Raw genomic sequence first — 72,089 nt, forward strand, 5'->3', positions numbered from 1 at the left:
AAAGAGGTGAACAGAACAAATTGAGAGCTCAGTTTCGGTAGGAAGGGACAGTAAACGTCAATTATAAAGTAATTTCAGGCAATAGATTGTTACTATGAAGAAAAAAAATGAAGTTAAATGAATAGTGATGAACAAGGGGTTCTTTTATAGCTATTTGCTTAGGGAAGGCCTTTCTAATAAACTGGTATTATTCAGAGTCAGAGAAAAACCATGAGAAGAAGATAATTCAATGTGGAAGAAAAAGCATAATCAAAGACTGTTATGACCCAGAGATGTACATGGTGGCTAGTCGGCTCAAGATAAGTAAGTGAGTTGAGTAAAGTGAGCATGATAAAAAATGAGTAGGAATAGGGACTTGGTGGTGGAGGGTCAAGTCTCTTAACTGACATAATTGACTGTTGAGGATTTTTGGACAGGAGAGGGATGTGATCTGTATATTGCTTAAAAAAGAAAACATGATTCTGAAAAATAGATGACAGTTAGGAAAAGGAGACATACAAAGACACTCATTTTTATATAAATGAATGAATGGTTACAAGAAAAATATTTTATATTTAATTCAATTATAAATAATTGCTTGATAATTCTAATTCTTTTCTAACATATTTCCCTTCATCAATACATTCATTATTTAACTTACTCATCTACTTATTTTATTAAAAGTATTGAGCTCTGTTCTGGTGTTGCACTATGCTGGATGCTAGAAAATCAACAAAAATCAAGAGAGATGTGATTTACATGGAGAAAATGACAACTAGTAACAATGTAACATGGTAACAATGACAAGAACCTGTTGTTCCTTAAGTCACTAAGTTCTGTCTGCGTCTTTTACGATCCCATGGACTGCAGTCGGCCAGGCCCCTCTGTCCCTGTGATTTCCCAGGCAAGAGTACTGGAATGGTTTGCCATTTCCTGCTCCAGGGGATCTTCCTGACCCAGGGATGAAAATATGTGTCTCCTGCATTGGCAGGCAGACTTTTTATCATTGAGCCACCTGGGAAGGCCATAAAAAGTACTACAGTGATGCAAAACAACAAATGGTATTTACCAAATACCCAAAGAAACAATAGGGTACAAAATTTTTATTTTTATTAATTCCTGTTTGTTCTAGTCCAGCTTCTTCATTTCTCCCATTCAGTCTTAGGCCATCCATATTCTCCAGGCGATTTGTCTTTATTTTGCATTTCTTGTTTTGTCTACTTCAATCTGTTTGGGCTTGCTCCAGCTGTGTGGGGGGCTTTGGAGCATTATTAAAGGGACTTAACTATGTGTTTGCAGTTTATTAGAGAGAAAGTGTTAATTTGTTTCTTAGCATTTTTAATTAGTTCTGGAAACCTCTAAGCATCTTTGCAGTAATTCCAGGGAAACTAGGGCTTTGTGGTGAGTAGAGTGATCTTCTAACTACCGTTTCAGACCTTCTGGCCTGATTCCGCCTCTTGTGGTAAAAACACAAGGGAAAAAAAATCAGGTTTCTTTTCTGCCTATTTGCATGTACAGCTTTTTATTTTTTATTTTTAATTGCATTCAAGAGACTATTCTCCTGAAAGGAAGGATTATATCACACCAACAGATGTCATCATCCATCTAATCTTTGAAGCTTGATTTTCTTGCAAAAGTGATTGTTCTGGAAATACTGAGGGTTATTCATTAGGCAGGCTATATATTCCTAATAGTGTATCAGCTTATTTGCTGTGCATTTGCATAAACTAGAAGTATTATAATAATATTTATTACAAAAGCTAATATCATTGTCATATTTAAAATATGATGTCTATAGTTTTTTTAATACATTTTTACATTAAACAAAAAATGTTCAAATAGTGTTTAATTGTGATTCTTGGGCCTATATAAAATGAATAGATGGTGAAATTTTTATTTAATGTATTTATTAAGAAGGAAACTGATAACATATGAACTCAGGTTTGGTTGCTTGTCGCTCCAAGCTAAAAAGCCAATACTCGAAAGACAAGTGTTGGTAAAAAAAAAAAAAAAAAAAAAAAAAAAGTTGCTTTAATCAGAAAAGCTAACAACCTGCAGAAAAGGAATGTCCCAAAAAGCAACTCCAAAGATTCTGCTCAGTCAAGAACATTTTTAAAGAGAAAAGGGGAAGTAATCTCAGTTAATCTTTAAGGCAGGAGGCCAAACTCTGCTACTCTCCATTGTATGCAGGCTGGTTGACTCCTCAGGAGCTTTCTTTAGATACTATCTGTTCACACAGTTTGTTCAGGAGATTATTGAGGGGAAGCTAGGGAAGAGATCTGATTATCATTTGTTAATTACTTGACTCATTCTACTTCTTTGAATCACAGAAAGAACCCACAAGTTAGGCAGGTATTGTGAGATCAAAAGATTTGAAAGGTATGCTTAGCCAGAGATGGGTAGAGCAGAGGGGCTGGAGGTTGGGGGAGGGGGGCGGTCCTGGTTTGATATTAGCTTTACTAAAGTGACAAAACAAAAGGGGCCTCCTACAGAGAGCTCTTTCCTGCCAAAAGCTGCTTACACAGCTGGTACAAAGAAGAATTTGAGCAGAAACACATATTAGAAAGAGGGAATTGCACAATACATTTACAAATAGATGCAGAATGGATATCCATATAATAGTCAAGTCCATTGCATGAGACTCCATTAAGTTTGAAAATCTATAATTAATGTTGCAGAAAGAGAGACCCCTCTTCCAGGGCCCTAGAACGGGCTCTTGTCTAACACTCGGAAATGAATTGTCCAAGGAGACACATCAGCTGATAAAGCAAGAGATTTTATTGGAAAGGCACCAGGGCGGAGAGCAGTAGGGTAAGGGAACCCATGAGAACTGCCATGCCACATGACTTACAGTCTTGGGTTTTATGGTAATAGGATTCGTTTCTGGGCTGTCTGTGGCCAATCATTCTGATTTGGAGTCGTTGCTCAGCCAAGATGGATGCCAGGGAGAATGATTCTGGGAGATGGTGGGACACATGGTGTCTCCTTTTGACCTTTCCCTAACTCTTCCGGTTCGTGGTGGCTTATTAATTCCGCGTTCCTTACTAGGACCTCCTGTCATAAAACAACTCATACAGATGGTTACTATGTTGCCTGGCCAGGGTGAGTGGTTTCAGTCAGTGTGCTTCCCCTAACAATACTTTGCATTATTATCAGCTTGCTAAATTATAGAGTTATAAAATATTTGACAATGAAATGCAGAGAAATTTAAGGGTGCTCTGTACAATATATCTACTAGTCTTATTTTACACTGAAGGAAGAAACAGACAGAACAGGCTCTGTCTTGAAAGCAGGACTCCATCTTGGGCTGGACTGTGGACTTTGAGCTACACGTCCAGTATCTATGGAAATGACCTATCAACTGGAAAACCAGACCCCCCTGCCAGATGCAAGAGGTCCAGGGCTCATACCTAGACTCTCCTTCACCTAAACGAATACGTGAATTGTCTGTGTAACCAAATAGAAACATAAATTCTATTTTGCTTATTGGCCTATGACCACAGGCCTATTGCTGACTGTCCACTGTTAACTATCTAGGCCTAAGGCATATGAATCACAGGTTAACTTTGATTGTATATTTCTTTTGCTTTGTTCAGACTAGTTTCAGGGAATTTGGGGAGGTGGGTTTGGGCACGTACACTTAGACTATATAAGGTTTTCACAAAAACTGGTCAGGGTCCTTGGCTAAGAGGAGACTCTGCCTTGGGCCCGCTGGTGTAATAAACTGCACTCCACTATCTGCATTGTCCTTCTGAGTGAGTTTGTTTCCTGGAACTCATGGCTACAACAACACATTTAAAAATTCTTCACAACCCACCCTTCTTCAACTTGGGAAGATAATAGTTCCAAAGAAATATATAACTTTTAATCACAAAATCAGGTTGATCACATTAGATTTGGCCTGATTAGTTACATATGTATTGTTGCGGAGAGTTGGACACAACTGAGGGACTAGGACAGCACAGCACAGGAAGAGTGTTCATTTACTATGTAGACTTCCTTAAGTTTATTTTGTAAAATCTACAGCCATATAGTAGTGAACTGTTACTAAGGCAGCAAAATTAGTCTCTGTCTGGAAGTTTTCATAAGGAATTTGAGATTGGACTGTCAAAGGTCTCTATTATTTGATATCCTGAGGGTAGGAAACTAAGTCTAAGAGAATAGCAAACTATCTCATAAACTAAAACAAAACAGAAAAAGTACTGGAAAACCCTTATTCAGCATATTGGTATGATCTGAATGTCATCTAAGCAATGTCAACCCAAATCCTATACCCAGGAGTCTATTCTTTGAAATGTCAAACAGTTTTTGCTTTCTACAAGAAAATATTTTTATTACTTGAGAGTAACTAGTTCACAAAAAATGAAATAAATAGTTCATGCTGATTTATTTATAACTCATTATAACACATTTTAGATAACAAAAAAAGCATACAACACACAAAAAATTAGTTTAGAGCTTCAGATTTTTCCAGTCAGATTTGCATCTGATCAGACGTTCAGTATGTGTCAGGCAATAATTACTAAGTCCAATAATAACACAGGTAAAATGCTAGTACACTGCCTAGCACAGAATTGTATCTCGGTACACTTTAGTTGAATATTGAACGTGTGATTGTGTCAGTCAATTCGAATGTATTTTAGAGCAGGTAAATAAAATTACCAAAAGTATTGTTGTTGTTGTTCAGTCGCTAAGACATGTCTGAATCTGTGACCCGTGGACTCTAGCAGACCAGGCTTCCCTGTCCTTCACTATCTCCCAGAATTCACTCAAACTCATATCCATTGAATCAGTGATGCACTCCAACGATCTCACCCTCTTTTTCCCCTTCTCCTTTTACCTTCAATCTATCTGAGCATCAGGGTCTTTTCTAATGAATTGGATCTTCCCATCAGGTGGCCAAAGTTTGGAGCTTCAACTTCAGTATCAGTTCTTCCAATGAATATTCAGAGTTGATTTCCTTTAGGAAAGACTGGTTTGATCTACTTCCTGTCCAAGGAACTCTTCGATGCTCAGCCTTCTTTATGATCCAACTCATATGATCCAGCTCTTTATGATCCAGTACATGACTACTGGAAAAAAATATAGCTTTGACTATATGCATGTTTGTCAGCAAAGTGATGTCTCTGCTTTTTAATATACTATCAGCAATACATGAAATGTGAAATTCCAGATGTCCGAAAAGGTTTTAGAAAAGGCAGAGGAACCAGAGATCAAATTGCCAACATCCACTGGATCATCAAAAATGCAAAGGAGTTCCAGAAAAACATCTATTTCTTCTTTATTGACCATGCCAAAGCATTTGTGTGGATCACAACAAACTGTGGAAAATTATTCAAGAGATGGGAATACTAGACCACCTGACCTGCCATCTGAAAAATCTGTATGCAGGTCAGGAAGCAACAGTTAGAACTGGACATGGAACAACAGACTGGTTCCAAATAGGAAAAGGAGTACGTCAAGGTTGTATATTGTTACCCTTCTTATTTAACTTTTAAGCAGAGTACATCATGAGAAATGCTGAGCTGGATGAAGCACAAGCTGAAATCAAGATTGCTGGGAGAAATATCAAAAACCTCAGATATGCAGGTGACACCACCCTTATGGCAGAAAGTGACGAAGAACTAATGCGCCTCTTGATGAAAGTGAAAGAGGAGTGTGAAAATGTTGGCTTAAAGCTCAACATTCAGAAAACTAAGATCATGGCATCTGGTCCCATCACTTCATGGCAAATAGCTGGGGAAACAGTAGAAACAGTGGCTGACTTTATTTTGGGGGGCTCCAAAATCACTGCAGATGGTGATTGCAGCCATGAAATTAAAAGATGCTTACTCCTTGGAAGGAAAGTTATGACCAACCTAGATTGCATATTAAAAAGCAGAGACATTACTTTGCTAATAAAGGTCTGTCTAGTCAAGTTTATGGTTTTTCCAGTAGTCATGCATGGATGTGAGAGTTGGACTATAAAGAAAGCTGAGTGCCGAAGAATTGATGCTTTTGAACTGTGATGTTGGAGAAGGCTCTTGAGAGTCCCTTTGACTGGAAGGCGATCCAACCAGTCCATCCTAAAGGAGATCAATCCTGAGTATTCATTGGAAGGACTGATGCTGAAGCTGAAACTCCAATACTTTGGCCACCTGATACGAAGTGCTGACTCATTTGAAAAGACCCTGATGCTGGGAAAGATTGAGGGCAGGAGGGGAAGGGGACGACAGAGGATGAGATGGTTGGATGGCATCACCGACTCAATGGACATGAGTTTGGGTAAACTCCAAGAGTTGGTGATGGACAGGGAGGCCTGGATGTTATGGTCCATGGGGTTGCAAAGAGTCATACATGACTGAGCGACTGAACTGAACTGAACTAGGTTTGTTATAGCTTTCCTTCCAAGGAGCAAGCATGTTTGAATATCATGGCTCCAGTCACCATGCAGTGATTTTGGAGTCCAAGAAAATAAACTCTGTCACTGTTTCCACTTTTTCCCATCTATTTGGCATGAAGTGATAGGACCAGATGCCCTGATCTTGGTTTTTAGAATGGTGAGTTTCAAACCAGTTTTTTCATTCTCCTCTTTCACCTTTATCAAGTGGCTCTTTAGTTCCTCATTGCTTTCTGCCTCACAGTATCTACATATGTGAAGTTGTTGACATTTCTCCCAGCTTTCTTGATTCCAGCCTGTAAGTCATCCAGTCTGGCATTTCACGTGATGTACTCTGCATATATGTTAAATAAGCAGGGTGACAATATACAGTCTTGACATATTTCTTTCCCAATTTTGAATCAGTCCATTGTTCCATGTCCTGTCCTAACTGTTGCTTCTTGACCTGCATACAGGCTTCTCAAGAGTCAGGTAAGATGGTCTGGTATTCCCATCTCTTTAACAACTTTCCACAGTTTGTTGTGATTGACACAGTCAAAGGTTTTAGGATAGTCAATAAAGAAGGAGTAGATGTTTCTCTGGAATTTCCTTTCTCTATGATCCAATAAATGTTGGCAATTTGATCTCTGGTTCCTCTACCTTTTCTAAATCCATCTTGTACATCTTGAAATTTTCAGTTCATATGTAGCTAAAGCCTAGCTTGAAGGATTTTGATCATTACCTTGCTATCATGTGAAATAAATGCTATTGCATTGCAGTTTGAACATTCTTTGACATTGCCCTTCTTTGGGACTGGAATGAAAACTGACATTTTCCAGCCTTGTGGCCACTGCTGAGTTTTTCAAATTTGCTGACCTTATGAGTGCAGCACTTAAACAGCATCACCTTTTAGGGTTTTAAATAGCTCAGCTGGAATTCCCTCATCTCTACTAGCTTTATTGTAGTAATCTTTCCTAATGCCCACTTGACTTCACACTCTAAGATGTCTGGTTCTAGGTGAGTGACCGAGTATCATAGTCACATAGTAATAAAAAATTCCATCAGTATTATTCTCACTAAATACTTACATGATCAGTAAATCTATCTCCCCCCCAACCCTGACCCCCACAAAATTACTAGAGTAACTCATTAGAAACTAAGTGAATTGAGCAGCTCTTTAAAGTTGTTCATTTCAATTCAGTTAAATTTTGGAAAACGTGCTTGAAAAATGATGATTTTAGCTTAAGAGTGAATGCTCTTAAATAATTCCTGCTGACATGGTTTCAGAGCAGTACTAATTCTTTATTAAAGCCATGTTTGAGTAAGACGACAAAATCACAACAAACACTGAAAATATGTTTATTTTTATATTTTCTGTAGAAAGAGGAGGAAAGGAGTCATGTCCATTATCTCAAAGCAGTTTAAACTCATTAATGGTTCAGAATGCACTTTGCTCTATATTTTTCTAAATTAACCTGTGATGACATGCAAGGAAATAATTTCTTATACTCAAACATTATAGTAAGTAAATGTTTAAAGGAGCAAGAGAGACAGTTGGATTATTTTCACACTATGGTAATCTTCTGATTAGCTGTAAATAATATATATTTTTTCAATAAACCATTCAGAAATAAATCAGTGTCCATTTTTCTTTCAAAACTGCCCAATTCCAGAAGAAGATATTTCTACCTTTTCATGCTCTTAAAAGGAGACTCGCTGCCATTCTTAAATTAATATTTTCTGTTTTCTTTATTTTCAACATCATTATCATCATCATCTTTTTTTTTTTTTTTTGGTCTTGAGAATACAGCTAGCCCTATGTATCCTCAGGTTCTGAATCCAGAGATTCACCCAATTGTGTATCAAAAATATTTTTTTTTAAATCCAGAAAGTTCCAAAAAGAAAACTTGAATTTGGCATGCTGTGACAACTATCTACCTAACATTTACAATGCACTTATGTCTATTTACAAAGAATTTTGCACTGCATTAGGTATTATAAGTAATCTAGAAATGATTTAAAGTATAGGAGAATCTGTATAAGTTATATAAAAATACTGTGACATTATATATACAGGACTTGAGCATTGTAAATTTCGTTATTTGCATGGAGTACTGGACTCACCCCCAGGGGATACTAAGGGTCAACTTACATCCTTCCTATCTAACCATAGGATATTGTCTTGGATTTCATATACAGTTTTTGAGTCCAATAAATGAAATATTAATCATGGACACCTCATATCACACTTTATGTAATAATGTATATACAGAATTTTTAAATAAGTGGTTATATATATGTATATATCATTATTTTAATTTTTCACTAAATTTATGCTGAAAGCAATAATTCCAAATGTTGAAAATATCCTTTTCCATTGTACATCCTTGCCTCCTTTGTCAAAGATAAGGTGTCCATAGGTTTGTGGATTTATCTCTAGGCTTTCTATTCTGTTCCATTGATCTATATTTCTGTCAGTACCATACTGTCTTGATGACTGTGGCTTTGTAGTAGAGTCTGAAGTCAGGAAGGTTGATTCCTCCAGTTCCATTCTTCTTTCTCAAGATTACTTTGGCTATTCGAGGTTTTATGTATTTCCATACAAATTGTGAAATTATTTGTTTTAGTTCTGTGAAAAATACCATTGGTAGCTTGAGAGGGATTGCATTGAATCTATAGATTGCTTTGGGTAGTATAGCCATTTTGACAATATTGATTCTTCCAATCCATGTGGAAGCAACCTAGATACCCATCAGCAGATGAATGGATAAGGAAGCTGTGGTACATATACACCATGGAATATTACTCAGCCATTAAAAAGAATTCATTTGAATCAGTTCTAATGAGATAGATGAAACTGGAGCCCATTATACAGAGTGAAGTAAGCCAGAAAGATAAAGAACATCACAGCATACTAACACATATATATGGAATTTAGAAAGATGGTAATGATAACCTTATACACAAAACAGAAAAAGAGACACAGATGTACAGAACAGACTTTTGGACTCTGTGGGAGAAGGTGAGGGTGGGATGTTTCAAAAGAACAGCATTGAAACATGTATATTATCTATGGTGAAACAGATCACCAGCCCAGGTTGGATGCATGAGACAAGTGCTCGGGCCTGGTGCACTGGGAAGACCTAGAGGAATCAGGTGGAGAGGGGTGGGGGGGTGGGGATGGGGATCGGGAATACATGTAACTCCATGGCTGATTCATGTCAATGTATGACAAAACCCACTTCAATATTGTAAAGTAATTAGCCTCCAACTAATAAAAATAAATGAAAAAAAAAAAGAGAAAATATCATTTTATGTCAAATACATCTTCATGGTAGCATTAGAATTCTACATATGATTTCTAATTATCCCTATACAAACTAACATTTTATAAAACGAATGCATTTCTGAAAACTAACTTTCAGAAATATCATCTTTCAGTACTCTTTTACACTCATCAATTGCATGGCTATTAGAATGAATTTTGGGGTAAAATGAATAATTCTTATAGAGATAAAAATAGTTTCAAGTTATTGTCTGAGCTTCAGGAATTTATATTTTCAGGTAAAAGAAAAAAAAACCTGCTTGTAGTGAGGAACACCTATAAGCATCTTTGTAAGTTGGAAATCTTTTGAGATTGTTAAGGCTTTATAATGATTAATCTTGTAAAAACATTTATGTAACTTCTAAATAGTTGCCAAAATATGCCTTTCTTATGTGGTAAAAATCATAAATTTTTTTAGTATTGATAGAAACTTTTGAATAAGGCACAATAATAAAAAATGATAAATGATATGCTCTTTTTCCAAATCTCAATTGACAGCAATCATATCTGTGATATTACATTTTATATTTCATAATATGTATATTATATATATAAATGTGTGTATGTATAAATATACCCACAAACATCTTAAAAATTCCAAATCCCAAAGTAACTTTCAAATTGAGTTTTAAAAATTAAAACCACTAAGAGGAATTAAATGACTGTAGTATGACACATCATTTGATTAAACTTTATTTTACATAAGCAACCTCTCAAATTCAGGAAATGTTGCGGCAAAGCAGGAAAAGCAAACAGTACAAAACTCAGGCCTTAACTACTAAACAATGATAGTATTATTATAATGTTAAGTGTATTTATCCCTTCTATAATCTTTAGAAAACTATTTTAATACATTCAAGGAAAATGATATCACAAAACATACACTTTAAAGGCTTAATTTGCTGGGATAGTTGTAATGGTGGTTTTCAATTTCAGCTGTCAGAGGTCAGGAAAATGTGACTCTTGCTTAGAAATCTCTAAAGGAGTAGGAGCAGTAGTGCTAGAGATTAAGTGATTAAGAAAAGGATAATGCTAGACTAATAGTAATTGGTATTATTTCTCTCCTTTAAAATTTCTTTTTGAAATAGATAACCCACTTGAAATTAATCCTGGCGGTAAGCTTTCTGTTTCCACTCACTATTTCAAGCTGATCTTTAAATTGGAGATAGTCCAGTGGTGTTAGATGTACTGGCTCGACATCGTGGTCCTCACCCAAGATCCTCAGTTTACCTGTAGGGCATCCTTGGAAAACTTACCTCACTTCTCTAAACCTTACTTTTCTAAACTGTAAATGCAGAATGACAATGATGATAATTAACTTGCAAATATGTTATGAAGATTAAGTAAATCATGCTTTCAGTTCAGAGCCTGGCATTTGTTAGTATTCAATTAGCATTTTCTGGTGGCTCAGATGGTGAAGAATCTGCCTGCAATACTGGAGGCCCAGCTTCAATCCGTGGGTCAGGAAGATCCCCTGGAGAAGGGAATGGTTACCCACTCCAGTATTCCTGCCCAGAGAATTCCATGGACAGGGAGCCTGCCGGGTTACAGTCCACGGGGTCACAAAGAGTCAGACAAGACTGAACGAATAACACTTTCATCTTCAATTAGCATTAGCATTATTATTTGATGTCATTTGGTTCTCTTCTTGTTGGTTGTTATAAGAAGTTGGTAATATAAATTCACTGTCACACTTTTCCAATTATTTTCAAACAAAACTGATCTATATATACAAATACCATATGTCATACCAAAAAAAAAAAAAAAAAAAATCCCTTATGAGGCCAAGAGTTACATTTAGGAGATCACTTTCAAAATTAAAGGTACAATTGATGGCCAGGGATAAGGAAAGTTTATTCACAATTATATTAACCTCCAAAGAGAGCATAGCTTGAATATTATTTCAAACCTGACTTTATTTTCAGAACTTTGTGTTTCTGCATGCGTGCCTGCCTAGTTGCTCAGTTGTGTTGCAACCCTTTGGATTGTACTCCTCCAGGCTTCTCAACCCATGGGATTCTCCAGGCGAGAATACTGGAGTGGGTTGCCATGCCTCCCCCAGGATATCTTCCTGACGCAGAAATCAAACCTGTAGCTCCTGTGCTTCATGCATTGCAGGTGAATGCCTCACCTGCTGTGCTGTCAGGGAAGCACTTGTGTTTCTAGATGACTGCAACAGATTGATTGTTTAATTATCCAAGCAAGTCCATATCAAATTAGTTGACATGTCAATAGATTGGCAAATGTCAAAAAATTAGTTGCTTAATTATCCAAGTCCATATCAAGAAGCAACAGTTAGAACTGGACATAGAAAAACAGACTGGTTCCAAATAGGGAAAGGAGTACATCAAGGTTGTATATTGTCATCCTGCTTAGTTAACTTATATGCAGAGTATTTCATGCAAAGTGCAGGGCTGGGTGAACCACAAGCTGGAATCAAGATTGCCAGGAGAAATATCAATAACCTCAGATACACAGATGACAGCACCCTTATGGCAGAAAGCAAAGAAGAACTAAAGAGCCTCTTGATGAAAGGGAAAGAGGATAGTGAAATACTTGGCTTAAAGCTCAACATTCAGAAAACTAAGATCATGGTATCTGGTTCCATCACTTCATGGCAAATAAATGGGTAACAATGGAAAGAGTGACAGACTTTATTTTTTTGGGTTCCTAAATCACTGCAGATTGTGACTGCAGCCATGAAATTAAAAGACTCTTGTTTCTTGGAAGGAAAGTTATGACCAACCTAGATAGCATTTTTAAAAGCAGAGACATTACTTTGCCAACAAAGGTCCACCTAGTCAAAGCTATAGTTTTCCCAGTAGTCATGTATGAATGTGAGAGTTGGACTATAAAGGAAGCTGAGCACCAAAGAATTGATGCTTTTGAACTGTGGTGTTGGAGAAGACTCTTGAGAGTCCCTTGAACTGCAAGGAAATCAAACCAATCAATCCTAAAGGAAATTAATTCTGAATATTCATTGGAAGGACTGATGCTGAAGCTGAAACTCCAATACTTTGGCCACCTGATGCAAAGAACTGACTCACTGGGAAAGAAAGACCCTGATGATGGGAGGGATTGGGGGCAGGAGGAGAAGGGGACAACAGAGGATGAGATGGTTGGATGGCATCACCGACTCGATGGGCATGAGTTTGAATAAACTCCGGGAGTTGGTGATAGACAGGCAGGCCTGGCATGCTGCAATTCATGGGATCGCAAAGAGTTGGACACGACTGAGCGACTGAACTGAACTGAACTGACCGAATATTCTATTGTATATATGTACCACAACTTCTTCATCCATTCATCTATTGATGGACATCTAGGTTGCTTCCATGTTCTTTAGCTATTGTAAATAGCACTGCTTTGCTTACTCTCTTTTGTTGGCCACCTATCACATCTTGTTCTAAAAGTTTGCTTCAGGTTCACTTATCAGTCACTGTGAGTTCTTTTATTCTGACTTGTCCCTTTATTGGGTATGAATAAGAATTGTATGCCTTTTTTCAAGTCATTATTAAACAATGTGTTATATGGCACAAAATTTTCATGAAGCCTTGTCTACAATGGAAGGAAATCAGAACACAGAACAGTAACCAATTTGAACAAGCATAGTCACTACTTTTATTAAAATTTGGGAGGCTCATCCATCTATACTGGTAGCCAATTATTTATGTTCCTACTTCATTTTCTGGATCTATAAAAAATTTTCCCAAAACTTTCTTCATGCCTGAATCCTTTTATCCATTCAGATCTCTCCAAGACATAAACATAAAGCTCAGAATTCCTTCCCTTTAATACATAGGTCAGTTCAGTCAACTTGTCCTCTTAAGGTTGTTGTGCAATAAGACAAAATCCTCCCCATTACAGAATGCTGAGTGGTTTTAGTGCGTGGTTTTTTGTGTTTTTGTTGTTGTTGTTTGTTTGTTTTTGATAGCATTTACTGTCCTCCACTTTTCTTACAGCGATGGCAGTTTATTATGAATCTTTGTAGACATTTGAGTTAGAAGAGGAATTTGCTCTACTGGCCACACAGTTATCCTGGTTGAGTGTTCTTCCCATTCTGAGATAGGTATTGCACTCATAATGAAGTAGACGCTTAAGAAGTTTTCCTTAGTCAGCAGTTTTTCTGACCAATTTGCCCTTCTCTTTGATCTTCTTAGTTTTATATTAAAAGAAGAGATTTAAATTGGCTTAATTTGCTGCTAATCTGAACAGTTTTGTCTGTAGTTTTTTGAGTTCTCATCATCTATTTCAGAATTTAGGAATCTCTTGAGTCTTCCTATTATGTGTTTACCTTCCATCTAGTGAAGCATTTCCCAGCCCAGACCTCTGTCACTTTTGTACCAAAGGCTTCATTTGCTAAGCAAAGTGTACAAAATAACAAATAGAAATTTTATGAAAGAATGGAGATGAAACAGTGATGGTAACTGAAATGAAATTGTTGAGGCCACTTTCCTAACAATTGTTATCTGACAGGCATGGGGGATTCATGGTCCATCTATATATTGTGATGCATTCAGATAGAAGACTTTGAGGTGACACAACGCAGGCATCTTCTGTCATCCAATTCAATAATATTTGGGCTTGTTGTGAGCTCCAAAAGCAGACTGTCATAGATGTCTTCACCACTTGATCATCATGGTTAATTGTACTGTTCTGATAAGTCATCAGATGAAGAGAGAATACTTTTATAAAAGTAGAAAAACACATCTTAGGAGTATTGCATTCACTTAGAAAATAGGAATTGCTTTTTCAAAGTAGAAGAGAACCTGAATCATCGTCATGAAAAGCCTTCGAAAATGTGTTTTAAGTTATTCTTTCATGTTCCCTTATACCGTGTCTATCATACTCCTTTGCTTCTCTACTTATATCTGGATGTATCTGTGTATGTGTACATGTGTATACAAGCACAACAAGGATGTTTGAGCCAGGGTACTGTTGCATCTATTAAAAATCTTCTATAATTTAAGCATTTAGTTTTGCTAGACAATCTGCTGTGAAACAATGGTCCAAGTATAGGTCTCTTTCCCCCTTTAATTTAGTCAGTCTTATCTGCCTTTTATCAAAAATTGTATCTGTCCTGTTCTTTATCCCAACACACTTCTTAATATCCTGTTGCTTTCTTTTCTTTCTCTCTGACCATCCATACTCTCTTTTTCTAGGAGAATATATGATCAGTAATAAGGGTTGAGCAAAACAGTATAGTTGTTTCAATGACCATAGCCCTCACAATATTTTTTTTAATATTTTCTGACTCTCTGGCCTACTGGTAGATATAATTTTATAATTGTAGTAAACATCTTCAGAATAAAGATGCCAATGTCCCAAAATTCACGATAACATTTTTATAACTATGTATTCTTTAAACCTACAGAAACAAATATCTAATAACAGGGGTTGATATTTTAAAGTTAATGTTAAGAATAATTTCATCTTAAGATTCAACTTTTAGTTTTGCAATAACCCCTAACACTGAAGTGTGTTATGGTAAAAGTCATTTATGGGGACTTCCCTGGCAGTCCAGTGGTTAAGAGTCCATGTTTCCATTGTAAAGAGTATGAGTTCAATCCCTAGTCCAGGAACTAAGATCCTTGCATGCCAAATAGTGCAGCCAAAGGGAAAAAAAAAAAGGAGTCATTTATGAAATTAAGAATTAACTTAATTATTTCATTATTTGAATACTTTTAACAATGTTAGAAATGATTTTTTTGAGAAATAAAAAACTATTGGAAAAGAAAATTAACTTTTTCTTTACAAAATCTTATAAACAGTGTACTCTTGGGATATTCCAAAGAGAATATTGAAAATCATTTTTAAATTAAAAAAGGCATAGATAACAGTATGAAAATATGTAGATTAAAGTATTTCTAGATGTTGCTAGGAAACAACACAAGTTTCTTTTTAATACAAATGAACAACAAATAAAGTATGATAAAGATCCATTATACCTTATACATATCTGGGCTAGTAATGTAAAGTCTGTGGATTTCAGGATTCTGAATATGAGTGTTGTGTGTGATGAGGGAGAGTGAGATAAGTGAACAAGTGAGTGTGATGATTGGTGTGTATAATGTGATTTTGTTGTTTGTGATTTGGGAGAATATGTGGTGTGTTATGGATGTGGAGTGTGTGTGTGTGTGTGGTGTGTGTGTGGATGATGTTATGTGTCTGTCATGTACATATCCTGTAACTAACATGAGCATGCTTTGTTAGTATGTACATATACACATACATATCCTATATATACACTTCAGCCTGCAGTATACTTTATATCCTTGACTATTTGTCACTTTTGATAAAACATTACTATGCTACATACAGGTCTGGGAGGGAAAGAAAATAATTTCAAAGGGAATATTTGAGTATTGGAGATAAAGATGAATTATGAATAGCAAGTTATTGCCTCTCTTTTGTGTGGCAGAAGGATGATTATCGTTGTCTTAAAGTCCAGTCATGTCCCAAACCATTCTTTCCGCATGTTGGTACTGGGCTGATTTTATTCCATCCCACCCAGCCACCTCTGTCCCGTCTGGTTTTCCCTACAGTCAAGATTGCACTCTATACTAACTTCTTAGAATGAAGAGCTGAGGAATAGGAAGACACTTAACATTTACAGTCTCCCAAAGTACTTAACAGGGGTGATATACCATGAGGATGGGAGTTAGAGTGAGGCAAAAGGCATGTAAATAAAAATCATTAAAGATAAGTGAATTTTGCTGATAACAGGAGGAATATTTTTCTACACAGTTTTAAAAAATGACCATGAGTAAGAAAGTTACATAATGCTTTTGGCAGCTGACTTAGTGAAATAGCTGGGCTTAAAATAACAACAGATTGAATTTTACAACAAGCTAATTATTAGTGAGAGGAAATAACAGCTGTGAAGTAACAACTTTCATAAAAGTTTCCCTCCACCACAAAAAAGGATGATGATCTATCAAAATATAATTAGGAGGAGAAACTATGTTCATAAATATGCCTTGTTTAACAGTCTTGACATTAGGTGACTTTGACCATAATTTGTTCCAGTTTTTTTCCATTCATGTTACCTTCCCTGTATTAATAAAAATTGATTTAAAATGCTGAGTAGTAATAGAAATTCGGGGTGTGTAAAATGATTACTGGCTTATTAGATTTGAGGTGATAGTTATTAAAACTTTAAAATATTTTAAACTTTAAAAGAGTTTTATACTTTTTGGAGAGGAAACAACAACTAGGATCTAATTACAATTTTTGTCAAAGAATCCACTAGATCTTTAGCTGTAGTCAAAAATATATTCCTATTTATGTTTGAATAATGACTCCTAGGGTAGTAGATATCAAGTTGGAATCATTAGTGCCATAACCTTAAATTGTAAGAAATATTTATCTCTGTAAACAGGTGAAAAATAATCTATTTAGGGAAGAAAGAACTCTGAGAGTAATTGAATCATCCCACTCCACCCTAGCCCACAATCTTTTTAATGTGGAGGTTATATCTAGTGTTAGTATTTCCAACCTCCACTGCCCTGAGTACGAATTAGGTTGCATTTACAGTATCTCATAGCTTGATACTTGGACTTCCCTCCCTGGCGGCTCAGATGGTAAAGAACCCACCTGCAGTGAGGGGGAGGGAGGAGACCTGGGTTCCATCCCTGGGTTGGGAAGATCCCCTGGAGGAGGGCATGGCAACCCACTCAAGTATTCTTGCTTGGAGAATCCCCGTGGACAAAGGAGCCTGGTGGGCTGCAGTCCATGGGATGGCAAAGAGTAAGGCACCACTGAGCGACTAAGATCGCACACATACACAACTTGATACTCTGCCTTAGAGACTTCTACTGCTCACTGGTGATTTCTCATCATTACTTACATGGTGTCATATGACCAGAATTAGCACAGGACTGGTGAATAGAGGTCATGTGTCATTGCAGGGCCAAAGTCTTTAGTGACTGGAGGGAGACATTTTCACACTGACTTCCTTTTCCCCATAGACTAGGGAGACTATGAGTCCTGGGGAGAGTACCCAGAGAGCCGCCGGGGCTTCACTAGCCTGAGTGACTGAGTTGCTACAGAGAACAACTGCCCTGGAGAGTTGCTCAGAGCCTCAATCAACTTTGCAAAAATTAAAGCTAAACTTTTACCATATTAACTTATAAGATTTGGGGGTTGTTTGCTATTTCGGCATATCTTTTAGTTTATTCCAACCCTTGAATATTCCAAGTTCCCCATCTTGATCAGAAGGAATTTCTGATGTTTTCTAGGATTTCCAAGCATATCTAGGGTTTTATATACCTTTTGTATCTGTTCTGCTTGCATCTAACCACATCTAGTGAGCTGAGAATCCTCAAGAGAAGATTCTGCAACTTCTGCCCTTCTGCAAATCTTAAGGATGAGATTTCTCAGTCTGTTCATCCCCATTTTTTGATCTGGGCTTGTCAAGCACCCTGACATCTGTGGTTCAGGCAGAGAGTTTGAGGTCACAAGTCACTGCTACCTCTCCCATACCAAAAATAGAGCAGTACATTTGTCGAGGTTTATGCCTGAGAGTCCAAGATTTTATTGATTAAACCAGAAGAGACCTAAAAGGGAGATATTTTTGGTCAGTTTCTCATACCTGCTGGCATTAATGCAACAGTAGATTTCAGTTGATTTGCCTAGGCAGTAGCTGGCTCCATGAAATGAGGACAGTCTCTCCCATCCCCAAATATCAGTTGAGGAATGTATCACGATCAAGTGACTGTGGCCCTGGTTGCACCTACTAGCAGAAACAGCTCTTTCAGTTCACAGAGAGAGCTATTACCCCAAACCATTATTTTCAGTCCTACAGTATTGAAATCTTACTATTCTTGGAATCACCATGCATATACATAAATAATCATCCTCAAATTTATTTCAGAGTATCTCCAGGTTTTCATCTGTGTGCAGAACATTTTACTCAAGTTTTTCAGCTGCTGTTTGCTGGCTTTCCACCATAATCCACTGTACCAATATGACCTTTCTTGGAGCCCTTAATAAGAATAATGTTCCTCTGGGTACAAGCTTGATGACCATCTTTATTATATCATTTGCCAGATAGTAGGTGATGAAAAATTAATCCTTTCATATCTATGAGCCATTTGTCTCCCAGAACAGGAAGCATAATTATTGTTCCCAAGGCATCATGTAATCTTTGGTGACAAGAAAGAATGTTCTTGAGTCTGGCTCCAGGCCAAAATCCTATGTCTGATCTTTCAGGACTGGCCATATATAACTACAGAGACCAACTCAAAGATCTCGTGAGAGAAAATTGTCTTCCCAACAATCACGCCTTTTACATAGAAAGTATATCGCTGTCTCTAGTGGGAACTGCAGTCAAAGGCTCAGGCTACCTTCCCCATGAAGTGAAGTGAAGTGGCTCAGTCATGTCCGACTCTTTGTGACCCCACGGACTGAAACCTACCAGGCTCTCTCATCCATGGGATTTTCCAGGCAAGAATACTGGAGTGGGTTGCCATTTTTCTTCTCCAGGAGATCTTTCCGATCCAGGGATTGAACCCAGGTGTCCCATATTATAGGCAGACATTTTACCGTCTGAGCCAGCAGGGAAGTCACCTTCCCCATGCTCATACATATATAGGTATTCTTACCTCAAACACCTCATTTTGAAAGCCTTTGTCTGAAAACCTTGACTGAGGCACTTTTCAGCAACTCTGCCTAGATCTCCTTATTGTATGGTCTTTATATATTTTTCTCTACTCTGACTTAGTAGTTTTCCACTCTTAGATCTCTCCCTTGTCATCTCTCCAGCCTCTTCAGATCCAGAAAAATAGGTGGAAGCTTACTCAGGGCTCTTCTGTGGTGGGACATTTTCCATGCCTGCACTATATGTGATCCAAGTGACCCACACCCGATGCTGTTCTGTGGGGTAGAATGAATCATTTTATTTCTTTGGTTCTTACACATACCATCACAGAAAGTGCATCAGGGCTTGAATGTTACTTTTAGTTTTGGGATTGTTCTACTTGTATTAATCAACTGCTTTGATACCCAAGAAATCTGCAAACTTTCCAGATATTTTCTTCCAACATTTCTTCTTTAGTGATACAAAACTACTATGCTGATTGAGTTTAAGAAGAGGACTGGGTGCTCCATTAACTCTATTGTTCCTTTAACCTCACCCTTCATGTTTTTTCTCCTTTGTTTGTTGGTTTGTTTTTGTTTTTGGTCCTAGAACAAATAGAAAGAGCCAATAGTTACAGGCTCATTAGCAAAACACAAAATCTCTACAAAATAATAGACTGCAAGCAGTCGTAGCTATTATATTAAAAAGGCCCCCTACCTGCCAATCAGCCTTTACTATTTTTTTTAGAGAATCAGTTTTAATGGTGCTATTTGTTGTGAATTCACTAGTGCTATCTATTTCTTTGTGAATCTCATCAATTAACCATTTAAATTGGATGAGTATTTTTCATCAAGAGTCTATAATTACACTATTAGTTATCATCTTTAGCTAAAATAAGGTCTACAACATTAGGACTCTTTATAAATAGATGCATACATTGAAAATTCAGGTAAAAATAAATGATAGCTTAAAGAGATCTAAAAGCTTTGAAAACAGTCCATTGCAACAAAAGTATTTTGGTGTGAGTGCTAAGTCATTTCAGTTGTATCTGACTCTTGGGACCTCATGAACTGTAACCAGCCAGGCTCCTCTGTCCATGAGATTTACCAGTCAAGAATACTGAAGTGGGTTGCCATTTCCTCCTCCAGGGGTTCTCCCCAATCTTGGGGTGAGGTTAAATTCAGAGCCAAAAGAGGCTCTTGGAAGTAGCAAGGTGACTTTGGAATGCATATCTCTATGGATGTTATTGCTCAGTTGCCATGTTAATGTCAGCTGCATAGTTTATATTCAATGAATATTTTAAAAATGAATAAATAAAAGGAGGATTAGGTTCATACTGAAACCATGATAGCCTAAGGTAAATGCTTGTCCTAGTGTTAGAAACTTTTTCCTTGACATAAAAATCATTTCCTATTATTCCTCTAAAAAGCATATTGAAGGATATTTTAATATAAAACACCATTTCCATATCAAGCAGTGTGGTCATATTATGAAATTTTATATTAAAAGAGCATGAAATATTATTTGCTATGAAATACTGCTTGCAAAATTGGTTCAGTAAAAAGCAATAGAATGGGATATAAATATATATGGAACTGCATGTTGATCATCTGAATCATACTCTAAATATTTTAAAGGAATAAGATTATTAATAGCAGAAGGAAAATATAGTGTTTTAAATAAGTGTTTTACAATACAGACTCGTATTTAAATAGACTAGTTACTATCAGTTGTGACAAGAAACAGTTGCTTAAAAAATATCCTTACTTATTAAGCATGAATACTTTCTCAAAACAAACTAAAATTTCTGCTGAAGACTTACTCGAAGAACATGCTTATCTTTAATTGGACATTTTAGAGCATCAGTATTCAGAAATACTACAGATCATGCTGTTGAACATATATGTCATTGTTTATTATTCTAAAAGAGAAATAAAACAATAGCTGAAATGAAAATTATTAGCAAGAATAAGAGCATATCTGTAACATGGAGGAGCAGGGGACAGAGATGGAAAAGTCAAGTAAAGAATTTTTTAAAAAGGAAGAAAAATTTGATTTGATGTGCAAGGAATGATAACATAACTAAGAGACAACTAAAGATACAAATTACATAATTTTAGTGCAATTATAAGATTAAAATCAGCCTATCTGACTGACCAACAGCACATACATAAATAGAGTAAAATCAGCATATAAAAGCAAACATAATTCAATGAAAATATTCATCAGTTTATAGAATAGCTTCAATGTTGAGTCAAATCTCTTTGAGAATGCTCACCTTCTTTTAAAAATCAACTATTTCTTTTTAAAAATTTACTCAGTTTACGTGGAATAAATTGTAGATTATGTGTAAAATGCAGTATGAATAATATGTTTTTAGCTTAAAATGTTAAATCTGGTTATCTAATCATTTGATTGGTTTCAGAGATTGGGTACCTTACCAGATAAACTGCATTATTTTCTTCATCAAAATGGCTCATAATTTACTTGTTTGGGAAATTGTCTAATTTTTTGTGCAAAACATTTACAAATAGGTGTCAATTTTGTGATAAGAAAGCAAGCTCAGAAGCTGGGAGGTAGCAGTCATTTTTGTTTAGATGATTGCTTCAACACGAGTTTCTCAGGTATTGTATAACTCATGCTCCATTTCAGTACTTTTGGTTTTACCTCTATTCAGGATGTTAGGTCACATGTTCTATCCCTGAAGACTGAATTAACAAAGTCTGCAAGTGCTCCAAATAAAGATGTGATGACATCATCCTATAATAGTTCACCTCATACCCATGGAACATTTCTTGCTTCCTGCTCCAGCCCCTCCTGTTGATATTAAGTTCTAGGATGCTATGAAATCTACTGGCTTCATAATAGCAGAAAGAACAGGGTAATTTAGTGCTTCATGGAGTAAACCACTGACCAACAGGAAATGAGAGTAAATAAGTTATTTCACCCCTTCATTTAATAAATGGTCTGGAGATGCATTTATATGGTTCAAAGATGATAATTCTAAACTTTAAGCAATTTAAGTGGTTACACTTGATAGCTAAAAAATATCCAGTTGGTAAAACTCTCTTGTCTTGTCTTTCCCTCTTTTCTGTTTTGCTTCCCTTTTCTTCTCCCCACTTCTGTTATTTGGGATTGCAAGTCAAAATCACAATAAAGTAGGAGCAGAAAAGCCTCTGTCTCATATGCTACTGATATGAAACTAAGGCTAAGGTGATGGAACTAGTGTGATCCTGAAAAGCAGCCCCTGTGGATAAGATTCAGAGTCAGATTTTTCTCTGGTATGGCAGTTAGGACCTTACTTCTGATGACAAGTGAGATGGCGATAACACTTGGTGTATAGTGGCATAGTAGCACCAACGCTTTAACTTGTGGTTAATTGGGATACTTCACAAGTACCAGGTGAAGTGTTAAGAAATACTACAAACATGGTAACTGAAAAATATTGGAGCAATGGCAGTTATAACACTGGGGCTCAGGATAGTTGCTCTTGTAAATAGTGGAAGTTTTGAAGAAAAAAAAAAGGTGGGTAGGCCTGGTGCAGCCAATTCTCAATTCTAAGATTTAATAAAACTGCTGTCTACAATGGAAGATTTGGAAGGCAGATGGCTCCAAAAAATTGGCCAAAGATCTAGTCATAAAGTTAGAAGAGATGCAAAAGAGACTAAATGCATATTTCTGAAATCTGAGATAGGAAAAATTGGGTGCATGAGCCTGAAAATCTAGTGTACATGCTTTCCTGAAACCAATGGGAAGGAAGAAGAAGAAAGTAAGATTAATCTACACAAGGTCAAGAAGAAAATTCTGAACCTGACCTTTTCCACTTCAACCAATACAGTAATTAGAAATGGCATTGTAAGAAAAAAGAATTTGGAGATTAGTGTCATTGTAAAACACTTGAAGATGTAGGGGAGGTAGACCCTGTCATATTCCTGTTTAATCACATATTTCGGCTAAGAGAAACTTTATGGATGTTGAAAAGGGAGATAGACTATGATAAACATAACCAGGCAATAGTCCCAACTGCAGGTGCTGTGTTGAATTGGATATCTTTATCAGAGCAGATAAAATACAGAACTTTTGGTTCTTAATATATTGTCATTGATATGGCAAGTTATTTCTTCTTCAACACCATCAGTAGGGAGGATCAAGCACAATGTGCATTTGTATGTTAATGACAGCAATATACAATCAATGTTATTCATAGATAATTTGCTCATGCATTACCAGCAAAGGACAGGAGTTAGACTATGTGCTAAACAGAGTGATTGTTTTCTTATTTTCCTTTTAAAATATAACATTTTCTAGTTATTTCATGATGTCATGAAAAGTTCTGGTTTGTTATTTCTTTGATTGAAAGATTATGTTAACAGTTGTAGATTTCCACAGAACTTCCACAGTTATAGGCACATGTAAAATTTGAATTTTAATTAACTTTAAGCATTTTGGGGTTTTGCTTCAAAGATTTCTTCCAAGATTCCATTCTCATCTGGAAACTCTTTTCTTCTCAGATTAATCAAAGACCTTTACATGTATTTAAAACTCAATCCATCACTATAGTAATCACTTCCCTTTTTAAAAATAACCCATTGCTTCTGAAGGCAGACGTCTGTTGCTGCTGCTAAGACTCTTCAGTTGTGTCCAACTCTGTGTGACCCCATAGATGGCAGCCCACCAGGCTCCTCCGTCCCTGGGATTCTCCAGGCAAGAACGCTGGAGTGGATTGCCATTTCCTTCTCCAATGCAGGGAAGTGAAAAGTGAAAGTGAAGTTTCTCAGTCGTGTCCAACTCTTAGTGACCCCGTGGATTGCAGCCTACCTGCAGTCTCCTCCATCCATGGGATTTTCCAGGCAAGAGTACTGGAGTGAGTTGCCATTGCCTTCTCTGCATACTTGTGTTAGGGTGAATAAAATGTTTTCTTTATCAGTTGTCACACTAGAAAAGTATCCTATTAGTTAATTAACTAAAGAGCTATTCCATTATTTTTTTTTTATGCTTAACTTTTAGCAACAATCACTGTACAGAAGATTTTCCAGGTTTTGTTTGTCAAAGAGTTCAAGCCTAAAACCAATTACACACTGAGATATACACTAAACTGTACTTCTTTTTTTTTTTTTTTTTAGGTTTTGAGTTTGGTTGAAATGAACATCACTGTACAACTGAGGGAGAAACAAGTGGCAAAAACACTTCAGCCTAAAGGTATGAATGGAAAGGGAAGTGTTGTAAACAAAAGAGAGATGTGAACTTTAAAAGATCTGGGTTAAATTCTTGACCCTGTTATTTTTCAGCTGTGGGACTTGGGGATATTACTCAAACTCTATGAAAGTAGGGTTTCTAATCTATAAAATATATATGCCTCCATCATAAATTACTGCTATGGAATTTTTAAAAGCTTGGTGGAATGTATATAAATCACAGCAGGATCCTCTATGACCCACCTCCCAGAGTAATGGAAATAAAAGCAAAAATAAGCAAATGGGACTGAATTAAACTTAAAAGCTTTTGCACAATGAAGGAAACTCTAAGCAAGGTGAAAAGACAGTCTTTAGAATGGAAGAAAATAATAGCAAGTGAAGCAACTGACAAAGAATTAACCTCCAAAATATATAAACAGTTCATGCAGCTCAAACCAGAAAAATAAATGATCCAATCAAAAAATGATCCAAGGAACTAAACAGACATTTCTCCAAAGAAGACATATAGACAGCTAACAAACACATGAAAAGATGCTCTACATCACTCATTATCAGAGACATGCAAATAAAAACCACAATGAGGTACCATCTCATGCTAGTCAGAATGGCTGCTATCAAGAAATCTACAAATTATAAATGCTGGAGAGGGTGCAGAGAAAAGGGAACCCTCTTACATTGTTGGTGAGAATGCAGGCTACTATAGCCACTATGCAGAACAGTGAGGAGATTCTTTTAAAAACTGGGAATAGAACTGCCATACAACCCAGCAATCCCACTGCTGGGCATACACACCGAGGAAACCAGATCTGAAAGAGACACGTGTACCCCAGTGTTCATCGCAGCACTGTTTACAATAGCCAGAACATGGGAGCAACCTAGATGTTCATCGGCAGATGAATGGATAAGAAAGTTGTGGTACACAATGGAATATTACTCAGCTATGAAACAAGAATGCATTTGAATCAGTTCTAATGAGGTGGATGAAACTGGAGCCTATTTTACACAGTGAAGTAAGTCAGAAAGTAAAACACCAATACAGTATATTAACACATATATATGAAATTTAGAAAGATGGTAATGATGGCAAGACAGTGAAAGAGACACAGATGTAAAGAACAGACTTTTGGACTCTGTGGGAGAGGCGAGGGTGGATGACTTGAGAGCATAGCATTGAAACATGTATATTACCATATGTGAAATAGATCACCAGTCCAGGTTCAATGCATGAGACAGGGTGCTCAGGGCTGGTGCACTGGGATGACCCTGAGGGATGGGATGGGGAGGGAAGGTGGAGGGGCTTCAGGTTGTGGGATACATGTATACCCACGACTGATTCATGTCAATGTATGGCAAAAACCACTACAATATTGTAAAGTAATTAGCCTCCAAATCAAATACATATATTAATTTTAAAAAAAAGCTTGGTGGGATGTATAGCAAGTTGAAAACTTCTTCGGACCCCCAACTTTAACTTACCTGTGCTAATTGACAATTTATTTTTATTAAAACATTGTTTAGGTATTATCTGGTTGTAGCTACCATTGGTTTTGATTATTGTTTTTACTTGTAACACCACATGTGTTTAATGCTTATGTAGGATGTAAATTAGAAGTGATATATTCATGTCATGATAGCACTCTCAATACAAGTAATTGCTTACCCAGTTGACACCGTCTTTTTCTTGACTAATAAGAACTCTGCATTTTCCCTGAGAGATGTATACTAATTAAAAATATTTATCTTCTCACATTAATTTGGAACCACAGAAGGTCATTATGATTCAGTTTTGGCTCATAGACTTCAAGATGTTTCCGGGTTAGACTTGCAGGAAAGTGGGGATCCTTTATATAAAGAAATTCAGCTTGTTTGCTCTGCTTTATTTGGTCTTTATTTTGGTTTCCCTTTTCACTTTCAATATGATAACTGGATACCTGGGACCATAACTGTCATCTTCTAAGCACTGGAATGAAAGCCACAGCCACACGTGACAGAGCAGGACAATGGAAGTGGCAAAGATGCCTGGGAATTCCACACCAATGTGGAATATCTATCCATGGCTTTCTTGTTGTGCAAGACACATAAACTCATTTTTTCTAAGTCACTGTTTGTAATATTTTCTATTTGTGGCTGTCATACCATAATTAATAATAATGTTTAGGTAGTATAGCATCTGACTAGGTAATACATCATTGACCATATGAGAATAAACATGTACAAGGAATCATTCCTTAAGGCAATTTATGGAAAGGTTATTAAATTTGTCCTTTAGGAACAAATGAATTTCAATTTGATTTAAGGGCTACGTATAAAAATGTATTGAAAGAGTAACTTCAACAGTTTATAAACTATGTATGTATATAAATGCATAGAGATATATGTCATGTTAGGAAAAAGTCTACCTTGAATCTAAAAGTCAGTATATCAATCTTGTTTCTTTTCTGCCTTCAGTCAGTCAGTTCAGCAGCTCAGTTGTGTCTGACTCTTTGCAACCCCATGAATCGCAGCACACCAGGCCTCCCTGTCCATCACCAACTCCCAGAGTTTACTCAAACTCATGTCCATCGAGTCGGTCATGTCATCCAAACATCTCATTCTCTGTTGTCCCCTTCTCCTCCTGTCCCCAATCCCTCCCAGCATCAGGGTCTTTCCCAATGAGTCAACTCTTCACATGAGGTGGCCAAAGTATTGTAATTTCAGCCTCAGCATCAGTCCTTCCAATGAACACCCAGGACTGACCTCTTTTAGGATGGACTGGTTGGATCTCCTTGCAGTCCAAGGGACTCTCAAGAGTCTTCTCCAACACCACAGTTCAAAAGCATCAATTCTTCAGTGCTCAACTTTCTTCACAGTCCAACCCTCACACCCATACATGACCTCTGGAAAAACCATAGCCTTGAGTAGACGGACCTATGTTGTCAAAGTAATGTCTCTGCTTTTTTTTTTTTTTTTTTTTAATTTTATTTTATTAGTTGGAGGCCAATTACTTCACAACATTTCAGTGGGTTTTGTCATACATTGACACGAATCAGCCATTGAGTTACACGTATTCCCCATCCCGATCCCCCCTCCCACCTCCCTCTCCACCCGACTCCTCTGGGTCCTCCCAGTGCACCAGGCCCGAGCACTCGTCTCATGCATCCCACCTGGGCTAGTGATCTGATTCACCATAGATAATATACATGCTGTTCTTTTGAAACATCCCACCCTCACCTTCTCCCACGGAGTTCAAAAGTCTGTTCTGTACTTCTGTGTTTCTTTTTCTGTTTTGCATATAGGGTTATCGTTACCATCTTTCTAAATTCCGTATATATGTGTACTAGTACAGCCACTATGGAAAACAGTGTGGAGATTTCTTAAAAAACTGGAAATAGAACTGCCATATGAGCCAGCAATCCCACTTCTGGGCATACACACCAAGGAAACCAGATCTGAAAGAGACATGTGCACCCCAATGTTCATCGCAGCACTGTTTATAATAGCCAGGACATGGAAGCAGCCTAGATGCCCATCAGCAGATGAATGGATAAGGAAGCTGTGGTACATATACACCATGGAATATTACTCAGCCGTTAAAAAGAATTCATTTGAATCAGTTCTAATGAGATGGACGAAACTGGAGCCCATTATACAGAGTGAAGTAAGCCAGAAAGATAAAGAACATGTCTCTGCTTTTTAATATGCTATCTCAGTTGGTCATAACTTTCCTTCCAAGGAGAAAGCCTTAGCCTATTGTTATTTCTTGCTCTCCCTGTCTTTCTTTTCATGATCATCATTTTTATAAATTATATTATTTTTTTAACTGATGTGGCTTGAAGGACTTGAGTATATCCATTGCTGAAGCAGAATATATTAAGAAAAGGTGGCAAGAATATACAAAAGAACTATACAAAAAAGATCGTCACAACCCAGATAATCACGATAGTGTGATTACTTACCTAGAGCCAGACATCCTGTGTGTGCAGTCAAGTGGGCCTTAGGAAGCATCAATACGAACAAAGCTAGTGGAGGTGATGGAATTTCAGTTGAGCTATTTCAAATCCTGAAAGATTATGTGGTGAAAGTGCTGCACTCAATATGTCAGCAAATTTGGAAAGCAATGCCAAAGAATTTCAGAATACCACACCATTGCACACATCTCACATGCTAGTAAATTAATGCTCAAAATTATCCAAGCCAGGCTTCAACAACATGTGAACCGTGAACTTCCAGATGCTCAAGCTGGATTTAGAAAAGCAAAGGAATCAGAAATCAAATTGCCACCTTCTGTTGGATTATCGAAAAAGCAATAGAGTTCCAGAAAAACATCTATTTCTGCTTTATTGATTGTGCCAAAACCTTTGATGTGTGGATCACAGTAAACTGTGGAAAATTCTTAAAGAGATGGGAATATCAGACCACTTGACCTGCCTCTTGAGAAATTTGTATGCAGGTCAGGAAGCAACAGTTAGAACTGGAGATGGAACAACCGACTGGCTCTAAATCGGGAAAGGAGTACGTCAAGGCTGTATATTGTTACCCTGCTTATTTAACTTATATGTAGAGTACATCATGAGAAATGCTGAGCTGGATGAAGCACAAGTCGGAATCAAGATTGCCAGGCAGAAGTATCAAAAACCTCAGGTATGCAGATGACACCATCCTTATGGCAGAAAGTGAAGAAGAACTAATGAGCCCCTTGATGAAAGTGAAAGAAGAGAGTGAAAACGTTAGCTTAAAACTCAACATTCAGAAAACTAAGATCATTGCATCTGGTCCCATCACTTCATGGCAGATAGCTGGGGAAACAGTAGAAACAGTGGCTGACTTTATTTTGGGGGGCTCCAAAATCACTGCAGATGGTGACTGCAGCCATGAAATTAAAGGATGCTTTCTCCTTGGAAGAAAAGCTATTACCCACCTAGACAGCATATTAAAAAGCAGAGACATTACTTTGCCAACAAAGGTCCGTCTAGTCAAGGCTATGGTTTTTCCAGTAGTCATGTATGAATATGAGAGTTGGCCTATAAAGAAAGCTGAGTGCTGAAGAATTGATGCTTTTGAACTGTGGTGTTGGAGAAGACTCTTGAGAGTCCCTTGGACTGCAAGGAGATCCAACCCGTCCATCCTAAAGGAAATCAGTCCTGAATATTCATTGGAAGGACTGATGCTGAAGCTGACACTCTAATGCTTTGGCCACCTGATATGAAAAACTGACTCATTTGAAAAGACCCTGATGCTGGGAAAGAGTGAAGGTGGCAGGAGAAGGGAACTAGAGAGGATGAGATGGTTGGATGGCATCACCGACTCAATGGATATGAGTTTGGGTAGGCTCTGGGAGTTGGTGATTAACAGGGAGGTCTGATGTGCTGCGGTCCATAGGGTCACAAAGAGTTGAACACAACTGAATTGTTTGTTGAATATTCGCAAAAGAGGGATTTTCACTCTAACCTATATATATATATATATATATATATATATATATATATATATATATGTTAGATATATATATATATGCTGATGTATATGTAAATAGAACATTTTATGTTTTTATTATAGCATACATTTTCTCTTCCTTATTGGTACTAGTACTTTAAACTGCAGGGAACTGAATCTTTTTCAGATTAAAGTTTACTTCTATCAGAGGGAGGGTCAATAACAGATTCCTAATCACTGATGGTTGTTGTCAAACGACCCAACTCTGCGACATTTCTGGTGTTTCAAAAATGTAGTTTTGATAATGCTCCCAGGGCTGGTAAATTAATCTAACTTACAGCAGTTAGAAACTCATCTTAATATTGAAAGATAGGTTGTTCTCCTGTATAATGTTTCTAGAAATGTTTGATCCCAGGTTGTGGACATGGTTCTAGTTCTATAGAGAAAATAAAATTTATAACATGAAATTGATAAACTGAGAGACATATGGACCAGAAACAAAGACAGAAAGGAAGGCTTGATGGTGTCCTGTCTCTCTATTTAGTGGTAGTTGCCCCTAGGCTTTTGAAATACACAATTCCAAGTTACTTCATTTGGGTTTTAGTTGCTTAAGACAAACGAATTCCTGTTTCTTTAGTTGGAGTTGTTTTTTTTTTTTTTTTTTTTTAGTTGTCTTTGATTTTTTTTCTTTGTTTAATGAGGCTGAAATTGTTCTCATGTTTATGTGGGAAATACAACCATTATATAAATGTAAAAAGAAAAATTTCTCTCTGCCTGTACATAAGGAACATTTTTATCTGATCTTGAAGGCATAGTTTTTGTTTAGGAAATAGACCATTTAGGAAACTTTCCACCCAGGATAACCTTAGATAGTGTCTCTAAATGATTCTTTATATTTTTGTGTACCTTTAACATCTGAGAGGGCTCTCTGACAAGAGACTGGAATTGCTAAACTAACCTCATTAATAGCATTATTTAAACTATATTCATGTCAATTTTTAACATCAGGTTAAAAATCACCCGAAGTGAGTTATATATTTTGTAAAAACTGCTCTAATCCACCCACCAAGCTTGCATGATTTGAAGAGTAATGAAACTAAAGGACAACCAATATAAATTATAGTCACGGTGTCACGTCTCTTTTAAGAGAGCTGCAGAGCACAAAGCTGAACCCAAGGCAGTCCAATTTCAAGATTGAGCCTTTTCAGGTCACCCTAAAAAATGAGAGATGAAGAGGGAATGACCCTGATCTTCCATATCTCTGTCACAGCATATTCATTTGGCAAGCTGACAATGTTTCATAGGCTAGTCTTTCAGTTTCTTTAGAGCATAATCTCTTAATAGTTCCTCTGGTTTATTCATCTGGTCTCCTTGTGGTTCATAATTGTTGACTTTTCTCCATCAAGTTCCCCATTAAATTACTCAGAACTTCAGCTTCCTCTGAAGGTATAAACTCTCACTGGTTTTATAAAATATAAAGCAAAATTTAGATTCAGGTTAGAAGTCAATCTACATTAATTTTATCTTTTATGTTTGTTGATATTCCTGGATAATTCAGCAAATTTGCCATTAAATGTGGGCATTTTTGAGAATTATTTGAGATATATATATATATATGTATATGTATGCACACACATATATATATATTTTATTGCACATCATTAACCAGAACAAGAAAGATTCTTTAAAATTTTCCTGATAAATACAATTTTGAACAGTGATGTTTAAGCATAGTAACTGCTGATTATATAATAACAGCATTGCAGTAACTACAGGAAAGACACTCTGTGGTTTTGTGATAGATGTTGACAGGAAAATGATCATGAGCCGATGCAATGCAAGGTTCATCATGGTGCCCTTTTGAGCTTGACAAGAAGAGGACATGCTTTATAGTAGAAGAAACAATAAAAATTGGGTATTGGCAATATGACATAGAAAGCTAAAATATGAATCAGCCTTTATTGTAGCAAAAATGAAAAAGTATTAACTCCTTCCAGAGAGGAAGTATAGCTTCAATCTACTTTAGCACTTTAATGGAGGCAAATCATACATATAGGATTTCTCTGATATAATTTGTTAACTCTTAGGACAGTAAATAAAAAGTGTTAATGTGAAATATGCTGATCTTGTTTTCCTAATTTTTATTTTGATGACATTGTTGCTATAATTCCAAAGTTCATTAATATTTTTGACTATGGAAAAACCTTCATGATTCCACAATCTCCAACTGTAGTGAATTCACTCAAATAGATGCTTTAGTAAATTGAAACAGTCAAATGTCCACTGATTATGTAGTTCTAGAAATATATCTTTTTCAAAGAGATTAAATTTTGTCTAGAAGTCCAAACTTCTCTATGCTTAAATTTCACTTAAAAATGTGTTTCAGGGAAAAGAATGGTATTTTAATTATTTTGAGGAAGATGATTTTTTTCTTTAATATGTTTCTTTTTGCTAAAATACACAAGTCTATTTTCACTTTCCATCTGTGGTTGATGTGGCAGATAAATCAGATTCTACATTAAATACTGTCATTGAGATTTTACTGCTTTGCCTTACCATTTAGCTTAATTTTATTAATGAGGATTACATTTTCTGGAGTTTTTTTCCCCCCTGCTGCTATAGTTGTGCTAAATCAGAAGTCATTAATTTACAGGGAATGAATGGACTGAGATATTACTGTGATTCTTTGGAAGGACATACAGAAGTGGCAGGGTCAAATAAGTTTTACTACACCTTTTCATTAAAACTTATCATTATTCATTTGGCAATCTGTAATACTACGATCTGTTCTAGGCAGTCATTAGTATAGGTTTGTGAAGGTCATTTTATAATGTATTATCAACTTACATTATCAACTTCACATCCCTTCAGATGCGAAGGGAGACATAAAAAGGAAAAGAATGACCACAATTTTCCTAGTGCATCAGAGCCATTTTTATTTCAATATGAGATCATGTTTTACAGTGCCTCTTCAGTATTAACTCTGAGATGTCCAATTTGGCTTTTAATCAGGGAAATTTTGTAATATATAATTTCTCACATAAATACTTGGTCATTATACTGAGAAACAGTATAAAGAATATATGCTATATAATCTCCTTGGGGAAATCTTAATATCCATTCTTCCTGTCAGTAAAATGTTACAGAAAAGCCCAAAGAAACTTCTTTGTCAATCCAATACTTAACCATCTAGTTAAGTTCTGCTAAAACAGTTTCTCTTCATGAGAGGCTTCTTTCTCTCTCTTTTTAAGCAAAAAATAATCTATTGGTTAATAAATATGAAAAAGAAAAATGTTTCCAGGACTGCTAACTTAAGGTATGGCTGAATCCAGGTGTCCAGATAAATTTCTAGTCTCTTTCTTTTACTTTCTCTAGCACTTGGCTCTACTCCCTATGTTCATTTCATTCTTTTTCTTCACATAAAGAATAAAAATGGCTGCAGGCAGCTGCTACCTCACATTCTGTAACCCCAGGGGAAATAATTTTTCTTTTTTTTCCTCTGAAGTATAATTGACTTACAATATTGTGTTATTTTCAGGTGTACAATACAGTGATTCAATATTTGTATACATTATAAAAGGATCACCACAATTAGTCTAGTCACTGTCTCTGTCAATTAAATTATAATATTATTGAATATATCCCCTATAAGATACACTGCATCCCTGTGACATTTGTTTTGTAGATGGAAGTTTGAACTTTTTAATCTCCCTCACCTATTTCACTCATTCTCTCACCCCTGTCCCTCTGACAACCATCAATTTGTTCTCTGTATCTATGAAGAGACTTCATTCTTGTTTCTAATACTAAGTAACATCTATATAATACATAAGCAGATTCAATGAGTACTGAGAAAATAAATAAAGTCATTTTTTTCAAGAAAGTGTAGAATTAGAGGATAGGTTTGTGTGATGTTGGATTTTTACTATTTAAAAGAACTGAAGTTGTTGTAATCTGAGTGAAAAGAACAAGTTGAGTTGTGGAAGTTGATATTACTAACATACAGTCAAGTCTGCTGAAGGTGGGGGGTTGTTACCAGAGATACAGAGAGTTGAAGAGGACCCTCCATTGGATCTCCATTCTTGGTAAGGACACAACGAAGAATCTGAGGTCTTAGCCAAGGCAAAACAAGTTTAAGTAAAGAACAGAAAGAACACCTCAAGGGAGAGGAGGGCCAAGCCAAAAGAGGCACTGGCCCTGAAATAGTCAGGTACTGGGTTTTTCAAGGCAGGGCTTTTACATATTCATCTAGGTGGACGTGGTTTGACAGTTTTGATTGACAGTTGCAAGTTACATAGCAACAGGGCTGTATCGCACATTTTGCACATAATTCAATGTTATAGTCAAATGTATGTATGCATGTATAGAATATCTATGAACCCATAGTGGGCTCCTGGCTGCCTAAGGTCACTTGAGAGCATAGCTGTGCATAAACAGTGCATGGGCTGGAGCTGAAGGAGCCCGTGTGGTTGGTTTGCATCCAATGTGGACCCAGGATACCAGCATTTGAGTTAGACACAGTCTCTGTGGTTATTTTCTATCATATCTGTATGCTCTCCTGGGCTACACTGGGTGGGGTCTGGGGTGAAGTTTAGAGATCATTTCAAATCGTTTTCAGCTAGGCCACCCCTCATTGCTCATGCCTAACTTTCTACTTAACAGGGAGCATCTTCTTTTCTTTGTTATCTGTCTAGCCAGGTGACTTTGGAGATGCCTGAGAAACCCTGTCCACAAGGTCCTTTTAGGTCTAGCAGAACTTTACATGTTTTACCTATTCTTGCATGCTCAGCAATCATGCCGCTACTCTTCTGTCATGCAGGAGAACCTCTGAGGCCCTATCTTAGAAACACTCCAAACAACATCTTCTGTTTCTGAAATATTGCTGCTTCCCTGGTTCTCTATCCAAGATGCAGGATTATCTTCCTTGATTTTGGCATTTTTATAGAATAGCTTTCTGCTTGAATGGGGCCAAGACTATTGGGAGAAAGCCAAATGGGGAAAACTGTTAGTATTTTAAAATATTCTCTGGAAAACAGCTCCTCTTCTTAAGATGTTACTATGGTTCACATGGCAGAGTACAGTGCTTTTCATGATCTGACATCTACCTACATTTTCAGTCTTATCTCTCCTCATACTTAAGCAGTTGCTAGGTTTCATTCTGCTTATTTTTGAGACTCAAGTCTAATATTACTGTCTCATTGAAGACTTTTTATTAGTGAAAATAGTTTTTCTTCCATAGAACCTACAGTGCTTTTTTTTTTTTTTTACAATCAAGTGTACACTTTAGCACACTGATTTAGTTACATAGCTATTTCTACCTGAAATAAGAATAGCTGTTTCTCTCCAATTAGGATACCCTTGAGGTTTGTAAACTTTATTTCCAGGGCCTGCTGTGTCTTTCAAACAGAAGGCTAAGTACTTCTTGAGTGCATTTTGCATACCACAGTGCTAACGTTGAATCAGGAAGAACTGCTGCCCTACTCTTCATGGAACTTCAATAGATGAGTTTCAAATAAATGAAAACAAAAACAAAAAAACACACTTAGTGTTGCCCTAATAAGTTCCATATCCAAAGCCCTTTTCCAAACCTCCCGTACTTTGATTTTTCTACACACTTTATCCCTGTTGGTCATGATCTCCTTCCTGCAGCGCTCTCTTCCCTTAGTTTACCTAATGCTGTGTTCTCTTTTACTGTAATTGTTAACCATGTTTTCACATAGATCACATCCTCTATTTTATATACAAATGCAGTCACGCTCCAGGAATCTACTTTCAATGCACTTGCTCTAATAAAATCTCTCTAAAGGACCTTTTCCATTTACAGAACATCCACCATTTGCTTTAGTAACTTCCTAATTTTTGTCTTCTGCGTGACATCTTATGTGAATATCAGAACTACTTTTCACAGAAATGTCTCATTGATACCTTAAATATGAGACAAAATGAACTATTTTTTTTTCCCCTAGTGGCATGTTCTTTTCCTACTAAGCCATAAAGTGAAAGTGAAAGTGAAGTCGCTCAGTCCTGTCTGACTCTTTGCGACCCCATGGATGGTAGTCCACCAGGCTCCTCCGTCCATGGGATTTTCCAGGCAAGAATACTGGAGTGGGTTGCCATTTCCTTCTCCAGGAGATCTTCCCAACCCAGGGACTGAACCCTGGTCTACCACATTGTAGGCAGACGCTTTACCATCTGAGCCACCAGGGAAACTAAGCCAGAGTGAATAGTAAACATTTTACTTGATCGTCTTTCATTTTCTCACACTCCAATAATCATGACACGATCATATAATATGTTTTATAAACACTTTAGAAGTTTTCCCTCTCTTTACATTTCTACTCTTGCCATCCATCCCACTTTAGGCTTTGATTCCTTATGCTAATTTCATATCATGACATTTCCCCATCTCTCTTCTGCTTTTTCTTTCTCTGATTTATTTACCACACAGCAATACAGGATTTTCTCTAAAGCATATTATCCTTCACATCAGTTATCATTTTCAAAAAACATTTGATCATTTTCATTACCTATTAAGCAGAATTTGAATTGGCTGGCTAGCACAATCTGCCAAAATCTGACACCAAGCTTCATTTTCTTGTTTTTCCTTCAAATTTATCCTCATCACAAATATAAAATAGTCCAGCAAATGTGGGTTATTAATTCTTGGTCAAGTAAGCAATGTATTTCTGCAGAAACTTGGAAGAGGGAAACAGGACTGAAGTATGGATTTAGAAGTGATCAGAATATTTAATATATCTATATTCCATGGTGAGAATATAGAATATATAGATAGAATATAGGTACAAAAATTATAATAAAGCTACATCAACAAAATGTGTATATAATGTGAGATAAATCTAAGAACATTGTGGAATAACATTTGATTGAGGGGTGGTAATGATGGTGGTGCTACTGAAGAAAAGGAAAGAAGTAGGAAACTAAGAAAATAATATTTCAAAACCCAGGGAAATTAAAAATATCAAGATATCAAAATTTCAGAGCTCTTTCTTGATGAGAACCTAACAGTGCATCAGATTTGAGTGTAGAGAAGTATATAGATAATTGAGCACAATGATTTCAGTGTTTGTTTGTTTGTTTCAATATCAGTTTATATTCTGGAAGATTGAGAGGTGATATCCTGTAAATAGTAAGGAGCTTATCTATAAAAGGAGAGGAGATATTAGGAAGTAGAGAAGATGGTAAGAAATAAGGAGGTCACTGAAGAAATGTAAAGGACTTGTGGTATCAGCACATTTTCTTATGACACTGGGGAAGCAGTGAGTTAGAGAGGGAGAAGTTAAATATACAAGAGAAAGCAAGGTGGGTAGCTAATGGTGCAGATTTTTTTTTCCTATGATACAGATTTTTATCTAGAACACAGGTAGATGTGTGTATGAGATGTGTATGAGAAGACAGGATTTCTTCTCATACTTATCTATTTATCTATCCCTTACAACACATAAGTTAAAAAGAAAGTATGGTGCAGCCGCTATTAAAAACAGTATGGAGATTTCTCATAATTAAAAATAGAACTAGCAAAAAATAAATAAATAAATAAATAAATAAATAAATAAAATAGAACTAGCATATAATCTAGTAATTCCACTTCTGGGTATTTACTTGAAGAAAATGAGAACATTAACTTGAAAAGATACATACACCCTCATTCATTGAAACATTATTTATAATACAAAAGATATGGAAACAATCTAAATGACTGTCTATGAATGAATGGATAAAGACAATGTGGTATATATACAATGGAATACTGTTCAGCCATAAAAGGGAATGCAGTCTTGCCATTTGGTAACAACATGGATGGATCCTGAAGGAATTATGTTAAGTAAAATAAGTCAAACAGAGAAAAACAAATGTTGTTTGATTTCATTTACATGTGAAATATGATAAAAAACAAACAAACAAAAACTAGCTTATATTTATATATGCAGAGAGTACATTGATAGCTAGGAGAGGTCAGAAGTACGAGGCAGTTGAAGTGGGTAAAGAGGGACAAAATGTACAGACTTAAATAAGTAATGAGGATGTGATGTACAGCCTGATGACTATTATTAATAACACTGTATTGCCTGTTTGAAAGTTGCTAAGGGAGTAGATCTTGAAAGACCTCAACACAAGAAAAATATTGTAATTATATAATGAGCAGATGATAACTATATTCTCTGGTTATTGTTTTACAATATATACAAATTCAAATCATTCCGTTGTATGTCTGGTACCAATATAATCATATATTAACTATATCCCAATAAAGACAAAAGAAGAAATTATAGTGAAGATAATACAGTCATTACGACTGAATGAAAATAAGCTTACCACATATCAAAATTCTGGGATAGAGTGAAAACAGTAATTACAAATATGTTTATAGCATTAACATGATTTAGCTTTAAATTCTTTGAAAATAAATAAGCTCAGCATTCATCTCAAAAAACTAGATATATCTTAACAGAATAAATCAAAGAAAGAAAAAATTTTCAAAGAGCTAAAAACCAGGGATCATTGGAGCAGATAATCAAACTCAAAAGCTGGTTCTTAGCAATGAGAGTAATAAAATCAATGTTCTTTTAGTAAGAATAATCAAGAGAAAAATAAGAAAAATAATTATGAGAAAATCACATTTTAAATGATGAAATGACCTTTTATCTCAAGAAGAATAAATCATAAGAAAATATTAATTTCTTAATAAATAATCATAAAAGAAATTGAGCTAGTAAATAAACCTACCTCCAACAATGACTCATGCTTCAGCTGGTATTACAGGTGGTTTTACAAAGCAGTTAAGGGAAAAATAACCATCATGTAAAACAAAATCTAAGACTGATATTAAAAAAAAAAAGGGAAATTCTCCAACACAATATTTAAGGGCAGAATAAATTTTATCAAAATATCAAACCTCCAAAACAAGGAGAGGGTATATCAAATAGGAATCTTTGAGGTCAATCTCAGTGTTAGTATTATATGTCCCTCTAAGAAATCACCACCAATTTAGCAGTTTCATATAATGTAATTTCTAAGACTTTTGAGGGTCCCAAATCCAACATGGGTCTCACTGGGCTAAAATCAGTGTTCCAGGACTGCCTTCCTATCTGGAGACTGTCAAAGAGTATCTGTTTCCTTGCCTTTTTCTGCTTCTCGAGGTCACCCATACACTTTGGCTCCTAGTTTCCTACTCCATTCTGACCATCTTCGCATAGGTACTTTTCCTTCTCACCAGAGCTGGGACCTTTATGGATCCATTTAATTAGATTGAACCCACTTGGATAATCCAGGATACTCTCCCCATTTCCAGATTCTGAATCTCATCAACACCTACAGAATCTCTTCCATTTGAAACAACATAGTCACAGATCTGAGGATTAGGATGTGGGTATCTTGAGGTAAGGGTGGACATGATTCCACCTAGTGAAGTCAGTCAGTCGTGTCTGACTCTTTGCGACCCCGTGGACTGTAGCCTACCAGGCTCCTCCATCCATGAGATTTTCCAGGCAAGAGTACTGGAGTGGGTTGCCACTTCCTTCTCCAGGGGATCTTCCCAACCCAGGGATCCAATCTGTCTCCAGCATTGCAGGCAGGCACTTTACCTTCTGAGCCACCAGGGAAGCCCCTTGTGAATGAAAAAAATCTTAAAATTTCGTCAGTCCTTATCTAACTTTGTATATGTGTGTATCACAAACCTGTTGGGTTCACCGTAGGAATGAAAGCATAATATGACACAAAAAGACCTGTAATTGTAATGCATCACACCAGTAAAGAAAAAGAAATAAATGAAAATCTTCATTGGCACAAAATTTTTTAAAAATTAACAATCTTTTTTTTTAAAAGAAAATCACATGCTGGTAAACTAAGAATAGAAGGAAATTTTATTTTTGCAGTATGTTTACCAAAAATCTTATTATATATACACCAGATACCTCTGGTTCTGTCTCTGACATTCTGTGACCACAACACTAATTCCCACCAGAAATGGGGTAGACAGTTCTGTTTTGGATTTGACTCTGTGCTCTCATAGTATCTTGCCTCAAACACATGCCGGATGTCTTAATTTTCTGCTCAGCCTTCCTCTAAAATTACAGATGCTAGTGAGAATGTGCACAGTCCTTGCACTGGTGCAGATTGATGGCAGAATTAACATCCCTGGGGCCGTCTTTGACTGAAGGAAGATGAGGGTCAGACAACTATTGAAGACATTCTGTCAGCTTCTGGAGTTCCTAGCAAAATTGAGTCTCATTGCCCACAGCAGTGACCTCCAAATTTAACCTTTATTTTGATGCGTTTCCTTCTCTTTTTACTCTCCACACTCTTATTCCAGTTTCCTGGGGTCCCTTTTCAAATAACACAGCTGTGGAAGTCACTGTCTTATGCTCTGCTTTTTAGGAATCCAAGTTAAGACAACAAGTCAACAAGGCGCCTCATTCAGTCAAGGGTCAGTATGAAAGCAAACTATCTCTATAACCCTTAGTTCTATAAAGAGCATTTTAAAAGCTGAAATGGTCACAAGCTTGTAGAGAAAAGTGAAATAAAACAAAATAAGCAAGCAAGCAAGTAAACAAACAACAATAAAAAAAAAAAAAACAAGAAAACATGATGAAGCCACTAGAAATAGCAACTACAGGGTGAAGGCTACCACGCCAATGGCTAATACTTGAGGGACAAAGGGAAGAGATGGTGTTATTCAAGACAAAGACCCGGGGCCATCTATTGACTCTTAGACCCAAGGTAGGATCTGAGGGAGTTATCACCACAGAGAGAGGGGCTATCTGGTAAAAGCTGGGATTACAGAGGAAAGCAGTTGCTGCTGGAGAGACACTACAAACCAGAGAGTGAGTGAGTGAGTGAAAGTCGCTCAGTCCTGTCAGACTCTGTGCCACTGTGGACTATACAGTCCATGGGCTTCTCCAGGCCAGAACACTGGAGTGGGTAGCCTTTTCCTTCTCCAGGGGATCTTCCCAACCCAGGGATCGAACCCAGGTCTCCCACATTGCAGACGGAGGTGGACTCTTTACCGGTGAGTCACATATATAAATATTCTAGGTTCTCTTTACCATTTAATCTAATCTCATCTCAGGGTCTAACTTTGGCTCAAGCAAGGTATTAACTAGTTGGCAAAGAAGCCTGTCAAATGTAGTTTGCGGATTCCTGTGTACAGAGCTAAAGAGAAAAGGAAGCAGCAAACTGATCTAAAAGCAAACACACAAATTGGGCTTATCCAAGCAAATAAAAGGTTAAGAGTGGGAAAGAACTAATCTCATTTCAGATGATTTGAGTATCTATGTAGAGAATCCAAGGGAATTGGTAGATTAAAAACAGCTGTTAGGATTACTGAGTGCATAGCAATTTTGCTAATTACAACAGCAAAGTAAGAAAATGGTATTTTTATAAACTTACAGAGAACAGAAAAGAGCCATTTTACAAGATAAATGTTAAAGATAAGAAACCTATGGATACCTCTGTTCTTTTGAAACATCCCACCCTCACCTTCTCCCACAGAGTTCAAAAGTCTGTTCTGTAATTCTGTGTCTCTTTTTCTTTTTTCCTTATAGGGTTATCGTTAACCATCTTTCTAAATTCCATACATATGTGTTAGTATACTGTATTGGTGTTTATCTTTCCGGCTTACTTCACTCTGTATAATGGGCTCCAGTTTCATCCATCTCATTAGAACTGATTCAAATGAATTCTTTTTAACAGCTGAGTAATATTCCATGGTGTATATATACCCCAGCTTCCTTATCCATTCGTCTGCTGATGGGCATCTAGGTTGCTTCCATGTCCTGGCCATTACGAACAGTGCTGCGATGAACACTGGGGGTGCACGTGTCTCTTTCAGATCTGGTTTCCTCAGTGTATATGCCCAGGAATGGGATTGCTGGGTCATATGGCAGTTCTATTTCCAGTTTTTTAAGAAATCTCCACACTGTTCGGGTGGAGAGGGAGGTGGGAAGGGGATGGGGATGGGGAATACGTGTAACTCTATGGCTGATTCATGTCAGTGTATGACAAAACCCACTGAAATGTTGTGAAGTAATTAGCCTCCAACTAATAAAAAAAATAAAAAAATTAAAAAAAAGAAACCTATGGATAAATCTAATAAAATTCTATAAAGAACCAATGGAAAAAGCACAAAATATTATTCATGGATAATTACACTAGATAATATTTAAGGTGGTAGAAGAATATTTTGCATATATACCTGAGTGAAGAAGCTATTTTAAAAGCAATGCATGAGTACCAATTTGCAGAGCAGAATAGAGGGCACAGATGTAAAGAATGGACTTGTGAACCTGGGAGGGCAGGCGGGGGCGGGGGCGGGGTAGATGAATTGAGCGGCATTGATGTATATACAGTACCATGTGTAAAATAGGTAGCTTGCAGGAGGTGTAGCAGAGGGAGCCTACCTGGGTGCTCTGGGATGACCTAGAGAGCTGGAATGGAGGGTGGCGGAGAGGCTGAGGAGGGAGGGGTTATATGTATACACATGGATGATTTGCAGTATTATACAGGAGAAATACAACATTGTAAAGCAATTACATTTCAATTTAAGAAAAAGGCAATAACTATTTCCTTCCACAAAGCATCTTGTTGTGCCATTGATAGGAGTGGATATTAGGGAGGAGCTGGGTATGTGTCTAACTCAGGTAGGCTTTATTTTTTTCCACAATGTTATAAATATTGGTGGGTCTGGAATATACGAATCATCAATGGGGTCACAGTGGATAGATTGGTAAGGAGAGAGGAATCTATTAAAAGTATAAGATATAGGAATCCTTATTAAGTTCTGGAACATAATTTTGAACATTGATATAGAACGAAAACAATAGACCAGTAGACATTTTTGCTAAAATTTTACTTAGTAAATAATCCTAAATGAATTTTAGTAATTTGGTGGCTTCTTCAACTACTTAAACTTTGATCTTAATTACCAACGTGGAATGAAATAAAAAAAACTGTTGTCATTCTTTTATATGGATTTTTGTCTTTATGAGACACACAATTACTACTCTTAAAGCCAGGTAGAAAGATATACATGATGCTTTTTTGTGTGGAGGGGAGGATACTGGATTTTTGCTTTTGTAAGTCTGAAAGTTGGTGCAAGTAGGCCAAAAATAAAGTAGTTAAACATGCATGTGCAAAACAGAGAGAGAAGGGGGATCCTGTGATTACTACTCCAAGAAGTCAGAATAAAGAAATCATTAGAAGCAAGGCAGGAAAGAAAGAAAAACAAAGAGAAAAGATAAAGGGGGGGAAATATCTTTCAGGCAAAGATACCAGAACATTATAAAGGATAGATATTCTATCTTGCATTCTCCCACAGTACACTCACTACATCAGAAAATTTTGTCTCCTCCAGAATGTTCCCTCTCCTAATTTCTCTCTTCCTATGAAGGAACTCAAGGTATGATTCTTTAATTGTGAACAACAGATGATGAGACGTTTATCTGGTCCATTCTTCAGCAAACACAGAAGTTTCCTATAGGTGAAAAAAGTTAATAGACATATTATTTTCTGTTTTCCTTTTACAAAGAATGTCAAATGATAATTAACTTGCCAAAGATTACAGAGAATATGAATAAACTGCCAGAGAATCAAGTCAGAGTGGCTATTTAGAAAGCATGAGACAATGAATATCTGCCCAAAGGTGAAAGAGAGTACAACAAAAGCAAGGTAAATCTTGAGAGAAAGTGCTACATTGGAATAAAATCAGCTACAGAGGCTGAGTTAGGAAGAAAAAAGAAAAGGTTGATACCGCAACACCATGATTCCTCCTTTTGAATTGATACGGCATAGTAACCTTGGCTTTTCAGTTGTAGAATATTTTAGACTCTGTGTAATGGATACGCTCATGCATTCTACAACTATCTATTGAGCACCACACTCCTTCTTAGGGCATGGGAAATACAATGGTGAAGTAGACATCAAGATCTAAGTTCTCATAGGTTTCAATTTAGCAATGGGCTTTATTTTTCAATAATACAGAGAGGTAATACAATATAGTAGTTAAGGTAGACCCAGTTTTTAATGCCAAAGCTGTCAGTTAGTAGTTTTGTGACCTTAAGCAAGTTATTCCACTTGTCTAAGCCTTGTCTACTTATTTGTAAAAAAGAGATAACAATATTTAGCTAACAGAGTTGTTGGGAGTATTAACATTGAATGATGAATATATAGCAGTTCACACAGTGCCTAGAGCTTAATATTCATTAAATGTTAGCTTATTGTTATTGGAATTTTCATTACTATGATTTAGTGCATATTGTGATGACTAAATTGTATTGAACAAGCCAGAAACTTTAGACATAATTCAAAGACATAATTCACAGCTCTACCTGCATTTGTTAGGGGTGTGTGTAGGGAGGGAAATAGAGGGGTAAAGGATAAGTTTGTATAAGGCTAGAAAGGAAAACAAAAGAAATTTCAACTTGGCTTTGTTTCCAATGGAGATGGAAGGTTTTTAAAAAACTTTTTAAATGAGTCATGTGAACTTTTGTATAAATGCAACCAAATAGTAATTATGATCCTGAAATGTCAATATTTAGCTCATTTTTAGTAGCTGGTGTTTCATAAGGAGGTGAACTCTCAAAATTTTCTTGCATTTCAACTTAATGAATCAACAAATAATTAATTTGAATTTTATAATATTGAATTTCTGAAATATAATAAACAGTTGTGATTAACTTTAAATTTATAATTACCCTGAATTCATTTGTAATCAGTAGTAGCAGTCACAAATTTGCTTTTATTATGCTATTATTAATGATAGTTTTAAAAGTATAGGAATGAAGACGATACTTTATGTGACATCTAGTCTTATTTGATTTAATTGTCGATATCGACAAAAACATTCAAATAGAAATTAAACTTTGAATATAATATTGCATTTATTATATTACTCCGTGAGACAAAAATGATATGAAAAACTTTCAACTACTGTCTCTGAGGATCTTGCACTTTCAAAGAATTAACTTGAGATGTAGGACAGTATTTTCTCCCTCCCTAGTGAGACTAGTGCCTCAGGGTAAGCATAGAAGCCTGAAATACTGAATGAGTTTTATCTGCCAATAAATTACACTAACCACCCCCTTTTGAGCTCTCATTTGATGTCTGTTTCTCAAATAGAACTGCCTATCTTCAAAAAAAAGTTTTTGATTTGTTGTGATCTCTTATATATTTGTACTTATTATTTAATGAGCAAGTTCAATTCTTTTAATAAATTAGCTAGGTTAATTCACAAAGAAGTTATATCTATTTCTAGAAATTCCACCATATATGTGTGTGTGTGTGTAATTTAAGTTAAATGATTTAAGATTAATTTTTAAGTAAAAATGGAGGTCATAGTTTTAAAAATTAAATAAGAGAAAGGAATTATTTTGATCTGCTCCACTGCAGCTAAATATCTCAAAAGAAGTCGTGTGGTGTAGTTTCTGTGGACTCCTGGGATAAGATGAGAAGCAGCATTGATTTAGAGTATAATTATTATCATAATCAAATCAAGTATTTCAAATCTTATTAATCCATTTGGAATGTGAAACAATAGTATGCTATTTTAGATACTCCCATGGGTTTCAGAAGGGAGAGCCTGTTGTTACACAAGTAATTCTTCATCTTCCCTTGAAGACTTTCCTCAAATGTCTTCATTCCAGTGTTAGCCATCAGGGAGTAAGCTTTGGTGCTTCAAAGTATTTTTTTAAATCTTCCTGGAGAGTATGGAGAAGCTTACACCTGGGGAGGGGTATAAATGCAGGAAGCTGAGTGGATAAGTAAATCATTTATCCAAGGAAACAGAGTGTTCCCAGTTTTTTACTTCAGCAGGAATTTTATTAAAAAGATTAAGACAACTTAGTTTAGTGTAATGCATCTGATTTATTTCAATACTAATTACAGACTTATATGAAGTAATATGGGATTCCCTTGTGGCTCAGATGATAAGGAATACACCTGCAATGCGGGGAGCTGAGTTTGATCCCTGGGTTGGGACGATCCCATGGAAAAGGGAATGGCTACCCACTCCAGTATTCTTGCCTGGAGAATTCCATGGACAGAGAAACCTGGCAGCCCACAGTCCATGGGGTTGCAAAGGGTCGGACGTGACTGAGTGACTTTCACTTCACTTCATGAGGTAATAAAAAGAGAGGGAAGAGATTGGAAAGTAAATAGGATGAGAAATATTTCTAGTGAGAAAGAACCATGTATCCAGAATTGCTGATACTCCCAACTCAGTTAAAGTAAATATAATATCTTGGTGGCTCAGATGGTAAAGAATCTGTCTTGCAATGCAGGGGACCCAGGTTCAATCCCTGGGTCAGGAAGATTCCCTGGAGAAGGGAATGGCAACCCACTTCAGCATTCTTGCCTGGAGAATTCCATGGACAGAAGAGCCTGGCAGGTTATATAGTTCATGGGGTCCCAAAGAGTCAGACATGACTGAATGACTAACACCACATAATAATTTGTGATGCACTATTTTTGCTCAATCATTAGAGACTTGCTGACTCTTAGACAAGGGTAGAGTCAGTGGGGAGAAAAACAAGTGTAATTGAGTGACATAATTATGACCTAATTCTATACCTACATTTGCAAAAAAGACCACCATTTTGAATTAGTAGATATTAATTTAATGTCTATTTTGTTTTAATAACAATGGATAGCAATTTTCATTTAATATTATTAATCATGGGCCCTTAAATGCCCATGTGGTAAAAAACATGGGGTAAAAAGATAGATGCATGTTATATAAAATAGCATTAAACTTTTAAAATTAAAAGTAGAATTAATTAGAGCTGTCTTTAAAGGGAAAATATACTCTTCATCAAAAGGTGAATAGAAAGTAGATATAAAAATTATCTCATGTTTGCATAATGTTCAGTTTACCAAATCTTTAATACATACACTTCTTTTGTTTTCTACAACCATCTATGAGACTTTTCTTTTTACTAGTATCGTTTTATATTTGAATGCTAAATAGTTACATGATGTTTTCAAGAATGTTTTTTATAACCATACTTTTTGATATCAAGTAGTTTATATCATAGTTACATTTTAATGCATTTAGTCTTTCATTCCAGAACATCTTTTATTAACCACTCCCTATACTGCATGCTGGATATCCAAAAAAAAACAACAAAAAATGTCAGATTGTCCATCAAGGATTACTGTTTAGGAATGGAACAAACATAATGAAATAGCATAGATCCTTTGGTATCAGTTCAGTTCAGTCTCTCAGTCATGTCTGACTCTCTGTGACCCCATGGTTTGCATCAGGCTATGCTTCCTTATCCTTCATTATTTCCCAGAGTTTGCTCAAACTCATTTCCGTTGAGTTGGTGATGCCATCCAACCCTCTCATCCTCTCCCTGCTTTCTTTCCTGCCCTCAGTCTTTCCCAGCGTCAGGGAAGAGCCAAGAGTTGGCTCTTCGCTCCAGGTGGCCAGAGTACTGGAGCTTCAGCCTCAATCCTTGCAGTAAATAATCAGGGTTGATTTCCTTTAGAATTGACTGGTTTGATATCCTTGCTTTCCAAAGGACTCTTGGGAGTCTTCTCTAGTAACAGAGTTTGAAAACATCAATTCTTCAGTGCTCAGCCTTCTTTATGGTCCAACTCTCACATCTATATGTGACCACTGGAAAGCCATAGTTTTGACTATATGGACCTTTGCTGGCAAAGTGATGTCTCTGTTTTTTTAATACAGTCTAGGTCACTTACTCCTTGAAAGGAAAGTTATGACCAACCTAGACAGCATATTAAAAAGCAGAGACGTTACTTTGCCAACAAAGGTCCATCTGGTTAAGGCGATGGTTTTTCCAGTGGTCATGTATGGATGTGAGAGTTGGACTGTGAAGAAAGCTGAGTGCCGAAAACTTGATGCTTTTGAACTGTGGTGTTGGAGAAGACTCTTGAGAGTCCCTTGGACTGCAAGGAGATCCAACCAGTCCATCCTGAAGGAGATCAGTCCCAGGTGTTCATTGGAAGGACTGATGCTGAAGCTGAAACTCCAATACTTTGGCCGCCTCATGTGAAGAGTTGACTCATTGGAAAAGACCCTGATGCTGGGAGGGATTAGGGGCAGGAGGAGAAGGGGGCGGCAGAGGATGAGATGGCTGAATGGCATCACTGACTCGGTGGGCATGAGTTTGAGTAAACTCCAGGAGTTGGTGATGGACAGGGAGGCCTGGTGTGCTGCGATTCATGAGGTCGCAAAGAGTCAGACACCACTGAGCGACTCAACTGAACTGAGGTACATCAGAGCATTTCTTTCAAGGAGCAAGTGTCTTTTCATTTCATGGCTGCAGTCACTATCTGCAGTGATTTTGGAGCCCAAGAAAATACGTCTGTCACTGTTTCCATTGTTTCCCCATCTATTTGCCATGAAATAATGGGACCCAATATTGTGATCTTAGTTTTTTTAATGTTATTGTAAGCCAGCTTTTCACTCTTCTCTTTCACCTTCATCTAGAGGTGAGAGTTCCTCTAGGCTTTCTTCCATTAAGGTGGTGTCATCTGCATATCTGAGGTTGCTGATATTTCTCCTGGCAATCTTGATTCCAGCTTGTCCTTCATCCAGCCCTGCATTTCTCATGATGTACTCTGTATTTTTAACTTATATGCAAAGTACATCATTCTTTTGAATAGGAAAATGTAGACTATAGTAGTGACAACATTTTAAGATAGGGAGGGTTAAATAATCTGAGAATTAATAATTATTCAAAAAAATAATTTGACATTATCTTCTCTAAGACATGATATATTGTTAGTGTAAAATTAAAGAGGATCTCAGATGTATAGGATTAAACATTTTGAGGTGAGAAAAGAGCTCTCAGTTTGAGTAGAGAATTGATCAGTTCAAGTCTTTGTCACGTGAAATGAGGTCTTGCTATTATCTTTGTTTATTCTCCATTATGGAATAGAGACTGTAAGAATTTGCTTTAAAAGTGCATTTCAGTAGTCACTGGGGATTCTGTGTTGGTGCTAATTCAGGTACCAATTTGGGCATTAGCTACATCACTAGTCACAAAGGGAAATAATGAATGGTTTAGAACATAAATGTATAAAACTCCAGCACCATAACTGCAGATATATGTGTGGGGGGGTTGCATTTGGGCTTGTGTATGTGTGTGTGTCTGTGTGTGTGTGTGTGTGTGTGTGTGCACCTGGCATGAGCTGTGTGCCTTTTTATTGGACATTAGTAGAAAAAATAATATAGGTTGATAGAGAAGTCTGTAGTGAAATAGAAAAAAAAAACACAGTAATTGACATTAGGAATATGTATCTAGATAGTATCTTCACTATCAGGAAGATTTTGCAAATTCATTAAACTTTCTGGATCCTAGTTTCCTCTTTCTAGGAGCACTGCCATGATTAAATTAACTAAGTTCCTACTAGCATAAAGCCAACTGAAGATAGCATTAGACTTTTCACTGTTTTTTATGTTATTTTGTATTCCCAATTGGTTACTATTATCTTTTTTGTTAATGGAAGCTTTTGTAATTCATTTTTAAAAACATTTAGGAAACATTTAAGAAACAAAAACATGGACTCATATAATAATCTTTAGCATAATCAGCCTATAAGCTATAAACTTAAATTGTAATATTGCTTTAAAACTCTCATCCTAATATGTACCTTGGATAAATAGTTTAGTCTTTCCATTTCTTGGTTTTATCTTCAAAACCATAGCTACATTTATTGATCTCTTACTATGTGCTAAAGGATTACTATAGAAAATTTACATTTATTAACTAATTTACTTCTTAAAATTATCCTGATAAATAGATATCCTTCTCACTTTATGAATGAGAAATTGAGAAGACAGAAGTTCAGCAACAACAACAACAACAAAAAGAAGTTCAGCAACTTAGCCAGGATTACATAATTATTTTATGGTGAGGCTTTGGAGAAAGGAAACATTTAATTTAGGGAGAAATGTTTAAAAAGTTGCAAATCACTCAGAGCGTCTAACAAAAAGTGAAAGTTAGCAGTCATAACATAAGTCATATACACACTGTTCAAATTCCTTTTTTTGGTGAAATGAAAATTTCCACAACGATGGGCCACTTCTAGTCATCATTTACCACTGATATAATTTGACTAATATATATATTGATTATATATATATAATATAAGAACTTCTTATAGATATAAAAGTAGATGTATATTACACAGCATGAATGGCTCTCTTACTTATTTTAGAATATGCCTTCAAAATAGTTTTAAAATTTGGTTTGTTGTGTTATGAATAAATGTGATAGCTCATATATGCAAAACAGTTGTAACTCCTGGACAGATAATCAAAGTTAAGGTATTCTTTCTTGAGGGCAACCCCTAAATTACAATTATGACATTACAATGATTTAATTGAGCATCAAATATACTCATGATGCTCATAAAACATGAGGCAGGTATGAGCTGTTTTTCCTTTGTAATGCATGCCCACCAGAATCCTATCTCTTACACCACTGCCTTAATGATTCAAAACCTGCTTTTTACTGTTTTGTGTATACCAGTTTACACCTGTGACCAATCTTTTTATTTACGGCACGCACTGAGGTTGACAAAATTTGGTTCCATATGACAGTATCCATTATATTCCTGTGAAAAATTCCTGGAAAGTGGCATTACCACACATGCCAAGCAACATGGATAAAGTCATCTATTCTTTGCTTTCGATTTTGAACATTCATATTAGGCAAGAAAATCATTTTGGGAAACAACAACTGAGTTTGGTTATAATGAAATCTTCAAGTTATAAAAATGCTTTGTTCTGTTTCAATTGCCATAAAATATAATTCTTATGTAGTGGAATTTGTTTAATGTGATTTGCTGAAATGAGAAATAGTTGGGCACAGAAGTCAGATTACAGGAACATAGGTGAACACCTGAAATTTCAGAACTGCCAAAAATGAAATTTATTGCAACTAACTTTTCTTCTCTAGTTATAGGATTACTCCAATAAATGCTAAATCAATGGGAATACATGTGGGTCAATATTTAATGGATTAGATATATTTGTTTCATCTTCATTCCTTGTAGTAACTATGCTAGAATTATCCTCTGTATAATACTATCAATAGATTTAATTGAAAAACTGATATAGAGAACAGCTTTAAGTAAAATGATAAATGAACTGGCAACAAAATAATTTTTCACTTACTGTAAAGGTCAAGAAAGACATTTATGATGTATTCATCAGGCATTAAACAGAAAATATTTTTATCAAAATAACGCCTGAATCCAAAAGTGTTATGTATTATATAGAACTTATAAAAGTATAATCTGTTTGGATACTATAAAGACACATTACAAGCAAAATAGAATTAAGTAACCTAAAATTATAACTTACAGTCCAAAATGGGATACTTTGATTATAAAATAGGAATGGTTATTTGTCTTGAGACAAGAGGCATAAACCAGGACTATCTAAGATAAGTTTGGATATATAGTCCTCTAATTATATGCAAATTTACTTAACATATAATTAAGAAAAGCTGAGTGCTGTGAAGTACTCAACTGATAACTTTTAGTATTTTATTTTTGTATTTAAAGGCATAGTGAAGTCACTCTCGTGTCCAACTCTTTGTGACCCCATGAACTGTAGCCCACCAGGCTCCTCCATCCATGGAATTTTCTAGGCAAGAATACTGGAGTGGGTTGCCATTTCCTTCTCCAATTTAAAGGCATATAATTACTTTAAAATTATGTACTGATATTCATGGAGAGTTTAAATTCTCCTTGTTATATTTTCTTAATTACCCTCATTGACATGTGTATACAACATGGTTTACACATTTTCATGGCAGCCAGGGAGAGCCATTGGTTCCTAGACTGTGCTCTGGGATCCTCCTCGCTCATCTTACCCTTCTCTGCTCTGTTGGCATCCACTGCCGTTTTTCTGATCTGGGCTCGTTCTTGGAGAAGGTGCCCAGAAGAGCAGGGAATTTTCCTGTGCTTTATATCAAGTGAACCTCAAACTTTCCAGACAAACACACAGTCTTCTCAGAGCCTCTTGATCCCCAAGGAACACTGGTGTGTCCTCTAGCTTAGGACAAATTAACTCAGGTCCACCACCTAGGAAACAGCTTTCTTATGGTGTTCTAATTTCCCAGGTATTCTTGGTTTCTTTTTCAATCTGTCTATGGTTTCTAAGTATTTATTGTCTCACCCAATTTGGAAAGAAAACAGAAATAATACATTTTTTCAGAACAAGCTACAATAGAATTTAAAAATCTGCTGAAAGTATCAATGGCTTATCTGAGCTTTCAAGCCTGAGTTAAAAAATTTGATTATGCAAAAAAAGAAAAAAATGTAGTACATCAACAGGTAAGAAGGTATGAGAAAAGCAAAATAATTATGCTTTTCACAGTTTTTCCTAACTAGAATTGTAAATATTTCCATTCATTTGAAAATATATTGTAAAATATACAGTCTGAATACAAAAATGTATTTATACAGATCATTAGAAGACAAGAACATACATATAAGTGTAGTTATGATAAAGCTAGAAGACTCTGAAAAAACTCAAAATTAGTTATAACTGGAGTTAACTATTCACTTTACCAAATTAGTTGTTTTCAAGAAATAAATTGAAGAATTATATATGAAAATTTAAGCAACAGTGGATATAGTTTAATAAATAAATTTGTAACAATAGTGATCTTTTATTGAGACCCTATGATGTCTTTTGCACATTATAGACACATTATTTATAGTACTTATAATGCTCGGTACAATTCTAGGAAGTGTTCAGTCACCTCAGTTTATACCTGATAGAGATGGAAAGTGAGAGAAGCCCGGTACTTTGTCTGATTGAACATAGTAGTTCTTAAGTGGCACAGCAGAAGCTCAAATACAGGTTGATCTAATTTCAAACCTCTGAGTTCTTTTGTTTCTCTAGTCTCTCTTCACTTCAAAAATATAGACATTTACTAAATTTTAATTGTAGTTGAAGTTTCACATTTTATATAATGTGGAATATGCCATTACCAAAAGAGCACCATCAAAAGTGTGAATAGCGAAAGCAAATATCAAATGACAGTTAGTTCCTTTCTACAAAATCAGTGTGGTGTTTATGAGATGAGGCACAACCAACAGAACTGGCAAATACTAGCTCTAAAACTAATGATTTCCCTTTTGAAAAATATAAGACAATTAGCTAATATTTTTGGCTGCATCATTAAAAAGAAACCTTCCTGATTCTTTCGTTTTTTTATTTTTGACAGTAATTTTTGTATTGACAGTAATGGAGCCTTTGCTAGTAGTTCATTAACAGAGTTTGGCCATTAAAAAAAGCATTTTAAGGCACCATTTGATAATGTTCATACATTTTATTCTCCAACATATTTTAGAAATCAAGCAAACAGTAAATGATAGGAAATAGAAACTATGGCAGTCATTTTACCTCCCCCCCTTAAATAAATAGAGTTCCAAAAACACAGTCATTTCTTCAGAATGTGTCGTGTAGTGTGTACAGCTGAATGCTACTAAAAAATCATTAATAATGTAGAAGTTGGGCATCTGAAATACATGGGACTTTCTTTATTTCACATATATTTAAAGTCAAGGTGATATAAAAGGAAAGCAGAGTAATCCCTCAATGTGATTCACTATCTTTATGCCCTAAAAATATATACTTTCAGCAGTGACATTTTGATTTTATAAATGTATATGATTAGATCTTAAAAGAATTAAAATTCTACATCCCTCGTATTTTCATTACTAATCCAGAGTTAGGTCTCTCTGTGAAGATATTGGAAGAAACATTAATTTTTCATTTGGCACAGATATTTTGATATGTAATCTCTAGTTATCTGAACATTTCCTGAAACATCTGGACACTTGGATGCTTAATGAAGATGGGCCCAAAGCCAGTAGGAAGAGTATAATTATATAATGCACTTCATTTTGTGAAGTTATTGCATAGGAATTTATTCACACACCTAGTATTCTATGTGCAAACAAAATATACTCAAAAGCTGAACAGTTAAACTGGATTTGTGCAAATCCTTTAAATTATAATTTGCCTCAAATAATTAAGGTAAATTGTAAGATTGAAATGAAGCCGTCAGAATGAAAAAGGTAGCTCATTAACTGATGTTGTACTCAAGCCAATAAAATTTTTTTTTTAATAAAATTTTTTTAACCATAACCTGAACATGAAATGGTGTCTCATAAAATTCTATAGGATATGTCTTCAACTAGTAGTAGCTGTACTGGTTACATTAAGTTAGTTAGGACAGTGTTTTCTGATTGAATAAAAGGAATGTTTGGTTAGTGTCCTTTATGCCCTACACTGAACTTCAGTTGTTGTTCTTAGATATTTTAGAAGTTTTCCTCATAGGATGAATAGGACCCACATTCAAAAAAAAAGGGGGGGGGGGAACATGGAGAAGCAGGCTTCTAAAGAGAGACATAGGGAATGTCATCAAGTGACAAGGGTATCACAAGGTATACCTTATATCAAGGTAACAATTCCATCTGCTACAGTGTATAGATGGTGACAGAAGACGTGTCATTAGCTGTTGCAGAGGCAGCAGTCAGAGTCAGTCAGTCTGTCTTTGCTCTCTGACCCCCAATTCTGGTTGAGTAGAATGGGGGGACAGGTGACACTTACACACGCAGTGGATTGTCTTATGGGAGAGGGACCCAGGGTCTAGGGCCCAATTTCTTTTTTCCAAGCTTTACTGTGCAATAATTGACAAAAATTGTTAGTATTTATTTTGTAGTGTGATATTTTGATATGTGCATATACTGTGAAATGACTACTTAAACAAGTTAATTAGCTCATCACCTCACAGTCTGATGTGTGTGTGGCAAGATTGTTTAAAATCTATTATTAGCAAATTTCAAGTACACAATCCAATATTATTAACTATAGTCATCATACACTAGATCTTCTGAACTTATTCGTCTTGCATAAGTGAAACTGTATTTTTTGACTAGTATCTCCTCATTTCCCCCATCACCGGGGCCCTAGTGACCATTATTCCAACTAACTGCTTCTACAAGTTTAATTATTTTAGATTCCACATCTAAGTGAGATCACACAGTATTTGTTTGTCTGCTTGGTTTATTTCCCTTAGTATACTGCCTTCCAGGATCATCAATGTATTTGAGCTAGCATAAACATTCCTGCACACAACAAGCAAGCCAATTCTCTTCCCTGCAGAGAGAGAGCATTTATTCTCTCTCAGTCTTGACCTACATAGCTGCTGCTGTCACTAACTATGGAAACCACTCAGCGTCAGGAAAAGAATAAGTTTTGCAGAAAGGAGCCCTTGGCAAAAATGTGCAGGGACACGCAGGACCCAGAGAGGACCATCTCTCTAAAGAGCCAGTGATCCATTTAGTGGTTTTTTGTTTGTTTGCTTGGTTGTTTTTTTTTGCTTAGTCTCTTGAACTGAAATAGTAATCTGAATCTTTGGCATAAAGTATCACCCTGAGGAAATACCATCACATGCGCTTAAGAATTAAGGACACATAACAGTGAAAATGGTTTGACCTCTGAAGTTTATTCCTTCAAGTTGCTTCCTCCCCCAGTGGAGTGTTTAATTCTTTCTTTTGTAGGTTATACTTAATTGTTGTTGACATAGCTACCCTACCCATTGAGCTTTGTGTTGGTCCACGTCCTAGAGAAGCAAAAATTGAGACAGGATTCAGTTGGGCTTCCCTGGTAGCTCAGATGGTAAAGCGTCTGCCTGCAATGCGGGAGACCAGGGTTCGATCCTTGGGTCGGGAAGATCACCTGGAGAAGGAAATGGCAACCCACTCCACTATTCTTGCCTGGAAAATCCCATGGATTGAATCCTGGTAGGCTACAGTCCATGGGGTCACAAAGAGTCTGCCACGACTGAGCGACTTCACTTCACTTCACTTCTCAGTCTGCGAAGATTTGGGTGGGGGCAGGGGCGAAACACCTAGGAGAGGAAATGTGAAAGAGCCTGGAAAGCTGGAATAGCTTTATGATCACTGTGCAAATATGACTCTAAGTAAAGGGAAAAGACTACAGACCAAGGTGTGTCTGCTAAGGCCATCAGGATTCCTCAAGCCAAAGTTGGCATTCCAAGGAGCGCCTTGTCTCCTAGGAAAGAACCTGCGGTGATGAGAAATTGGTTCAGAGCAGGAGGGTGGCCTCTGAGCAGACACAGAGATGGATTCCCAAGGAATCTAGCAGTCTCTGTCTACTAGATCCAGCTGCATTCCCTGTAACTGGGGCCTGCAAGGAACATTCTCCTGGCTGCCAGTCTATTCCTGAAATAGATACTATTTCAGTGCTGCACGCTCCTGATGAATGGACAGCCACACACATGTTTTTAGGATTTTACATTGATATGTGACCCTTTAAATATCAGCTCCAACTTACAGCTACCAGAAACTGTGCAACTTCTAATGACTGAATTTCTTGAAATTCTTATTGAGGAAAAAAAAAAAAAAAAAAAATCAGTCCCCTTTAAAAACCCTGATGACATAAAAAATAAAATATTTCAAATAGTTTACTGTGGGTTTAGAAAGCATTTTCTAGAAATATATTATTAGCATTTTTTGATTATATCAAAATACCCTACAGTGGAAGTGAGAAATAGATTTAAGGGACTAGATTTGATAGACAGAGTGCCTGATGAGCTATGGACGTAGGTTCATGACATTGTACAGGAGACAGGGAGCAAGACCATTCACATGGAAAAGAAATGCAAAAAGGCAAAATGGCTGTCTGAGGAGGCCTTACAAATAGCTGTGAAAACAAGAGAAGTGAAAAGCAAAGGAGAAAAGGAAAGATATACCCATTTGAATGCAGAGTTCCAAAGAATAGCAAGGAGAGATGAGAAAGCCTTCCTCAGAGATCAATGTAAAGAAATAGAAGAAAACCAAAAAATGGGAAAGACTAGAGATCTCTTCTAGAAAATTAGAGATACCAAGGGAACATTTCATGCAAAGATGGGCTCAATAAAGTACAGAAATGGTATGGACCTAACAGAAGCGGAAGAAATTAAGAAGAGGTGGCAAGAATGCACAGAAGAACTATCCAAAAAAGATCTTCACGACCCAGATAATCATGAAGGTGTGATCACTCACACTCACCTAGAGCCAGACATCCTGGAATGTGAAGTCAGGTGGGCCTTAGGAAGCATCACTATGAACAAAGCTAGTGGAGGTGATGGAATTCCAGTTGAGCTATTTCAAATTCTAAAAGATGATGATCTGAAAGTGCTGCACTCAATATATCAGCAAATTTGGAAAACTCAGCAGTGGCCACAGGACTGGAAAAAGTCAGTTTCCATTCCAATCCCAAAGAAAGGCAATGCCAAAGAATGCTCAAACTACTGCACAATTGCACTCATCTCACATGCTAGTAAAGTAATGCTCAAAATTCTCCAAGCCAGGCTTCAGCAATACGCGAACCATGAACTTCCAGATGTTCAAGCTGGTTTTAGAAAAGGCAGAGGAACTAGAGTTCAAATTGCCGACATCCAATGGATCATTGAAAGAGCAAGAAAGTTCCAAAAAAACATCTATTTCTGCTTTATTGACTATGCCAAAGCCTTTGTCTCTGTGGATCACAATAAACTGGAAAATTCTGAAAGAGATGGGTATACCAGACCACCTGACCTGCCTCTTGAGAAACCTGTATGCAGGTCAGGAAGCAAAGTTAGAACTGGACATAGAACAACAGACTGGTTCCAAATAGGAAAGGGAGTATGTCAAGGGTTGTATCATCTACATATCTGAGATTGTTGATATTTATCCTGGCAATAATGTGGATGAACCAACTTTATGATTTACAAATAATTTTCATTGTATTTACTTATAGATGACTTGTTAACCTAATGTTTAAATCATGTTTTCTTTGTGTTTTTTTTTCTTTTTTGCTTTGTGTATTTTTACATATCACTTTTCCATTTTAAGCAAGCATCTTGAGTTGGTTTTTGTAACAAGTATTATAGATAGATAGAGATAATTGAAAAGTTTTATATATGGATTGACAAATTGCAGCCATCAATATAATACTATTGTAGCTGAGTAAAACTTAGGATTTTAGAAGGTATTTTCTCTTTCCAAAATTATTAATGCTGCCCCAAGTCTCTCTGTTCATTGAATCAGTGCCTTTTATTGATTTAGGGAGAGGGTGGATACAGTCTAGGAAATAGAAATCAGTACAAATTCACAAAGGAACTCTTAAAAACTCAAAGTATTAGCTTGAAACCAAACTCAGTGCACTGAAATTGAAAATAGTTCTTTGAAATTCGAAAGATCTTGGAATATAAAGTCAGAGCATGGATATCTAAAGCAGGGAACTTATTGTACTAATGCTAATTTTAGAGATATATTTGAGGCATAATTTAAGATGGTTTCCAACCCCAGTACAATTCTTTCCCACGCTAGAAGAGGAAGCTGAAGAATTTTAGAGACAAGATGGTTTTAAGGCCAACTCCTTTTTTGTTACATGTGAGATGGATAACTGGAAAGCTGAGAACAGAAACCCTAAGGTGGTTCTGAGAATTTTAAAACAAAGTTGGTTTCTGCCCTTCTATCTGCTGGAAATTCTTTGACCAGGATAATTGGAAAAGTGCCCAAAACAACAATAGAATTGAATTCAGAAGAGGATTAGAGATAGCCCTTCTGAGAGATAGTACCTCTATTCTGTTCAGTTCAGTCACTCAGTCGTGTCCGACCCTTCGCGACCCCATGAATCGCAACACGCCAGGCCTCCTCTATAACCCTCCCTTATCACTGCATCCTTGTAATCTGAGATGGTGTGGAGAACAGCAAAGGGATCACTGGCCCCAAAGGGCTGAGAGGCTAGTGGACTGCAAGAGACAGGATTTGAATGAGGTCTCAGAGTAAGCAGATCTTCTATTTGGAGATCTTGTGTTGAACACAGATAATAACAACCACAATTCTTGCAAGTGTCATAGATCAAGAAGGTTGAGCTATCTAATGGAAACCAGTGAGTTTCCATTTCTATGGAATTTTCTACTCTCTATGAAATTGAAGCAGGGATGATGTATAAACTACTCCACTAATCCACACATCTAGGTGTCACCAGGGGAGAAGTCAAGGAGAAGGAACATGAAGAAAAACACTGAAAGACTAAGTATTGATCCAGAAAAATTAAATTATTATCAAAAAGATTAAGTTTACACTGGTAGTGATGACATTTCCATGAATGGGCAAGTTCGTCTTGTTCAGAAAATAGCATTAGAATGAGTTCAGTTCATAACAATGAAGTCACGTATTCAGTCCAGTTCAGTCACGTTCAACTCTTTGCCACCCCATGGACTGCAGCACGCCAGGCCTCCCTGTCCATCACCAACTCCCAGAACTTATTCAAACTCATATCCATCGAGCTGGTGATGCCATCCAAACATCTCATCCTCTGTCTTCCCCTTTTTCTCCTGCCTTCAATCTTTTCCAGCATCAGAGTCATTTCCAATGAGTCAGTTCTTCGCATCAGGTGACCAAAGATTTGGAGTTTCAGCCTCAGCATTAGTCTTTCCAATGAATATTCAGGACTGATCTCCTTTAGGATGGACTGGTTGGGTCTCCTTGCAGTCCAAGGGACTCTCAAGAGTCTTCTCCATCACTACAGTTCAAAGGCGTCAATTCTTCGGCACTCAGTGTTCTTTATAGTCCAACTCACATCCACATATGACTACTGGAAAAACCACAGATTTGATTAGATGGAACTTGTTGACAAAGTAATGTCTCTCCTTTTTAATATGCTGTTTAGGTTGGTCATAATTTTCTTCCAAGGAGCAATCATCTTTTAATTTCATGGCTGCCGTCACCATCTCCAGTGATTTTGGAGCCCCCCAAAATAAAGTGAGCCACTGTTTCCACAGTTTCCCCATCTATTTGCCATGAAGCAATGGGACCAGATGCCATGATCTTAGTTTTCTGAATGTTGAGTTTTAAGCCAACTTTTTCATTCCTCTTTCACTTTCATCAAGAGGCTCTTTAGTTCTTTTTCACTTTCTGCCATAAGGGTGGTGTCATCTGCATATCTGAGGTTATTGATATATCTCCCGGCAATCTTGATTCCAGCTTGTGCTTCATCCAGCCCAGCATTTCTCATGATGTACTCTGCATATGAGTTAAATAAGCAGGATGACAGTATAAAGCCTTGACATAATCCTTTCCTGATTTGGAACCAGTCTGTTGTTCCATGTCCAGTTCTAACTATTGCTTCTTGACCTGCATACATATTTCTCAGAAGACAGGTCAGGTGGTCTGGTTTTCCCATCTCTTTGAGAATTTTCCACAGTTTGTTGTGATTCACACAGTCAAAGGCTTTGGCACATTCAATAAAGAAGAAATAGATATATTTCTGGAACTCTCTTGCTTTTTTGATGATCCAACGGATGTTGGCAATTTGATCTCTGGTTTCTCTGCCTTTCTTAAAACCAGCTTGAACATCTGGAAGTTCACGGTTCACATAATGTTGAAGCCTAGTTGGGAGAATTCTGAGCATTACTTTACTAGTGTGTGAGATGAGTGCAATTGTGCGGTAGTTTGAACATTTTTTGGCATTGCCTTTCTTTGGGATTGGAATGAATACTGACCTTTTCCAGTTCTGTGGGCACTGTTGAGTTTTCCAAATTTACTGGCATATTGAGTGCAGCACTTTCACAGCATCATCTTTTAGGATTTTAAATAGCTCAACTGGAATTCCTTCGCCTCCACTAACTGTTCTTAGTGATGCTTCCTAAGGCCCACTTGACTTCACATTCAAGGATGTCTGGCTCTAGCTGAGTGATCACACTATCATGGTTACCTGAGTCATGAAGATATTTTTTGTATAGTTCTGTGCATTCTTGCCACCTCTTCTTAATATCTTCTGCTTCTGAAATCATATATGTGTTTATCCAAATAATGCAGTTTAAACTCATTTTGTAGCTTTAATCTTTCATTTATTTATATTTACTCTTTAATTTTGACTCCTGGAGGATATGCCCTGAGACTTCAATACTGAGGTTTTTTCTTCAGTCTTCCTAATGTGATGTGTAGTGACCAGAATATGTTTAATATATATTAATGATTTAGCTGTTTGAATAGTTGAAAGAAAAACTTTTTCAGGATGCTCTTCCTTTAGCCTATTTTGAATATATAACCCGATCTTGGAGTTTCAGTGGAATTGCTTGGCATTGACTCTTTCTAGAGAACTATCATAGGTGTGGTGCTAGTTTGTGTGTTTATTTGAATTGATGTGTGTCGTTTGTGTGTGTATGAGAGAGGGCATGTGAAAAAAAATGGATAACTTTGAGTACTGGGACATTCTCAATTAAAAATTCTTAGTCTTAAATGGTGTTTAATATGTTACTATGAGTATATATTCACACTGAAATCTATTTACTAGTCCTAGAATAGGAGGTAATTGATATCTGAGACAATGGCAGTCCCTTGTTGCATGGAAGTGAATGTGTACTCCTGTAGGTTAGTATGAGTTTGTAGGACTCTGAATCTGTGATAAGGATGAAGCTGAAGAGACACTTTAACCTGTTTATAATTTTCTGGGATGAGATTAGGGGCTTGTTCAAACCTTTAAAAAAGCAAAAGAATATGAATGAAACTGTATAAGAGTTTTCTGAAAATTAAAATAACTGTAATTTATATGCAGATATCAGGAAAATGGGTGTATGTAAAATTATTTTAAATTTCTGACTTAGGCTTTAATTGCAGCAAACAATGTCAAATGAGGTCAGACTGCATTTTCAGTCATGTGTTTGTTTTGGACACCCACCTGTATGTATCAAGGATCCAAAAGAAAGAAACACTAATTAGCCTATTGTATAAATCATAAAAAAAGCAAAAAAACCCAAAACTAAAGGGTGTACACTCAGGGAATGCTGCCCTACGAGCAGAGGAAAAGATATCAAACACCAAACTATGGCATAATCTAATATTCTGTAAGAAGAGAGAAGGAGATAAACCGAAGGCCTTGGAAAACTGATATTGTCAAGGCTAGATGCCTTAGATCATTTGTGAATCCAAATAGATCAGGTCAGATGTCATATCACTTACTACATAGTCCAAAGAGTGTGTTATTCTAACATTGACTATTCTAACATATCCTTTGACTTACTATCAGAGCTAGCGTTCAAAGAGTATGTGTGGTCACTAAGTCATGGCCAACTCCTTTGCGACCCCATGAACTGTATGTAGTCCATCAGGCTCCTCTCTCTAATGGGATTTCCTAGGCAAGAATAGTGGAATGGGTTGCCATTTCCTTTTCCTGGGCATCTTTTTGACCCAGGGATAGAACCTACATCTCCTGCATCTCCAGCATTGGCAAGAGGATTCTTTACCACTGAGTTATATAAAGGCTTCCCTGGTGGCTCATTGGTAAAGAATCCACCTGCTAATTCAAGAGATGCAGGAGACACAAATTCATCGTCTGGGTTGTGACGATCCCCTGGCAGGAGGACATTGTAAACCACTCCTGTATTCTTGCTTAGAAAATTCCATGGACGGAGGAGCCTGGTGGGCTACGCTCAATGGAGTCCCAAAGAGTCAGACACAACTGAGCATGCATCCTCAAAGAATCTGTTATTTTAAATATGTGCTAAAATATGGCTACTTTATATAGATAACATTTTGGATTCTGTGAACAATAATATGCTCAAAATACATGATAGTCTAAAAAATTCAGACATTAATTATTATTTGGCAAATATCGGTTCTGCTGAATCACTAAAATAATTGAATCACATAGTATCACAAATTTGGGGAAAACAAACCATAAAAAGAGATCCCCTCTGTGGGAAATTAGGTGAGCTAGTTAATGTGTTAGTGCCTCGAAATTTTATCTGTAAAATAAGTGCTGTAACGGAACATACTTAGTTACTGTCATTAAATGAGATAATACATTTTAAAGGCTTAGGCCAATTGCTGTTATTATCAACATGATTAGATTATTTAGATGACCAATGGGTCAATTATATCACTTACAATGAATTTGTATATTTGTTATGGTTTAATACATACTGGGAGTGTTGTTTTTTTTTTTTTTTAATGAGTTGAGAAACCAAATATTCTTTATCCACTCAATCTAGCATTATCTGGTCAACTGAGGCATAAATAAGAAGTGCCAAGATCATGGGGAGCAGAGGCAGCCTGCTCTCTTGCCCCGTTTCTCTCTTAATGGTTCAGTGGGTGGCCTTTTAAGATTGTTTATTTCAGATCTCTGGACTAGTCAAAATTTTATTTATGCATAGATGGCATCTTAGGAGGAAGTTAGAAGCAGTTAGGGTGGTGCAGGTCAGAAGCCTCCCAGATTTATCGCCAGAGAATTGTGTCTGCTCATGCAGGATCACCCCCTAGTCACAAATCATGTGTCTAGGCTCCCTGGACAACACTACACACCACAATGCTGAAGAAGCTTCTTGTAGTTTCTGGAATTGCATTTGTTTTCATTTGACCTCTATCACCATCAGTGTCCTTCTCTGAAAATGGAGATAGTATCATTACCTTATAGCCTTGATCTGAGAAATGAGATTCAAGCTCCGTAAATCAATTAGAAAAGTGACTGGAATATAACAAAGAAAACTAACTGAATTAAATTAATTGAGAACTGAATTTACTGAATGTTCACACCTTTTAAGATATAGCAGGCTTCAGCAATAGCCAGTAGTAAAGTTTGTCTCATTTCTTTCATAACTTGGGTACATAGTAGGTGGGGTTCTCTAAAAAGCAGTTTCTGAAATTAATGGGTACTGATGCTTGCTATTCAGACTTCCATTCTTGATCACATAAATTGAATGGCAGGAGTGCTACATTGCTTCCTTTGCTTAGATCTTAGGGTTTTCACTATGGTAATTAAAATGGAGTTGAATGTCTCCAGTTTATGGAAACATTGGGAGATGGGGGGATACAGGGTGATTTTAGACATTTTAAGTTCTGGTTTAACAATGTGGAGAAAGTTTTATTTTCTTAGTAGCTTGAGGTAATTAAATAAATAGCAATGTCCTTTCTTGATTTTTGTGATTTCAGCAGAAATACATTATATAGTCTTAGAGATATCTCTTGATTATTCCTATGTATATATGCAATGTTCATGTTTTCAAGGGCTTCCCTGGTGGCACAGACAGTAAAGAATCTGCCTGTAATGAGGAGACCCAGGTTCAGTCCCTGGGTTGGGAAGATCTCTTGGAGAAGGGAATGCCTCCCCACTCCAGTATTCTTTCCTGGAGAATCACATGGAGAGAGGAGCCTGTCAGGCTGCAGTCCATGGGGTCTCAAAGAGTCAGACATGACTGAACAACTAATACTTTTCACTTTCATGGTTCCAAAAAGAGGAAAGTGTTCATTTTTATGTGAAATTGTCACTGAATAGTGAACTATCACATTTTAACATATAGTTTATGTGTGCTATTAATAACTACGGTAACGGGCAAAATTCTGGGGAATTTTTAAATGTTACAATGAGCCTTCATGCTGTGAACTCAGTCGCTTAGTCATGTCTGATTCTTTGTGACCCCATGGACTGTGGCCCACCAGGCTTCTCTGTCCATGGAATTCTGCAGGAAAGAAAACTGGAGTGGGTAGCCATTCCCTTCTCCAAGGGATTTTCCTGACCCAGGTATCAAACCCAGGTCTTCCACAATGCAGGCAGATTCTTTACCATCTGAGCCACCAGGAAAGCTCAATGTAATTATATACACACACAAAAATATATGCATATATATGTATGTGCATTCTTGCCTGGGAAATCCCAAGGACAGAGGAGCCTGGTGGGCTACAGTCCATGGGGTCACAAAGAGTCGGACACAACTGAGTAACTAATACACCCAAAGAAACTGCTGTCACCATCAGAAATCCAAAACTTCAGGGAGATTAACTAGATTGCAATAGTGCTAAAATGAACTATAGTAACTTAAGTGTAATGGTATATTGACTCATTCAATGTCAGTCACTCTTCTACTGAACAACATAGGTAAAAATCTCCATTCTTGTGGAATGTCAGCTCCAGCAGAGGGAAGACAGGAAGTAAATCAATCAACAAATAAATTATGCATAAGAATAGTAATTGCTGTAGCTCATAAAATTTTGTTTGCAGGATGATTTCCCTTATCTTACTTTTATACAGGAGTGTCTTTGCTCTTCTCTGACCTTGCCCGTTCCATGTAAAAAATTAACTTGTAAAATGAAAAACTTTCAAGAGTCATCACTAAGATAACAGAAATTAGGTACAAAATTCCTAAACTGGTGGAAAAAAATAGTAATGAGAAAACTGAAGTTCATTGACTAAAGTTCAATCCATATGCTTTACATCTTTGCCAGCAATTAATTATTATTACCTATCTTTTATATGTTGGCCTTCTGCATGGAATTATAGCAATATTCATTTCCCTGATGAGGACTAGTGAAGTTGAGCATCTTTTATAATATGTTTACCAGTCATTTGTGGGTTTCTTTGGCCATTCTTTGAAAGTTGTCTGTTCAGTTATGTTGATCCTTTAAAAAATTGGTACATAAAACTTTTTATTGGTACATAGGATTTTTAAACATATTCTGTGGAAAAAAACTCCTTTATCAAGTGTATTTTTGACAAATATCTGCTCTGTGGCTTGCCTTTTCACACTTTCCAGTGGATTTTTTGATAAACAAAAGTTCTTCATTTCTTGTGATCCAATTTATCAATTCTTCTCCTTGTTATTACTGCTTTTGATACCTTCTTTAGGAAATGGCTATGACAAGGTAATAAAGATATTCTGTTATGTGTGTGTGTGTGTATATATATATACATATATATATACATATTTTAAATATTATTGATTTAACCCCATACATTTAGATTTATAAATCACCCGAGATGTTTCTGTTTATAGTGAGGTTCACAACTAATTTTTTCCATGTGAGAATTCAATTGATTCAACAAGTTCTATTGAAAATCCCACCCTTCTCCCGTATTTTTTCAGCATAAAGTTCATCATAAATCATACAATGGGGTATGACTCTAGTTTTCACTCTGTTCTATAGGCCTGTTGAACTATTTGGGGGCCAACACATCACCTTCTTATTTACCATAGTATTAGTAAATCTTCTTATCTGGTCATGAAGTCCTACTGTTCTCTTTTTGCTTCAGAATTAATTTGGCTCTTTTCTAAACTTTGCATGCCATGTAAGTTTGAGATCAACTTCTCAGCTGCCTTCCCAAAATCATTCTTGATATTTTGATTGTGATTTCAAATAAATCTTATAGATCAGCTTGGAGAGAATTGACAGTTTATGATCATGCTTGTGGTCTATTCTTCCATAATTAATTCCTTAATTTCTCTCATTCCATTCATTTTAGTTTTCCAAGTAGAAATCTCACATACTGTTTATTGAATCTTTTCTGGTTATCTAATTTATTATGCTATTGGAAATGGCTCCCATGTTAAATTATATTTTCTATTGCTACTGGCATAAAGAAATAGAATGGATTTTTGTTAACAAAACATGCTTCCGCCAAACTTGTTACTAATTTATTAATTTTAATAGTTCTGCAAACTTTATTTCTATATTCACAATCATGTCTTTGGCAAATAATGATAGTTTTAAAAATTTCCAGATGAACTTTTGTTTCCTTTATTACACTGGCTAGGACCTCCAGTTCTTTTATGCTGCGCCTCACTTACTACTCCTTTAACTCAATTTCAGAAGACTAGTCATTCCCAATGATTTATATACTCAATGTATTATATTTCTTCATGTCACTTAGTATGATATTTGATGTCATTTCTCCTTTAATAGAATGATTGTAAGTTCCAAGAAGGCAGGCACAGTATATTCTTTGTCATTATATAGTTAGCGTTGTATTTAGACAAAGTAGATGCTCAATAAATATTTGTTAGGGGAGGAATAAATGGGTGAATGAATAAATGAGGTATGTAATATGTATTTTTATTAAAAATCTTAGTAAAACATTTTATGTTTATAATACTCTATATAACAAAAAGCTCCCTTCAACTTTGTTTTCTTCCATTTTAAAATTTTTTTCAGGGAGTAAATATTCATGTTTCTTATTCTTTAAATTATAATGTAGGTTTTAAAGCAAAAATAAACAAATGGGACCTAATGAAAAATAGAAATTGACATTTCTATGTTGAAAGGACAAGAATTTCTTATTACCTACTCTCAAACTGCTTTTAAAAATCTTGCAGTAAGATGAACTTTTGCATTTACTGTGGCATGTGAAATAGTAAATGTCTAAATTGTTGTAAAACTTTGCACTTGTTTATGATTTTTGCTGAAGTGTCTGTTCCTTCCTTATTTATGATGCTATTGTATATTTTCCATTTTCAAGTGAGCTGGGCACAATTGAAAAATGCTTCAAATAAAAATAAAGTAATAATAATGATAAGCAGCTACTATTTATCAGATATGCTCTGGTATACATCAGTGATTGCAAACTTTTTCTTTAAAATGTTAGTGGGGAAATATTTTAGGCTTCATGGACTAAATTGTCCTTATTACAACTACTAAAATCTAGCATAGCATAAAAGTAGACACAAACATTATAGAGGGGAATGGATGGGACTTTGGTTGAATAAAACTTAGATCTATAATTAGATCTATAAATGTTCATTTCAGTAACTTTTATTTCTAAATCTCTTGATTATTGTTTTTTCCTCTTATTTTTTTAGAATCTTACATTATATGACTATGTCTCATCTTGGTTTTTTCATCTTTCCTCCTTAATCAAGATCTTTATTCATTATTTTCATTTCTTTTTGCTCTCCCTAATTTGGTGAGCACTTATTAAATTTAGAATGTCATTAAATTTATTGAATTTAATACAGTTTTAATATTTCTAGTGAATTATCAGAGTTTATGGTAGTCTGTACCTTTGATATTTCCCCTTTCATCTTGCCTGTATTTTGTATTATATTTTGCTTGTATTTTATATTATTTTGCTAGTATTTCACATTATTCTAACTTTTAATTTTTTAGCCATATTTAGGAAAAATATGTCTCTAATTGTGGGTTTGAGATTGACATGTACATGCTGCTATATTTAAGATGAATAATCAACAAAGACCTACTATATAGCACAGGGAAGTCTGTTCAATACTCTGAAATAACCTAAATGTGAAAGAATTTGAAAAAGAATAGATACATGTATATGTATAAACTGAATCACTTTGCTGTAACTCTTAAATTAATACAACATTGTTAATCAGAGATGCATATTAAGTCACTTCTGTTGTGTCCTATTCTTCGTGACCCTTTGGACTGTAGCCTGCATGGCTCCTCTGTCCATGGGATTCTCCAGGCAAGAATACTGCCTCAGTTGTTATTTCCTCCTCCAGGGGATCTTCCTGACCCAGGGATTGAACCCACGTCTCTTTCATTTAATGCATTGGCAGGCAGGTTCTTTACCACTAGCCACCTGGGAAGCCTATACTCCGATGTAAAATAAAATTTTAGAATACATAAATAAATTTTATGAAGGATTCCCTCCATATTTGAATTGTTTCTTCTCAGTCTCTTGAATGAGTGACTTTTGAAAGTACATCCTTCTCACTTGTTTTCGCCTAAGTATTTCCATATGGATTTCTATTTTTTCACATATTTTGTACTTCTCAAATACTGTTTTATACACTTTATCCTTCCATTCAAAGAACTTAATGACTTCTTATTTTATTGGTATATGGTATTATTTTCCTTTTTATGTTAACTTTTTAAAATTGAAGTATAATTGACAAGTAAGATTGTATATTTTAAGTATACAGTATGATGATTTGATATATGTATACAATGGGAAATGATTACCACATCCATCACTTCACTAAGTTATCTTCTTTTGAGAATGCTTAAATTCTGCTCTCTTAAAAATTTCAAATATACAAATATATTAAGTGCCATCACCATGCTGTACATTAGATACTCAGAACTTATTCATCTTATAAGTAAAAGTTTGTACACTGACCAATATCTCCCTATTTTCCTCATCACTCCCCAGCCCATGGTAACTATTATTTTACCCTCTATTTGTTTACTTTTAAAAAAAGGGATTCCACATGTAAGTGATATCATACAGTATTTGTCTTTCTGTGCCCGACTTACTTCACTTATTACTTATTATAATGCCCTCTAAGTCAATTCATTAACTAAAACACATTTAGAGAGCAAACAAAATAACCAAAAAAAAGGGAAGAGCAACCTATGAAATGGGAGAAAATTTTTGCAAACCATATGTATGATAAGGAGAAGTAACTAAAATATATAAAGAACTTATGCGACTTAGTAGGATAAAATGAGTATCTTGATTAAAAATAAGCAAAGAACCAGAATAGACATTTTTCAAAAGAAGATGTATTAAAGACCCCCTGGTACCTGCAAAGATGCTCAACACCCCTAATCCTCAGGGAAATACACATCAAAACCACAGTGAGATATCACTTCATGCAGTTTAAGATAGGTATTAACAAAAAGACAAGAGATAATGAATGTTGACAAGGGTATATAAAGGAATCCTTGTACACGTTTTGTTCTAATGTAAATTGCTATAACCATAATGGAAAACAGTAGAAAGCTTCCTCAAAAAATTAAAAATAAAAAAATCATATGATTCATTAATTTCATTTCTAGGAATAGATACGAAAGAAGGAAATCAGCATCTCAAAGAGATATTTGCATTCCTGTGTTCATTATTCATAATATGGAGAAGTGGAAACAACCCAAGTTCATCCTGAATTAATGGATTAAAAATATTACACTAACCAAAAAATGGGAATGTAATTCAGTCATAAAATGAAAGAAACCCTGCAGTTTGCAACAACATGGATGAACCTGGAAGAAAGTATATTAACTTATAAGAATCTTTATAGTGAGATTACTCTGGCTATGTCTTAAATTTGATTTCTGAACACATTTCCAGGGAAACCTGGCATGCTGCAGTCCATGGGATCGCCAAGAGTCAGATATCACTGGGTGACTGAACAACACCACATTCCTATACAAGTAAGTTTATATATTCAGTGGCTAAGATTCAACCTTTCTATGTCTGCTTCCAATATTAATTTTTCTGGACTGCACTTTTTGCATTCTCAGTAACAGTGTATTTTCTAGTGTTTCCCTATGTACAGCTCAAGTTATATCATATTGGGAAATTTTTCTTTGAGGTTTTGTTCCATATTAGTGCTTTTGATTTCCTGAAGCAATTGTTTCCTATCATCCTTATGAAATATGTATTTATCGTAAGTCTTCAAAAAGACAGTAATTACCAGTACCCAGTGAACCAAAGAGTAAATCCAGATTCTTGCTCTTCACCTCATACACGGATGACATCTACCATTACTGTTATTTATTATGACATGTTTTATATATACATTTGGTCTAATTTTATAAATAGGCAATCACAGAACTTGTGAAATTAAGAATATTACTCTTATTAAGAAAGGATTCAACTAAAATGTCAGAATCCAAATTCCTATATTATCTGTTTGTCTGTAATAGCTATGAGTTATTTTCCTGCCTCCTCATTCAGCTCTCCAGTCATCTGATTTTTTTGTGATTTATCCTGTCCCAAACACAGTTTTGAGAATAGGGACTGTATCTTGGCATTATAATACCTCACAGAATTTGCAGCACATATCAAAATATTATAAATATTTGCCGTTGAAAGTGAAAATAATCTGTGTTTATGGAAATATGTTTATTGAAAACTTTACATCACTTAAATTATGTAAACTTTTCATTAACCAAGCAAGAGAACATCCTCTCTGGTACGGGGCTTATTTAAAATAGTTTCCTTACATTTTCAGTTGAAAACTTGCTAAATTACAGAACACTTCTTTGTGAGAGTGATAGCTATTGTTATCTAAAGCACTGTTTATTCATGTTCTTGGAAACTCATGTTTAAGCAATGTATAACAAGGCATGTCTGGCAGCTGCAAAGTGACAAACCCAAACCTGTCCCAATAATAATGCTTAGTAACAGGCGCAGAGAAGAGGTACATTTCAGTACATGGTTATCCAGGCTAAGTGATTAACTGAACCAGCTGTGATAAACAACGGACTTATCTATAACTCAAGCTCAGCAGTCTCTCTAAAAAGTGTATCTTTAATCAAAAAATGCTTATGAGGCCAATGTACAAGAAATTCCTACCATAAATGCTACAAAATGCAGGATGAACACAGCATTTTTAGGAAATCTAAAAAAATTAAAGAGAATTGTAAACGTTTTAAAGCCAAATGACGTGGTCATACATTGTGAGAAAGTGCTTCTTGAGAGGCACTGATTCTCAAGTATATTAAAGTATCTAGGGTGAAACAGATCACCAGCCCAGGTGGGATGCATGAGACAAGTGCTCGGGCCTGGTGCACTGGGAGGACCCAGAGGAATCGGGTGGAGAGGGAGGTGGAAGGGGGGATCGGGATGGGGAATACGTGTAACTCTATGGCTGACTCATGTCAATGTATGACAAAACCCACTGAAATGTTGTGAAGTAATTAGCCTCCAACTAATAAAATAAAATTAAAAAAAAATAAAAATAAAGTAAAATGGCACTTTAGGTTTGGATATCATGAATAAAAGTAACAGAATAATTTTAGTTTTAGTTTGTTGGCTTTATAAATGCTGATTTGTTTTTTGAGCAAAACTTATTTTAATGTGAAATAAATTACAATCAACCGATCCATTTTAAGAAGCAGAAAAAATTTATATAGTCATTATAGATGGGAGTATAATGTAAAATAGCACAATATTCTAGAATTCCAGCTCCATCACCAATAATGTATATACTCAGATAAGATACATAGTAATTTGGTGTCCTGTTCCTCAGCCTCCATATGTCAAACAGAAATGATAATAGAACTTGCCTCAGTAGGGTTGTTATTACAATTAAATGAGCCAGTATTTTTTAGTACATTATTCATATATATAAGCCTGTCAAAAACACCATAAAATAATTTAAAACATAAAAATTTGAGTGTATTTCTGTTTATCAATATCTAACGTGATCTGAATTTTTTTTTCTAAATTTTTTATTTAAAAATTTATTAAGTGATTTATAGTAAAGAAAATTAGAAAAGGAAAATGTAGAGCAAGTCCAGGCAAAGTTAAAATAAATCATAATTATTTGATAGAGATAATCCCCTTTGTTTTATGCATATACTATCACATATGATATAAAACTTTGTATCCTGTTTTTTCTTGCATAATGATATTTTAAAGACATTTATATTGTTTGAATGTCTTTCATCTTTTGATAAACAACATTTTAATGAAAGCATACATTTCATAATAAGAAT

The sequence above is a fragment of the Muntiacus reevesi genome, chromosome 15 (genome assembly GCF_963930625.1).
Source record: "Muntiacus reevesi chromosome 15, mMunRee1.1, whole genome shotgun sequence".
NCBI classification, from domain to species: domain Eukaryota; kingdom Metazoa; phylum Chordata; class Mammalia; order Artiodactyla; family Cervidae; genus Muntiacus; species Muntiacus reevesi.